This window comes from Zootoca vivipara, chromosome 5 (genome assembly GCF_965207765.1).
Source record: "Zootoca vivipara chromosome 5, rZooViv2.hap1.1, whole genome shotgun sequence".
Classification (NCBI taxonomy): Eukaryota; Metazoa; Chordata; class Lepidosauria; order Squamata; family Lacertidae; genus Zootoca; species Zootoca vivipara.
This window is the reverse complement of record NC_142588.1, coordinates 52068094-52132256: the sequence shown is the minus strand read 5'-3', so window position 1 is coordinate 52132256 and position 64163 is coordinate 52068094. Positions and strand designations below refer to the sequence as shown.

The following is a 64163-nucleotide window of genomic DNA, read 5'->3' as shown; positions in this document are numbered from 1 at the left end:
TGGGAAGAGAGCATTTAAAGCAAACCCTAGAGCAGGCTTCCTCAAACTCGGCCCTACAGATGTTTTTGGCCTACAACTCCCATGATCCCTAGCTAGCAGGACCAGTGGTCAGGGATGTTGGGAATTGTAGTCTGCAAACATTTGGAGGGCCGAGAGGCTAGGTCCCTTCCTGAAGACATGCTCAAACTGCTGGTGACATTTTCGTTGGTGTGCTGATTTAAGTTCAGTTGAAGGGTTGTTATTTTTTATTCCCAGAATCTAATGTTAGGTCACCCTATACCATACTTTTGGGACGTCAAAGTGCAAGTAGATAAATAGGTACCGCTCCGGCGGGAAGGTAAACAGCGTTTCCATGCGCTGCTCTGGTTCGCCAGAAGCGGTTTAGTCATGCTGGCCACATGTCCCGGAAAAACTGTCTGTGGACAAATGCTTGCCTATAGAGCAAGATGAGCGCTGCAACTCCAGAGTCGTCTGCGACTGGACTTAACTGTCAGGGGTCCCTTTACCTTTACCTTTTACCTATACTTTTGGGACCAGCAAGGACAAATAAATCAAGCACCATTGAGACTAAATGCTTTTCAGTTCTACTATTTTAAACCTTCCGAGTTATACACTCTTAATATTGTATTCCTTCCTTGTGAAACTCTAGTACGTAGATACATGGCAGAGCTTTTTGTTCTCTTTCTCTTGTTATCATGGATTGTGCCAGGCACGCTAAGGCATGTGTTGCTGGGAGGAGTTGGAACGCCTTTTGATTATTAGGCAAGTGCAGAGGCCTCTCCAATTACCCTCCTTTTCACTTGCTGCTGTGACCGGCTATAGGATACATTTAAAATACATTTAAAACACATCCCCGTCCCTAAGAATCCTGGGAAAGACAGTTTACACTTTAAAGTGCTCCAGTTTCCATAACCCTTAACAAATGCAATTCATATGAGGTGGAGTTGCTTTAAATGTACTTTAACCATATGGTGTGTATGCAGCCCAACCGAAAGAGCTGTAAGCAGCTCAGATAAGTCACACTGGTAATAATGAGATTTAAAGTACATTTTAAGCACATTCTTTCCTTCAAATAATTCTGGGCACTATAGTTTATAAGGGTTTCTGGAACATGTAACTCTGAGGAGTAAACTACACTACCCAGAATTCTTTGAGGGCAAGAACGTGTTTTGAATGTGTTTTAAAGATATAATTATTACTTTACACTTATTAGGACTGAGCCCTAGGATTTCATTATTAAATCTGCAGTAGTCCTGCAATACCAAGGAAGACTGTTGTTTCTAAATTGTTAGAAACAGACAGGTTAGATTTCCTTTGCAACCTACTTCACAAATTAAAACAATAAAAGCCACAGTTTAAAAACTGCTGAAAATCACATGGAATGCTGGAATATAAGATAGCAAAAAGCAAAACAACAATAATGCACAGCTAGGATGACTGTGCATCAAAATACTGAGTCACCATTGTTGTTGACAATTTGGCCACAGTGTTACAAGACTGTTTCTCAACTCTGGGTTACCAACTTTATAGGCTGATATTACAACAGGTAAAATCCTTTACATCTGTCCTCCCTGGTGGCAATCCTTTGGACTACTTCTGCTCAGGAGGTAATAAAAGAACATGGTGTGCCCGATGTGCATGATTCAGTGTTTGCCTTTGATTTGCATGTATCACATGCATCCTTAGTATGTCAGGGTCCTGTGGGCCCAGGAAGCACTCTGAAAGACTTTGTTTTTGAATTAGTCACTCAATTTTTGTCCTTATTTCAAACTCCTTGCAAGTCCAGCCTGCTCCTGCCATGCTAGTTTTCTTCTTGTAGGGAGTTTAAAAAAAAAAAACAACCAACACAAAAAAAACACATAGAGAGCAGTCTGTGGGAAGACCCATGTGGCAGGAACAGCCCTGATATCCTGAGGTGGAAATTATTACTCCCATTTGGTTGCAGTGTATATGTACTTTCAGGGTAGAGTTACGATTTGCCCCAGTGCCGGGAACTTGAGTTGAGCATGTAAACCAGCCAACTTGTGTAAACAGTGTAAAGTTGGAAATTTGTTCTAATGCTCAAATCATAGCTGCCAAGTTATCCCTTTTTTAAGGGATTTTCCCTTATGCTGAATAGGTTTCCTCGCAAGAAAAGGGAAAACTTGGCAGCTATGGCTCAAATTAGAAAGGCTTCCATGAACTACTATACTGCTTTCTTTGAGAAAATGTGAAGATTCTACAAACAAAAAATATATTTTAAAATGTGGCCTTCCGAACTGTACAATTTGTTCCATCTCCTCAAGACTCTATTAGCAAACTTTTATAGGCTGAGTTTGATGAGACTTACTACCAACAGGGAAATCCTCTGCAGGTTTATTCAGAAGTAAACCCCTCTATAGCCAGGCTTCCTCCTGGTTAAATGTCTGTATAGGCTTGCAGCCTAACAGTGCAAGCTTATACATGCTTACTCAAAAGTAAGCCCCACTGATTTATGTTCCAGAGGAGCATCTGCATGATTTCCATTTCGGCAAAAACTGCAAAGTTTCCTGTGGCTCCTTAGAAGCTTCACAGATCTATTATGGCGTAAGGAAGTTAGTGGGCTCCAGACTGCAAACCTTATTTAAAATCAATGTTGCCTTTGTTATCTTTAAGGCGTCATATGGCTATTGAGCCTGTGTGGGGTAACGGTTACCATGTGTCAGACTAGGATCCCTACTAAGCAATGAAGCTCAGTGGGTGATTTAGGGCCAGTCACCGTCTCTCAGCCTACATCACAGGGTTGTTGTTGTTTTTTTCTTTTAAAAAATGTTTTATTTAAAGATTTTCATGGATAGCAAAGGTACATATATTGTCTCTGTTTTCAGTTCATAGAGTCCTTTCCACAGGTCAGTTACATTTGCTGTGAGACACGGCTTTGGGGTTCAATGAGGAGTGGGGACGACAATCAAGTACTCCACTTTGAGCGCCTTAGAGAAACAGTGGGCTATGAATGCATAAATGAATAAAAAATATTGATTTCAGTGTAAGTGGAGGTAGGACTTTAGCTGAAGTGCCTTTAGACTGGAAACCTAAAGCCCCACTGCTATCCATATTCATTCAGCGTTATGTCCAGGGCCGGATTTAGGTTTTATGAGGGCCTAAGCTACTGAAGGTAATGGGGTCCTTTATATGTCCAGCTGTCCTTTGTCAACAGCAAATTGTCCGTTTTTTTGTGTGTTGAATATATGCCATATGGTAATTTATGGACCTAATAGGTATCTAAAGCCATTTGGCACTGTAGGTTTTATTTTATTTGTTTTTTATCTTATATTTTGGAAATGCACATCCAGTTTTTTTCTCCCTTTACTTTTTTTGGGAGCCCCCAAGAGAGTGGGGCCGTAAGCTATAGCTTGTACGTAAATCCGGCACTGGTATGTCCAGGCGCTTTTAACTGGCCAAGTTCTGAGAAGGCTTCTATAACTGAATCGTCGCATAATAACGAAGCGGGCGGAGTCGATTGATTTTCGGATCAAGGGATGTGGGCGGAGACAGTCGGTAGACTCCGGGGAGGTTCCCTTGCTTCGGTGTCCAACACTTGCCTGCTGACCACACCAGGGAAAATGTCTGGGGAATTCGCTAGGAGCCTAGGAAAAGGTGAGAGGGTTTGCTTCTTTCCCACAGCATTGCATGCTCTCTGCTTGCCTGTGCCTGTCCTTGAGGCCTCTTTTCCTTGTGGCGCCCCCCGACGCCCAGCAAATGCTAAGTTTAGTGATTTTCCTCCATATTACGGCAAGGGAAGAAAGGGGTGAAGTTTCCCCGTTCTCTGAGCCCGCTCGTTACCACCCCACCCGCTGATGTGTTTTAATAATACCGGTAATAATAATAATAATAATAATAATAATAATAATAATAATAATAATAATAATAATGCAAAGCTGCGCTTATTTAACGCCACGTGATTTGCTGCGGCGCATTCGTTCAGAGGTACGTATCCGAAGAGAGGGCGGGGAGGATTTCCTGGGACTATTTTTGAAATAACGTTTCAAAATGGACTCTTTCCTTGAAATTCTGTGTAAAGCAAATCTCCAAAGCAGCTCGCAACGAACTTCACTAAAAGCGACGTGCATTTTAAATAATAAACGCTCCTCAAAACAGTTTGCATGGCGGCGTATCACTCCTCTTCATTTCCTCATTTAATTAAAAAAACACAACGGTCGTGAGCTCTCCTCTGAGCTACGTCTGATGTGATACGCGCGTTGGTGTTTGTGCACAGTACTGCATGTGAAAAATAGGATTGCCGTTGATGACTTCTTTACTTTGCCTCAGGTCACCTCCTCCACCTGCACTCTGGACAATTTGCACTGATAATTGTATTGGTAACATGATTTTAATTTGCACACCTTTTAAAGGTCTGTTCAGATGTTGCTGTAGCTGCCTAAACCTCTTGCCTAGCCGCTGCTGGTAGTGAGCTAATTGAGGGTGCAGTGTAATGTCAGAAGTGGGTTTTGTAGTAAGTAGCTTACTTTCCCAGTTGGCAAATTCTCCAGATGCATATTCTGCTAGACCCAGAAGAGGCTGTTGTGATCTTCCATGCTGTGTCCCTACACCAAACCCCAATTTATTCATGGGACACTTTTCAATTGGCACTGAAGGCAAGATGCTGATTAAATTGGTGAGGGCAGTGTTGTGCCACACACTGTTTCTCTTCACAAACCCATGAATCTTTATGGGTTGGCAGCAGCTTGTTCTTGTAAGAAATACAACTGCAGAACAACTTGCACATTGTAGGAGTCCTGTTGTTCCTATAAAGAAAGAGCACCCTGTTAAAATCGTGAGATGGGGTTGTAAGAGCTCACGAAACTTCAAAAGTTTTATGGAGATCCTCTGCTAATGAATAAATTGCTACAGGCATAACTTTTTTGGCGAGGATGCAATTTACACACAACTCTGTTCTCTAGGCTTGCATACAGTTCCTTGTGTTTGGCTTAACTGCTATGCTGTGAGAGAGAGCATACCCCTAGAAATGTTACAGCCTAAAGGAAAAAAGTCACCCCCTCCCTGAATTTCCTGTGGACCTTCACATCTCTATGATGTCCCTATTGTTCTCCTGCCTTTTCTCAGGGACCCTCCAGGCGGGTTTAAGGTTTCTTTTCTTTTTTGGCAGGTGCATGACATTGATACAATAATACTGCATTAGTGGTGGATTTATGCTGGACTGTCCACACATCATTCTACTTTATTAATTGTGCTCTGGTGCTTCCCCAAAGTGACTGCATTATTATCATCTGGTAGGGTACTCTTGTGCTACGGCGCAACAAAAGCAGCACCCTTGTCTCCTAGAACATGGTAATTTAAAGGAATTCGCTATGGGGCATGCACGGATTGGAAATAAATACCGGTACATGTCCATCTGAAACTTGGGTAGATGCAAAAAGTATTGAAAATGGGATGGCATATAACTGCCCTGATGCCATTGTGGCTACAGATCATCCTGAGTGAGCTATAGTTTCTTTTCTCTAGCCCAAGTCCATGAAGTAAGTCCTTGGTTTGGGGAATAGCATAAACTTAAGTGTCTTTCCCATACAACCTTCTTCCTGGCTTGTGACTTTGTGTCTGCCTACATGCCCAAGTCTAGCAAGGAAGTTATGTGTGTGTTCCTTTGCTGCATACACACAGAGAGATGGATGTGTTGAGACATGTTGGGACATTGATTTTGTCTCTTCCTGGCCCTGCAGACATGCATGGATAGTGGTGAATGGGCCCCATAAGTCTTTACCAGGTGGGGAAATGGGTACTGCAACGCTAAGCTTATGCTGCCAAATCTTTTGGTGTTGTTTTTTACAGCATATTCCTGCACATGTTTATTCAGTGATAAATCCCATTGAGTTCAATGGGGCTTACTCTCAGATAAGTGGATATAGGACTGCAGGCTTGAACGCCAAAAAGTGCAGAACAAATACAATGTACAAGCTGCTTACTTTGCAGCAATTCAGCTGAGTGCTGTGGAATTATTCTCAGATCAGTTGCTTGGCATCCTCACACTCCTGTCGCCATTTACTTTCCTCGGCTAATTCATCTGAATTAAGATGTGAATCACCAGTGTGAAACAAGCCTTTGGAATGACTGCAGGGTTATGAAAATGGAGCATATCAAATACCAGAGGAATTTATTTTTCAGAAGACTCCCCTTTTTTTCTCTCTGCTTCTTTGTTCTCTCTGCCCTAACTCATGGCCTGCTTATGGTTTCTGTTCAGAAAAAGCTATAATTTTGCTAGTTCTAACCAGAATAACCTGTGTAAGTCTCTTTGTATTCCAGGAAGTTCTGCTCCAGGGCCTGTGCCGGAGGGAGTGATCCGTCTCTACAGTATGCGCTACTGCCCTTTTGCACAGAGAACAAGGCTAGTCCTCAAAGCCAAAGGGATCAAGTAAGATCAGTCAATCAGTCATTTTACTTATATGCTGCCTTTCCAAAAACTAAAAACATAACAAAAGTAGTTGTAAACAATCAATGAAACATCAAAAAGTACCCAACCAAATAGAACAATTTCTACATAAATCATAAGATCAAAAATAAAGATACAGAAATTAACAGCAACAGCCACACCCAACAACTCCCCCAAACAATACCCCAGTCCCCAGATCAAATGAACCTTCTCTCTAATTTCACTTAGACCTAATTTTATTGTATTATAATCTGTTTTTAACCACCTTTGGGGTTGAAAACTGGCAGACGTTCACTGCATATCAAGCTTTATGGGAGTTTTCTTCCAATTGACACAGGGTGTGTTTCTACTCAGGCACACACTCCACCCAGAAAGTGTGTGCCACAGCATGAGGCAGTGGAATGTGGGGATTCCCATTTTGACCTGGGATGTTTGTGAGTCCAACAAGAGGAGGAGGTGGAGCTGCCAAAAGTACCCTTTGATGAGTGCTAGAATGGAGTCCATGGTCTGGATCAAGCCTAGAGGCCAGTGGTTCCCCATTTGTCATCTAGACCCCTTGCCTTCTAGTTCCTAATAGTTAGAGGGCTGCATCTGGAATTCTATAACCATGTTGCCTGTATGAAACAGAACCTTAGGTGATTTCATTAACATAGCAGAAGTTGACTCTAACTGTAACAGGCAAGTTGGCAAAATAACCTTGCTGTGTTTTTCCATGCCATACGTTTTAGTCATGAAATTGTCAATATCAACTTGAAAAACAAGCCGGACTGGTTTTTTGAGAAAAGCCCATTCGGATTGGTACCTGTGCTAGAGACCAGCAAGGGCCAGTTTATCTACGAGTCTCCAATCACTTGTGAGTATTTGGATGAAGCGTATCCAGAGAAGAAGCTGTATCCTGCAGATCCTTATGAGAAAGCTTATCAGAAGATGCTCTTGGAACAATTCTCCAAGGTGTGTACAGAGGAGTAACGGGAAACTCATTTCAGTGTGTGGTATGAAAATACCACTGATAAGGCATTGTTATGATTACAGGCAATCTGCTAGGCAACACCGCTGCCCTATTTTAAATGTGCCTGAAAGCCAAAAGTGAGATCTGCAAAGAACACATTTGTGGAAGAAAGACAGTTGTTTGAAAGTTACTGGACAATGTAACCTGATGCTGGGTGTTACTAGGAACTGGTTGCTACAAAGAGTTTTAGTGTGTTGACAAATGCCACTTATGGCATCCTGCACAGATCCTGGTACAAGATGACAGGGTCAGGCTGGTATAACTGAGAAAGTGGGATTTTGTAGACTAGGGACAACATGAGGAAACTGTGGTGAATGTGGAACATAGAGACGGGGTAAGGTGGTTGCTATATGTTGTCCCAACATAGGACTAAAATATAGAAGCAAAGTGGGACTGCTAATGTTCTGTGTGGCTTCGCTTTTCCTTTGAGCTTACTTGGAATTCTATATTAAACCAGGGTTAGTCTGGATGCTGAGTGGAAGGGGTGTGGTCTGATACGATCTTTTTGGTTGTTCCACATTCTACTGCATTGAGAGATGCTTTCTGTGGGTTTATCTCCCTTGGTTTCTGTTTCCTCCTCTCCATCTTAAACCCATTCTATGACAACAAAATTCATTTAAAAAAATTTTAATAAGGTGTTTGAGGAACACATCTAAGCTCCTGTAGCATAACACCCATCACACTGGCTGGAGCTGATGGGAATTGGAATCCAGTGACACCCGGAGGCCCACAGGTTCCTCATTCCTGCTTCATACTAATGGAAAGATGGTATGGATAGATGTTCTATCAAGGTGAAAGGACTCTGCCACAGTTCAGAACCGTTGGCCAGCGGAAGCCATGCTGGGCTGCAACTTACACCCTCTTACTGACAGGGCTTTATGAGGACGAGCTGTCTACCACTGTAAATTTAGTCATGGTACAATTACCTCTCGTTCTTAGCATGCATTTATGTTCCTTGAATTAAAATGCTAAGCACCTTTCTGCACCTTGGTAACATGGCAATCTCTGCTTTTGGTTAGCTAACTCCTCTGTGTCACAAGTATCTTCTGGCCGTCAGGAGTGGAGACAATGCGTCGGCGGTGAAGAATGAGCTCCAAGAAAGGCTTCTCAAACTTGAAGAGGTGAGAGTTGGGGGTGGGGGGTGGGCATCTAAGGAAAGCTATACATTAACTTGATTGTGAGGGAGAGAAGTTCCCCATTTCCGTTCCACACAAAAGGTCCATTCAGTTTTCCAACTAAATTCAAGCATATGTCCTTGGGCAACTGTTCTACTCTGTTACTAGGCTGAAGGGATATGTTGAATCTGTGTTAGGGAACATATTGCTCTGTTCTCTGTATCTTATTTACATAGCTGTACTTCATGCAATGGAAGTCTAATATTTTGATCCTCCGCATCCTACACAAGGGCTCATTCAAACCTGTGACTCTTCCACATAATTTAGTTTTGGGATTACTCTGAGCAGACTCTAGTGCTGCCCACTAGAGGGAGCCATGTTCATATCTTTATTGATGGAATTGTTTCTATCTGAGGAGGGATTTTCAAACAAAAAACCAAGAGTGTTTCCAGACAGAGAGCTTCTAGTGCTTTCCAGTGGTTGCAGTTTTGCTTTCTGCTGAATCTGGAATTGCAGCCAAGGAGTTCTTAAAATCCAGCTGCACAACCCACTTTGGTCTGTGATCTGTTGTGCGGTCCACTCAGGACCAGTACAGGTTAAAATCACCACACAGGTCTGTAACATAGGGCTCAAAGTTCTGAAACTACTGAGCTTTGTGTAACAAGGTCCTATCTGCTATATATGCAGCCACTTTCCCCTTCCTCACTCTGGATTTCAGTTTCTGCAAGTTCTCTTGGTATATTGTGCTTTTTCTGTAGGAATCTCATGATTCTCTTTCCCTTTTAGATTCTAGTAAACCGCAAGACTAAATATTTCGGTGGGAACACTGTTTCCATGATCGACTATCTGATCTGGCCTTGGTTTGAGCGTATGGAGCCCTACCAGTTATATGAGTAAGCCTTTTGAATCTTTTGTACCTCTCACATTTGAGTACCATTCTCCAGCTACCTTCCTTCTCTTGTCCCTTCGCCAATGGGCTAGGGGAGAGCTACTGCCATTTGTCCTGCTTCATCTGTAATCTGCAAGGCAATGGGGTGTCTGGAGGAAGTGAAGGGGGTGCAGAAAAGGAGGAGAATCATTCTTCTCACTTGAAAATGCACATTTGACTCACTTGAATGTGTATGTTTCTGGAGTGATCCCTTCTAATCTATACTAGTATTTACTGGCAGATTCGGTTCTATTCATTTTTAATTCGATCAAGACAATGGGCTTCTTTTCTCAGTACAGATAATGGTCACACTTGGATGATCATTCCTCTGATTAATAAGTCTAAGGTATGAACAGCCCTTTTGGCTGTATGCACAGCCCCCTTGTTCTTCCCCATGCAAGCATAGTCTTCTGTTAACCACAGCTTTCCAGTTCAGGGAGGGGAAAAAAACTAGTTAAGAGCTTCAGAACAAGTTTGGATACTAAATGTACTTCAAACCGTGGTTTAGAAACTTACCTTGTTCAAATGCTGTTAACTCTGGTTTCTCATTTTGTCCAAACTGAGAAACTGTAGTTAACGGAAAATTACCTGGTTGTGTTTCCTGCTGCTGCAAAGGGAAGAGTGAAGAAGCTAAGCGCTTGGCCAAAAGGCTTGCTCATCTCTTGCCTTGTTAAGCTGAGATGTGATATATTTGGATCCCATGAGCAATAATACCTGCATGTTTCACGAGGCTGATGAAGCTTCTACCACAATCTGTCAGGCTCTAGTAGTGGCACCTTAAAGGAGTTTTTGTTGTTGCTTTAACTGATGCAGCCGCTCCTGCACACATTTTTTTAAAAAACATTTTTAATGTAACGTAACAGTTTAGGTAGTGCACAAAGAACTTGTGATTACTGTGGGAGGATTAAAATTCTCATTAGAAACATTGCCAAGGATAAATGTTATCAAACTATGCCGTAAGGTGTCTAGAGGGTAGTTAGAGGAGCTTGGTGCTCTGGGATGTCTGAGAAATTCCCATTGTATTATACTTGTACAGTAAATCAGATTAAAAAAATTCCTTCAGTAGCACCTTAAAGACCAACTAAGTTTTTATTTTGGTATGAGCTTTCGTGTGCATGCACACTTCGTCAGATAGCATGCACACGAAAGCTCAAACCAAAATAAAAACTTAGTTGGTCTTTAAGGTGCTACTGAAGGAATTTTTTTTATTTTGCTTCGACTCAGACCAACACGGCTACCTACCTATAAGTAAATCAGATAGTAGGAGTTCAGGTTTTAGTTTCTTTTCTTTGGCATTATGTCAGGTTTAGATTTGACTTCAAAGCCATCTCAGGTGCAGGCAGTGTATAGGATTATCATCCTATTTGTGTACTTTTCCTTTTGAAAAATGGAATGATGAGTTGACGAGAGGCAGGATAGGAACATAGGAAGCTGACTTACACTGAGCCAGGCAATTGGTCCATGTTAGTATTTCCTACACTTACTGGCAGTGGCTCTCAACTGATTTCAGACAGGGGTCTGTCCCAGCCCTACCTGGAGGTGCCAGGAGTTGAATATTGGACCATTTGCATGCAGAGCATCAAGCACTACCGCAGAGCTATAGACCTTCTACAGTTAAGCTTGTGGAGCCACCTTCAGGTAGCGAGCTTTCTCCATTTCTAGGTTGTGGGCAGCTGCACTATACATCCCATACCAGTTTGGCTCTGTAGCATACAATAGGAAGGAGATGTGGGTGTTTTTTTTTCCTCTGAGCCACTCCAGAGAAGAAGACTATGAATAGCTTCTAGCTGTGCTGGCCAAATGGAACTTCCAGATGCTGGGAGTGAACAGGGGACCACTCCTTCATACCCTGCTTGTGAGTATCCAGAATCCTCTGGCTGGCAAATGGAAGTAGAAACTTAATGTAGCATGGCTCTTGGTCTAGCAATATAGTTCTTGCCATGGAAAGTGTGTTATTTCAGACTGCATTGCCTGTGGGCTGATCTCACGGCCAAATAGCCTGGAAAAACCCCTCTAATTCAAACTGTTGGAAGTGCTGAAACGACACACCTGATCTCCGAAACTAGAGCAGTGTAGCAGTGCCCCCTATCTATTTTGAAGCACCTCGTCATCTCGAAGGAAGCCAAGCATAATGGATGTCAAAAACCTCTCTTCTTCCAACAGAGCTAAATGCAGACAGATTAGTAGTTTGGAAGCTTCCTTATACGGAAGTAGACCAATGATGCATTGTATTCTACACTGTCTGGCAGCAGCTCGCTGGAGTTTCAGAAGTATGCCAGGGGTTGAATTTGGGACCTTCTGCATTCAAAACATGTGCTCTACCGGAGACCTTTTGCAGACAAACCACCAGAGATGTAGGCTTCACAGTGACTTTTTTCATTTTCTCTGCAGCTGTTTGGATCACACACCAGAGCTAAAACACTGGGTTGAAGCCATAAGGCTGGATCCGGCTGTCAAGGCTACAATCACCGACACTCAGATGTACAAAGGCTTCCTGGAGCTGTATCTGAAGAACAGTCACGAGGCCTGCGACTACGGGCTCTGAAAGTTAGTAGAGGGAAGCCTTTTCAATAGTTGGAAAAGGAAGATGGAGCTACTGCCATCACATGCAGAGCTGGTACCTGCGCTGGCCACTATTGGTTTGGTTTCTGTGTTTGATGTACAGTAGGGATATGGATGTGCTGAAGTGACAGGCCACCTGCAAAAAATAAGGCTTTCTTTTCCAAAAGGAATGATATTCAGAATTTGCCTAACTTTGTTTGCCCACCAAAGTTGTAACGTCTTTTCCCTCAGGTAGGCATCCATATTGGCTCTGCCACTGTTCTGAAATAAACACAGTTTTTTTTAAAATATAGGTGTTTCCTGTTAATTTTCCTTGCTGCTCCACAGGAGAGGTTACATCACTGGAGATGTTAGTGTGCAAGTAAAATATAACGCTGTGTATGCTAGGCTAAACTTTGCTGTGCCTTTGAAAAGTTCAGGATGCACCCTAGGAAGCAAGCTATGTTGCTGTTGTTTTTAATTGTGGAAACAAACAAAAAAAGATCATATAAAAAAATCCATACATTTCCCCCATACATAGGAAGCTGCTTTTACAGCTTATATACTGGTCCGAAGTCTCAGAAGTCTACACAGATTGGCAATGACTTTCTAGATGGGTCTTTCCCAGCCCTACCTGGAGATGTCAGGGATTGAACCTGGGTCTTGGCATGCAAGGGATGTGCTCTGCCACTGAGCTACAGCCCATCCTCTTTACTATTCAAATAACTTGGCATAAGTACAGAATTTGGGCAAGCTGGCAACCTTATGCAAAGCAGCACTTGTACTTGCTAACTTAAATAGAGGAGGGGTCTTGTATGAACAGCTTTATATCATGTAGGGATATTATTCAACCATAGTTACTTATTACTGCCTTTCCATCTGGCAGAGGTATAGTTACTTATTACTGCCTTTCCATCTGGCAGAGGTACAGCTCTTGGCTATTTTTCAGCTGTTCTACATCTGACAATTTTATGTCCACACTCTGCCCCAGTTACTTGCAATTTTCCATTTGGTGTAGAACCAGCCCACTTGTGCTTGAATCCCATTACTGGTTGAACAGAACAACTGCCAGTCATGTTAACAGAGCTTACCCTCTCTCTCCTCTTCCGTGACCCAATCTGCTCTGGGGATTCTCCTGGTCCTCTAGAAAAGATTTAGGGGCAGTGCAGTAGTTGTTCCACAAACACAATGACTTAGATTCATCCTCGAGCTGTACATTGAAGTTTGGTTCCATTGGCTGGTTCTAGCTGCAAGTAGCCAACCAAAAAAGTGTAACAATGCACATTTCTCAAGGCTGTTAGGGCAACAGCAGTGGGTGCTGCATCAGAAAAGGATATTATCCCAGAAGTCATGTCTTCATGGACAAATACAACATGTGGGCAGCTGCTGTTGTCTTCTTAGAAGTTTTTGGCAGTTACACAGTAAATAATAAATAATCGGAACAAGCGGTATCTACTACTTTGTCATTTACCAATTAGTGTCAGCCATTATCCTAGGTCCTTTACAAGAGGACCTGAAGAACAAGAGGACTCTGCTTAAATTGGAATCTGCATGAAACATGCCAATTGCAGATTTACTTACTGAACAACGCACATTCTCTTATTCTTGGGAAGATAGCGAGCTATAGCTGAAAGGATGCAAAGCAAGAAAATGAGTAATTCCCTCTTTTTCTTTTCTTTTTGGTTACACAACGCTTTTGCCACTGGTGGATTTCCATTCATAATACATAAAGCATAAATCTTATTCAGGTCACCTTGAGGATGAATACATACAATACAGGCATACAATGGAGGCTGCTTGCTTTTTCTTTTTCTTTTTTAATGATGGAATGGAAATATCACTTAACTGTTCCTGAAGCACCCCCAAGCACCCTTCTGTCAGGTTGACATCTGCCAGTTGAAATGACTTTAAACTAGTCTTTGCAGGTGGCAGCTGTCCTGTGTATTCAGCCTCAAAATCCAGTGCAGGCCATACTGGATTCCTGCAAAGAGCGTCTCCCATTTCTGCCGTGAGTTCCTCCTTCAGCGGCAACCTAGGCATGTTCCAGAACATTCACAAGACTGGACACCCAGAAAGAAGCACAGCCTATTAACTGGTCTGAGTAGCATACTGCTACGTACTGTTTTGTCAGAAAAGTCTGGCTGCTTTCCATGAGGCTTACCAAGCAAGTGTGCACTCAGTCAAAATCTTACCCTTTCCCAAAATGTTTTTCTGCTCATGCAGAAGGTTTAGGAAGGTAAGTATAGTACATACTTAAAATTGTTCTAACCAGTCTGGTTTGCATGCTGAGTAAGACATTTTTCGTATCTTGCATTTTGCAAACTAAATGTAAATGTTGAGGGTGTTTTTAAAGTCTTACTAAAGCATCAGATTAATTAAACCTCTCATGAGTGCCTGATTACGACCTAGATAAGGATAGCAACTCTTGTGGAAGTACCCCTTGAAAACACACAACTCCAAAAAGTGTCATATTGTAAACATTCAGATTTTGTGTCTCCTCGGAGAGCTTTGTTTCAAGACCAGCAAAACTGGAAATATTGCTGACTGAGAAAGAAGAGAGAGATTTTTCCATTTCAACCATGTAATTACTTAAAATAAAATAACTGAAGTTGCAATGGGTTGTTTAATAGGCCTATTAACTGGAGCCACTATTTTACAAGGAGTCAATTATATAGCACGTTGACGAATGGAAGAAACATTAAAAATTTAAAAGTGCAGAAGCTGCCTAGAAAAAGAACACTACAAGGAAGAAGGTATTGCAGCGAGGTATCTGACACCTTTTTATAGCTTCCCTGGACTTCTTGTCATTTTTCAAAACCCATTTTCCAGACCTTTACTCTTTTTTTTTTAAAAAAAAGGTAGATAGGTTTAACTGTTTCTTCCATCTTCCCCTTAAGGTTTTTACATTATATAAATTGTTTTCTTCAGTCATGGATTTATGTCCTTATAGTGTGGGCCAAAAGGAGCACATTACACTTGGTTTGATATTTCAGCACTTCTTTCTACTGGAGACTGGACTTGCTCAGCTTTCACTGTCCCTAAAGTCGGTCAGATAACAAATAAGCATTTGCACAGAGTCAGTGAAATAACCAGTGGGCCGATTTAAAAAGAAGTGTGTGGGCAGGGCTTTTTTTTTCTCCAGCCAGAACTTGCCAGAACTCATTTCTGGCACCTCTCAGGTGGGCGCATTTGCCATTCTAAGAGAATGAGGAAGGTGCTCATGTTGAGTTCTGTCACCTCTTTTTCTAGAAAAATAGCACTCTGTGAGCAAGCTCTTTCCGGTAGGATGTGTAACTAGCCTACCTGCTGAACAGGTTTGGAATGCTGAAATGCCCTTTTTTGGCCCATCACCACCACCATCACCATCATATTGTCCCTCATCTGCACTACACATTTAAAACAGTGCCATACCAAAGAATCATGGGAATTGTAGTTTGTCAAGGTAGTTGAGAGTTGCTAGGAGGCTCCTGTTCCCCTCATAGAGCTACCATTTCCAGAGTGGTTTAATGATCTTCCCAGGATACTCTTGGGAATTGTAGCTCCACGAGAGGAACTGGCAGAAGACAGAGTTTAATGAAAATGTAGATGTCAGAAAGCTCTCTTTCAAGCTAGAATCATAAATGTGCATAAGACCTACATGCACATACTGGGGCTGTATGCATCTATGGTTCCTTCCACCCAGAGACCCGGTTGCAAAGGCGCATTGCTGATCCATTAACAAAGCACAAATGGCATGTTTTCTGGGAGTGGGGCAGGGGCACAATTTGGTCCCTATATTCTCCCTCCTAATGACTGATTAAATAGAGATTTGTGGTGGCAGGAACCATGTTCTCTGTGTGTCTTTTGAGTGGACCTACACTGCTACATGGGCATGCAGGTAATGTACAGGAGAGCAGTGCTTTATTATGTAAGATGAAAATTCTGCCTATAATCACGTTTGGCTCCTTTATGAACCTATGTGGTGTTCATACTTCTGTTTATCCAGCAATCAAGTTCTCAGTTCAGGAGACCATTCCTAAAACAAAAACAACCCCTCCCCTCCCCACTGCAATACAAACTTTCCCCATTGGCATTTAACTATTGCTATTAGAACACAGTGTGTTCCATCTAAGCAGCAGCGTAGCAATGCAGTCTGGGCACTAGACTCTAGAGAATAGCAGCAGCAGCAGTAGTAAAGTCTTACTTCCTAAGTGATAACTGCCATTTCCAAAGCCCTTTTCCAGAAAAGAACAAAACCTGGCACATGTTCAGAATCACAGCAGATACAAATGCAAGCTGGAAAGCAGTAAAGGAAGAGCCAATGGCTCATCTAATCTAGCACCCTGTTCTCCGTGTGGCCTGTGGAAAACCCACAAGCAAGGCCCAAGGCCAAGAGCCCTCTCCCCTCCTGTGGATCCCTGGTATTCGGAAGCATTGCTGTTTCCAAAGGTGGAGCCAGAGCCCAGCCACTACAGCTAGTAGCACCTTTACCTTCCGAAAGGATCCTTTAAAAAACAAACAAACCACACCTCAAATTTTGTCCTTCCTTTCCCTCACATTACACCAAATATATGGGCACCAATCCAGGATGTCATATTTGTAGAACAACCTGAATGTCAGGAAATCTTAAAACATATGGTCATTCTTTCGTTTTGTTGAGAACAGCAGTTTATTGCTGTGGTCTGCCTGTGACACTTAACATGTAAAAATAAACCAGTGTGTGTGTGCAATGCATCATAAACTCAGATCCCTGGCATCTGTTTACGCTAGTGGTTAATCTAACAGTTCTGGACACTATTCTTGCCAGTTCGGTCTGGTGCTATCGGAGAGAAATACGAAAAAGGTATTTTACTGGCGTGTCAAGTCTTAAAAGCAATAGTAGCTGGAAATGTAGAAAAGGCATGCTCAAATACCCTGCATGATGCTTGCATCACTGGATGGCTTTTTGTAAGTATTCCCATTGGTTCACAGATATGAATATATTACACTAGAGGTGGACAGAAATTCTAGATCCTCTCCAGGGGCTCAGGGTGTGAAAGTATGTAGAGGCTATCTAGATAGTTGCAGGAAGCTCTACTGAACTGGTATTTCTGCAACCTACTTTTGCATTTGCTTAATAGCTTAGGACAAAGTAAAATAATTCCCTTCACAGTGGATGTTTGATCATTTGTGAGGTACAGGGCTGAACCTCTACCACCAATTTTCAAACTATGTTTTCTCTCCTACAAGGACTCCTTTTGCAGAGCTGTCACCATCTCCATCTTCACATAAACAAACCACAGAGACTCTACCAAATCCCAAGGTCTGTAATGTCGATATAGGAATAAATTAGATACCTCTTTTGCTTAAACTATTTACAACAAACTTGACACACAACAGTTTAAATGTTAAAAGCTGCATAAATATCAGCCAACAACATTGGGAAGAAAATGAGACAAGTATCTCCATTCTACCAATCTTTGGAGTTATGTGAGTATATAAAGCAGTTTGCTCCCAATCGGGGAGATCTGTTCATATTGTAATTCTCAGAGATTTGGCTACAGGGGTTCTTTATGTAGTGAGGTCACTCGTCCATTGGGAACATGCATGGCATATTCATTTATTAAAGCTGCTGTGTTCTTTAGCATCTCGTGAAACGTGTCCATAGTCTTTCTGTAAGCGCCTCGTTGCAATACAAAGAGGCGGAAAAGGTTTAGAGGTTCTGCCTTTTGGAACTCTATGGGGATACCCAGTTCCTCTGGCAGGTTCCTGTTCCCAACGAAAAAGTGGTAAAGCCTCTTTTCCTGCAAGCTTTTCTCTAAAAATTTGAGCATGTCTTGCAGCCTGGCTTGCAGCTGTGTAGAGGCCCAGTCTGCACAAGGAAGCGTCTGTAGTAAATGTAGCATCACTGTTTTGAAGTGGTAGTTTGTAAGGCTGCTTGCCCCCATTAGACTGCACTGCTTTCCATGAAGGAAGGACAGAATCTGGAGGCAGCTGAGGTGGCAGGAGTTGGCAGGCAGAGTTTTGGAAATAAACTGGATGTATCTCTTCTCATATACTGCAAACGTGAGAAGCCAGTGAATGCTGGAAGAGGGGCCCTCTGCCAGGCTACTGCATGGGAAATGGGAGATGAAATATACATCAGAATCAGCATATTGTACCACTGGGGTGAGGTTGAAAGTAATGGTCTTTCCAGATCGAAACTTGATTTTTAGAGCCCCAGGCGCATCCAGGAGATTGAAAGTGAGGTTGAACTCGTACTTGTGTGAAATTTTGTTCCATGCCTTAGTAAGCGCAAGCTGGAACCACGTCATAACCTGGTCAGAATCAAGGTATCGAGTGTCCTTATAACAAAGGAGGTCCTCCATATGTTGGTTCTGCCTAGCTTGGTTCATTTTGCTGTGAAGAAGACACAGCAGGTCTTCCCCGAGCTTAGTCTTGTCGCAGATACATCCTGTTGAGTTCTCATCTGCCCGCGAGATCTTTATCATCCCATAACCCTGTTTGTCTGGGGAGACAGTTTCTTCCGAACACCAGCTTTCTAACTGGAAACAATATGGCTCCGGAGGAGTAAAAGGGACAATGAAGTCACAAGCTAAGGGCTTGTGAGCTCTCCAGTTCTCATACATGCTCCCGACTCCTATGGATTCTTCCACTTCCATGTCTGCATCTCGGTTACACACACTTCTCAGGGCTTCCAGCAAGTCATCTGCAAAGCCTTCTACAAGCTCTCGGTTTCTGGCGATATCACCAGTCACAATCTGGAGGCATTTTTCATAGAAGTTGGCCAGTGTGGCATTGTCTGGCAGGACGACTCCCTTGAGCGCTTTCCCAAGGACACTAATTTCATCCTCCTCATTGGCATAATTCTGCCAAGTCCCTTCCTTGTAGTCCTGCCGCCAAAACTCAATCAGAAGGAAAACCACCATGGACAAAGCAGTCCAGAAATTCCAAGAGAGGGGATTGTGATTGTATTGCTCCTCTGTCTCTGCAGCCTTCACTGAAGGCTTTGTTAAGGTCTCCTGCATGGCAATCTCCTGTTCCAGTTTAAGCTGCTCCAGCCTCAGGTTCTCCTCCCGCTCTTTCATCTTCTGGATGACTTCCTGTGTGTTTTCAAGAACAGTGACATTTTCCTTTGGGAAGAGGAGCGGATGGTTGACGATAGCCGTGATAACCACCAGGCACACCCGGAAGATTCCTGCTGGCATGGCAAAAACTTTCCTGTGAGGAAGAGGGAGAGAAACAGTCAGTTGTGTTTAGATCTCACATGCACACAAAGGAAATCAGATGAATTCTTGGCTTAGTGGATAAAAACCAAACAGGAACACAAGAAATATCTGCGAACTTTCAGATACAGGGTTGTTATTCAATGTGGTGATAGCGCTAAGATTCTGTCTGTGCAAAGATTTCTTCCTTGCCCACTCCCTAACTCTGTGCTGGGGTTTCCTCCAACCCTCTGGAGCAGATTTGGGGATGGTGGGGGAAAATCTCAACTGATGTACGGTAGCACTAATCCTTATTTATGTCACAATATTTATTTACTGCTTGATTGTAAGAAAATCTCAAAGCACAAAACATTACTTGAATACTTCCCATAGAAAGCAGTTATATTATGAACAATTGTTTTGCCTGAATAATCTGTGTTCCCTTATGCACATGGCCTGTGGATCATGCTTCTAGAGCAGGCACCCCCAAACTTGGCCCTCCAGATGTTTTGGGACTACAATTCCCATCATCCCTGACCACTGGCCCAAAACATCTGGAGGGCCCAGTTCGGGGATGCCTGCTCTAGAGTGCTGTGGTCCATAGGATGCTCTGTTCTTTGAAGTCAGACACTATCAGAAGCTTCCCTGCAGCCAACATCATGGTGCCATAGTGATTTCTGGGATCTCAGAAAAGCCCTAGCTACTGCTGTTGCAGGATTTTATTTGAGGATGAGTTCTGCTCATGGTGTAGCACATACCATATGTGACAAATTGAAGCACTTTTAAAATGTTTATTCCTGCCCGGCTGGCAAAGAGTTAACCCACCTCCAGCCTGACTGGCATAGAACTCTGATGGGGGCGGGACTGTGCCCGGTTTGAAAGGGGGGAGTGTCGGTTTGGTCAGTTAGGAGGAGGGAGAGGGAGGAAGGTGTGGTGTGGTGTTATGTGGTGGCTTGTATGAAGACAGTTAAGAGGCTAGGACAACTTAAAGTTAAATGTTTGACTGAGTTTATTTTGTACAACTGGAACAAAGCTAATTAATAAATGACACGTTAAAGAATCACTTATGTTTTAACACAATAAAACTTCATCTCTGTTTTTGCCAACAAGAGGTCCGTTTGTATTTTTCCAGCGAGGTACCAGGACTCACAGCCGTGGTGACTCAAGAGAGGGCCAAACTCACCTCAGGCAGGGAGGAGGTGGTTTGTGTCCTGAAGTTACACGGAGGAGGCTTAGAAGGGTAACCTGAGGTGCCAAGAAGTTGCCAGAGTGCCTAGGGCAAACTTCTACAGTGGGGGAATCCAACTGAGGGAGACCCTTTACAGGAGGCAAGAGGTTATTCCTGGGGGACAGCCTAGAGTTTCTTAAGGTACCAGGCCACGTAGGCTGGAAGGCTCTCCTTACTTAGAAACCCATTAGGAAAAGGGGTTGATTTTTGAGGCGGCAGGAGCAGAGGGTGGGTGTTTTCCCCTCTGGATTCCTGTGTCGCAGTGATAGTAGGAGAGAGTGGGACACGGGTCGTCACATTTTTGGTGGCAGCGTCGGGATCGAAATTCAAAGCTCACGCGCCTAGTTTGGTTTGAGTCTGTCAGGATTTTCCTGTGAGGAAAATGACTCACGTAAGAAAACCCAGAGAGGCAAAAGGAGATGAAAGAACGGAAGGGGCTGAGGGAAGCCCAGGTTCTGAGGTAGAACTGATGAAACTACGAATTGAGATGGCCCGGATTGAAGCTGAAAGTGAGAGGGAAAAAGCTAGAATTGAAAGTGAGAGAGAAAAAGCTAGGATTGAAGCTGAAAGTGAGAGAGAAAAAGCTAGAATTGAAGCTGAGAATGAGAGGGAAAAAGCTAGAATTGAAGCTGAGAGGGAAAAGATGGCATCTGAGGAGAGAATGCAGTCCGAGAGGTTAAGGGTACAATTAGAACAGGACAGAATGAAGCTTGAAGAGATACGTTTGCGATCAGAATTAACTAGTGGCCCAGTTAATAATGATAGTATCGCAATTAATTTAAAAAGGTTCCCCAAATTTGGAAAGGACGATAATGTCGAATCGTTTCTATTTACCTTCGAACGCGTTTGTGTGGAATTTCAAATACCTGAGGAGAACTGGATGCTTTATTTAAGACCTCAAATTTGTGGGATACTAAGTGAAATTTACGCTGACCTGAGGGAAGAAGAGCTGTCAAGTTACCAAGTATTTAAGCAAAGGGTCAGGGTTCGATGTGGACTCACGGCTGAACAAAGCAGAAAGGCTTTTCGTGAGGCAAAAAAGGAACATAAAGAGACTTATGCCCAACTAGCTAGCCGCTTAGATAAATTACTTGACAGATGGATTCAAGGGAGTGGAGTGAAGGACTTTGATGGGTTAAAACAATTAATTTGTTTAGAACAATTTTTTAAGCAAATCCCTAGCAATTTACGTTGGTTCTTGAGGGATAAAAAACTGAAAACTGTGGCACAGGTTGCCGAGGTCTTAGACGAACTACAAGGTGATTTCAATGAAATAGCATTCCCAAAACACTCACAGAAGGGTAATCCATGGAGAAACAGAGAAATTAAAGACAGGCAAGAAAATTTTCCTGTCAGGGAATCAGTTTCTGACAAGACAGGGTCTAAGAAAATCACTTGTTTTTTCTGTAATCGTGAGGGCCATGTACGTGCCAGGTGCCCCCTGCTGGTTAAGTCGCAAACTACACCTACTGCAGCTAAACAAGTAAAACTGGTAATGCAGTCACAGGAAAATAGCTCGCCTCAGACAGAAGGCTCAGAGAAAACAGACAGTCCAGCTGAGACTACTTCTAAAGTCTTGCAGGTCTGGAGGGCTGAGCAGGAGTGCAACCAAGATTACATGGAGCCAATTGAATTAAATGGTCAGTTTTTTTTAGGTTTGAGGGACACAGGAGCAGAAGTCTCACTTGTCAAATCACAATTTGTTCCAAAGGAGCAGTACCTCAAGGGTCAGTCCTATAGTTTAAAAGGCATATGGGGCCCACATTTTGAAGTACCATTAGCTGAAGTTGATATTACCTACAAAGGATTTTGTGGCAAATGGAGAGTAGGAATCCTAAATGAATTGGAGGTACCCTTTTTAATAGGGAATGACCTAGCTAGTCAGAAGCATCGTATTCAAGTGATAACTAGGTCTCAGTCTCAAGTCACTGAGAGTAATCCTCCTGCAGTTATAGAGTCACCCATAGATCCTAGTGAGGATGAAGGGCTGATTAGCGTGCCAGTGGTCCAGGAGCACGGTGCCCAATTCTTGAGTGATCAAAAAGAGGATGAAACTATAAAAGAGCTGTGGGGTAAAGCACAAAGTCCTACTGCAGAAGTAACTGTGGAGAACCCCTGCTTATTTACCACCATTGAGGGAAGACTGTATAGAATTTCTAGGAGGAGGAAAACTGCTGCGGTTTGGGAAAGGAAGAAACAGTTAGTGTTGCCAAGAGCTTACCGGTTGCAAGTGCTACAAATGGCACACGACGCACCCTCAGCAGCGCATCTAGGCATTAGAAAGACTAGTGATAGAATCCAAGCAAGATTTTACTGGCCTGGGATGGGCAAAGACATCAAAGAGTATTGCAAGTCCTGTGTGATCTGCCAAAAAGCAGGCAAAAGAGCGGACAAAACGCGAGGCTTGTTACAGTCTATTCCCGTAATTACTGAGCCCTTTTCCAGAGTAGGAGTGGACATCCTCGGGCCTATCTCCAGAGTTACAAAAAGGGGGAATAAGTTTATTTTATGCCTAGTGGATTATGCTACGCGCTATCCAGAAGCAATACCTCTGAAGGACATTGACTCAAAGACTGTAGCAAAAGCCCTCATGTCGGTATTCTTAAGGCTGGGATTCCCCAAAGAAATTATAACAGATTTAGGGACATCCTTCACGTCCAAGACCATGGAAGAGCTTTTAACTCTTTGTGGGATTAAGCATGTTAAAACTACGGCTTATCATCCACAGTCGAATGGCTTGACGGAGAAATTTAATTCGACCCTGAGCCGGATGCTAAAAACCTATTCCATCAATCATCCTAACGACTGGGATGAGAGGCTGCAACACTTCCTATTTGGTTATCGCGAAGTGCCGCAGGAGAGCACAGGGTTCAGTCCTTTTGAACTCCTATTTGGACAACAGCCACGAGGACCCCTAGACTTGATGAAAGCAGCGTGGTCAGGGGAGGAGCAGATCGACAGCCCTGATGTTGTGACGTATCTACAGGAGCTGCAGAGCGACCTTCAAGAGCTACGGGAGCAAGCTGCTCACAACTTGCAGCAGGCACAGCGTCGACAGAAGCAGTGGTATGATGCACACGCAAGAGACAGATCTTTCCAGCCCGGTGACAGTGTGCTCGTGTTAAGAACAAGACGTCGAAAGAAGTTGGAGATGTCGTGGGACGGTCCCTTCGAAGTGGTCAAGAGGATATCAGCGGTGAACTATTTGGTAGAGTTAGATGGGGAAGGGAACCGATGTAAAAACTTTCATGTAAATTTACTTAAGCCTTATTTTGACAGAAATAAGTTGGTGTTGCAAGTAAAGGGGAAGGTGACACAAGGAATTCATTTAACTGGATGGGGAGTGCTGAGTAAGGGCACAACTCTAGCAGAGGTGTCATTCGATGAAAGTCTGACCCCAGAGCAAAAGGAGCAGTTAAAATTAGTCCTTGCCCAGTTTGCTCAGATCTTCTCAAACATCCCAGGGAGGACCAGCCTAGCAACTCATGTAATAGACACAGGGTAAGCACATAAGTGGGAAGGAAAACATCATAGCGGACGCCTTATCCAGGTATTTTTTGAGAGGTATAGGATGGTGCAAATTATTATATGAAACGGTGATAACCCTAGCAGAACATTTGTGCTTAGGCGTTATAATCTGACACATGCCAAACATGGTTTATCTGTGTACAAGTTTATGAGATGTTGATTTAGTTGACTTTGTAATATGAATGTTATAGAATGCATTGAAGTATTTTGGACCCCAAGCCCATTGCTTTGGCATTGCTCTAGTTAATTAAGAGCAAGCCGACGCAATGTCTTTGTGGTGGGGGAGATATGTGACAAATTGAAGCACTTTTAAAATGTTTATTCCTGCCCGGCTGGCAAAGAGTTAACCCACCTCCAGCCTGACTGGCATAGAACTCTGATGGGGGCGGGACTGTGCCCGGTTTGAAAGGGGGGAGTGTCGGTTTGGTCAGTTAGGAGGAGGGAGAGGGAGGAAGGTGTGGTGTGGTGTTATGTGGTGGCTTGTATGAAGACAGTTAAGAGGCTAGGACAACTTAAAGTTAAATGTTTGACTGAGTTTATTTTGTACAACTGGAACAAAGCTAATTAATAAATGACACGTTAAAGAATCACTTATGTTTTAACACAATAAAACTTCATCTCTGTTTTTGCCAACAAGAGGTCCGTTTGTATTTTTCCAGCGAGGTACCAGGACTCACAGCCGTGGTGACTCAAGAGAGGGCCAAACTCACCTCAGGCAGGGAGGAGGTGGTTTGTGTCCTGAAGTTACACGGAGGAGGCTTAGAAGGGTAACCTGAGGTGCCAAGAAGTTGCCAGAGTGCCTAGGGCAAACTTCTACAGTGGGGGAATCCAACTGAGGGAGACCCTTTACAGGAGGCAAGAGGTTATTCCTGGGGGACAGCCTAGAGTTTCTTAAGGTACCAGGCCACGTAGGCTGGAAGGCTCTCCTTACTTAGAAACCCATTAGGAAAAGGGGTTGATTTTTGAGGCGGCAGGAGCAGAGGGTGGGTGTTTTCCCCTCTGGATTCCTGTGTCGCAGTGATAGTAGGAGAGAGTGGGACACGGGTCGTCACACCATGTCATCACTGTATGGCAATAGCATGGAGCCCAAAGTGTGTGGGGAGAGGGGATCTAAAGACCCAGCTCCATGGCAGGTATAGAAATTAGTCATGTGATGGAAGGAGTCACAGGTAAGGGGGGGCTGCCACATGCGGCCCATCCCGAATATACATCCTGCATAATGTGAACAGTGAGAGGAAGCAGATGGTAATTCTGACTCCAAAAGGGCTCCATTTAATATTTCCACAGTGCTGATGTGCACCCATCCTGTTCCCACAGCTGCCAGGAGCCTACAATTATTCCCTTCTAGCCTGTAAACGAATATGATTCAAAGATTCGCCCCTCTGCAGTATCATAGCACACCAGCTTAACGAATAAGAACAATCCATGCCATGTCTACTCAGTACCGGTAAGTCCTACTGAATTCAATGTGGCCTAGGATTGCAGCCTTTATCTTTTGCTAGATGAAGTCTCTTTTGTTTTGCAAATCGATTTCCCATCCAGGTGTCCGTTATATGTTTAGCAGCCTGTGCACATCCCAAAACGAGAGTGAGACAAGGGCTTTGCACTTAAGGGAGACAGATGCAAAAAGTAATGAAGAATGTAGATGTGGATACACAGATAAAAACTTTAGGAAAAATGTAATGAGAAAGGAGAGAGGATCAGGAAAGATTGCCGTTGCACGGTAGCATCTATGACACCAAATATATAGCCTGTCTGTTGACATCACTGCAGGAACCCTTCTTCACATATCCCTCTAAAGCCTAAACCAATCTTCCCCAACCTGGTGCCTGTCCTACCCTATAAATCAGGCATGTCAAACCTGCGGCCCTCCAGATGTTTTGGCCTACAACTCCCATGATCCCTAGCTAGCAGGACCAGTTGGGGAAGATGGGAATTGTAAAACATCTGGAGGGCCGCAGGTTTGACATGCCTGCTATAAATCAATCAATATACAAGGAATTTTTTGCTACTTTAGCAAAAAAGATCAGTATTTTAAGTATCGCCACAACAGAGCACATTACTGTTGCTCCACCACAATCATGAGAAAAGAGAACACGGATGCTGTCCAGAGATTTTTTAAGAGGATAGGGGTGAGAAGCCAGGTAAGGGGCCCCTCTGTCCAGAGACAAATTTTCATCACTAGGTAGCATCAACTGGCTTGGTTTCAGGGGGGTGACGGGGTGGGGGCTACGGCATAGCCATCCCTTTGTAATTCTAAGACTGGATCTTTCACTACCTTACCAGCTGCCACCTTGCCCTCAATCCTGGCAGTTAGCTACCATAGCAACCAGATTGGGTATGGCCGCAAAGCAAGGCCTTTATTTACAAGTGAACCGCATACATATGACAGAGGAATGAAAACCTTCCCAACTACAGTGGTACCTCAGGTTACAGACACTTCAGGTTACAGACGCCTCAGGTTACAGACTCCAGTAATCCATAAATAGTACCTCGGGTTAAGAACTTTGCTTCAGGATGAGAACAGAAATCGCGCAACAGTGGCACAGCGGCAGCGGGAGCCCCCATTAGCTAAAGTGGTACTTCAGATTAAGAACAGTTTCAGGTTAAGATCGGACCTCCAGAACAAATTAATTTCTTAACCCGAGGTACCACTGTATAGGCAACTGCTGAAGCACCACATTCAATTCTGTCAGTTAGAAACGTATCAATCTCATTGGCAACATCATTAATTTTACAAAATTAAACTGTTTGTCCATCTATCTAACATGGGAGTTGACCCTACTGCAGTTGAGTATGCATTTGATTGGTGGTAGTGGGGTGGTTAAAAACTATTACTGGAAGATGGATCAATAGTTTATTGCTGTTTCTCCCCGAGATGCTAGAGTCTGTATAGGTGATGCAGTGTAATGGTATATGCACTCCAGATTAAAAATAGGGTAGAGTGACCTTTTCAAAAGCAGAACCATCCCTCCACTCTTACATGGCACAAGAGAATACATGAGATCAATGCTGCCCTTCCTATCTGTCTTGTCTACAGGCTGAGAAGAACAGTACTAGCTCAATCCCCACTGTAGTGACAATACGAGTGCTATCAGACAGACGGAAGGACAATAGATTACAGCCATTTGAACACATAGGCTCTTGACTTCTTTGTCAAAACTTACGATTAGCCAAACTGGATGTGCAAAGTAAGGGCAGGCATACGAGTCCCTTGGCTCAACCTCATTTTAGCAAACATTTTAGAGTTGCTCCCGTCTTGCTGTGTAGATAAGGACAGTGAACCATCTATCTTGTTGTTTCTCTGCTTTCAATGATAGCATTAAAAAGAACACCCCTAGATCCATCACCAGAGCACACAGATATCAGCACAAATCCTGCAACTGATTTGAGAAGAGCAAAGTGAAATGGTATTATTTCTTCCTGCCTCACTCTTTCCTAGGTGACATCTTCACATCCTTATTACAAGTGCAGCACAATTATTTCATTTTTATCAGGTTGGATCTACAGCAGATGTTCACATGGCCGTCATTTGCACATTATTAGAAAATTGTCATTTTCTCCAGCACACCACTCTCCAAAGGGAAAGCTAAAGCTCATCAAACACAGATGCTCTAAAAGCAAGAACACAACCACAAAACCACACAAAAATCTGCCATATTTTTTTTATTAAGTGCTGCTGGTGGACAACACCCTGCACAGTGTGGAATTCAACCCACCACCCATGACTGGTGATAGCCCTGGAGGGGGTAGATAAACCTGTTTCTGCAGTCCCTGATAGAGAAAAACCAGATTTACTAGCTACAAGACTGAATTCTGTTTGGTGAATCAGAAACTGCAAAGATCTAGTCACTAGCGTATAACATGATGCCTATTTAAAAAGAAGTGATCAGACCTCTGCCTCGAGGATCTTGCAGCTTTTGATAATAATGGGGAAGAGTGATGGGAGTGCAGGAAGGGTAAAGAGAAATTGATCCAATGCAATTGCAGGTGTTTCAGACTTCATTGTGGTAGAAGTGGGAATGAATTAAGGGGCCATGCTAAACGTTTCAGGGAAGAGGTGGGCTTCATAGCTGCCAAGTTTTTCATTTTCTCGCGAGGAAGCCTATTCAGCATAATGGAATTTCCCTTTAAAAAAGGGAGAACTTGGCAGCTATGGTGGGCTGTGAGGAGAGATCTGAAGGAAAGGCACCGTGCAGATGTTCTGGGAGGGAGGTTGCCAAAAAGATGGCTTGAAAATCAGGCAACCTTTGAGTGGCTCAAAGTTGGGTAGTGCCCCAGGGTTATATATGCCCCAAAGCCAAGCATTTAGGAAGACTAGAAACACAAGGCACTTCCTTCAGTTTCAAGAGAATGGTGCGCAAGTTCTATTACGTATAATGGAACTTCATGAAAGTACAGCTTAAAGTCACTCCAAAAGAAGATACTGGGAGCACACTGGATCATCTGCCCAAGTACATGCACAGTACAGCTATCTGAAAGGAAACGTATGGAGATCTGCACAGGTCCTCCTAATGCAGTGTTTCTCAACCTTGGGTCTTCAGCTGTTGTTGGACTACAACTCTAATCATCCCTGACCACTGGTCCTGCTAGCTAGGGATGATGGGAGTTGTAGTCCAACACCAGCTGGGGAGACCCAAGGTTGAGAAACACTGTCCTAATGCATGCCTAATGATTATTACAGTATAATTACAAGATTATTGTATAATCTCAGGAGGAGCATGGCTGTGACTGTCATGAAAGGACCCTGAACTTCTGGATTTGCCACCACACTGCGGGTAGAAGAGTTGGAAGGAGTGACAATCAATGCGAAATGGATTATTGAGAGACAAGGGCAGATGGAGGAAGCTGGCAGAGGATCATGAGAATGAGGACAAATAGTTTGTGCGAATTCCAAAAGGGGCTTAGAAGCCAGCATGGGTTTTTTTGCAAGGAGTATATGGTGAGAGAAGCAAAGGGTTATTGAGCACATAGAACTAGGTATGCCGCAATATATTTTGTTGCCTGAAGACAGAAAAAAATCCCCCTCTGGTAAGACAAACACTTTAGAATGAGGGTAGCCAACCTGGTGCCCTCCATTTGTTTTGGGCTTTAACTAATCAGCCTCTAGTCAGCATAGCTAATGTCCAGGGATGATGGGTGTTGTAGTCCAAAACATCTGGAGGACATCAAGTTAGCTACCTTCGCTTTCAAAAGTCTTGATGCACCATTCAAACACCAAATACAGTGGTGCCTCGCTAGACGAATTTAATTCGTTCCACGGGTCTTTTCTTATAACGAAAAATTCGTCTAGTGAATCCCATAGGAATGCATTGAATTTTTTTTTGCCCATAGAAACGCATTAATTGAATTTCAATGCATTCCTATGGGAAACCGCGATTCGCTAGAAGAATTTTTCGTAAAACGAATTCGTCTAGCGAGGCAACCTCCGCTAGAAAGAACCTTTCGTTAAGCAGAAATTTCATTAAGCAGGGCATTCGTTAAGCGAGGCACCACTGTACCTGCCTTCATATATTTCCTCGCTATACCCTGCTGCATAGCAGAAGCAGCCCTGCCAAGAACATATTCCCTGCAAGGAACAGCCAAGAGTATTAGGGCTCCTTTGTTTAGAAGAGTCAATGGGGGAGGACCATGAATAGTCTTAAAAAAATAAAGTGTTTATTATCTTAAACTCTTAGGTAATACTTCAATTAGAAGGCATCCATATAAAATTAAATATATCCTATTTAACTAAAAAAAGAGAGGAGGAAATAGTTATATTCCAAACCCAAATCCCACCGAGGTTGTTTAAAAATAAGCCACAAGGTGCCTTCATCCGTTTGCAAGAGATCTTCAGGAAGTGCCACAGAGTTCCTTTTTTGGCTCTGTATTTTTAGAGAACAGCTTGTATGTTTTGAGATTCAAATATAGCATGGCGGGTTGCCAGCGACTGGGCTTTGGTCTTGAAACACTAACTACAGGCGCCTCTGACATGGAAGTGAGCAGGGAAGACGCTTGACAGCAACAAGATAACAGGCGGCGCTCATTAGGGGCATGTCCCAGTCCCTTACCTGATCAAATGGGCATGGCTTCTTCCACAGTCAACTGGCGGCCACAGTTCATAAACAAAAGGGTGATTTAAAATTGGTTCAGCAGGGCACAATACAGAGACGGGGGGGGGGCAACAAGCAGATTTTATACGAAGTATGTGTGCATGACATCTATTTCTATGTATAAAAGCTACATGCAAAACAAGCAACACCGCCAACATGCTCCTTTCAAAGTTTAAGGGTGGGCAATCTAGCAAGCTTTCCGGGAACCGGTGGGAAGAGATGCCACAAGCCGAGATCATAGCAAGACCCACATGGCTGAAGGTTTTTCCTTAAGAGACTTGCCGTTTTGGTGAAAAGCAAGCTATGCTGGTTGATCTTAGTGCTCCAGCAGCATTCAGCTCGGGGCCGAAAGGTGTGGCTGAGCTTCTTGCGTATGTGAGATTAGATGCATAACAACCGTAATCCCAGCCCTGACAAACACACAAAGCTTTTATTAACATTTATGCATGCTTTCCCACCCTACCTGTGCACACCAGCTGGTTAGCAACATCAGATGGAACAAGGGTGTCACCAACACCACTTTGCATGTCTACTTCAATGGGTAGTATAGAGGGAAGAAAGAAAAAAGAGCAGAGCAGCTCTGACACAACCCCTTCAGGGGGTGTTTACCTGGCTTCTGTTATCGAGTGATTAAACTGCTTCGCTTTGATTGTGTTGCCAATTATGAAAGAGGAAAATGCCTTCTGGACTTGTTTGGGCCCGTAGATAGAAGCGAGGCCCCCCAACTTCCCTTCTCCCAGATTTTCGTTACCCCCACAAAGTTAGTAAAAAAAATAAAAATGTATTTTTATTAAAAATTTCTTGGTTTACAAAAGTATGTGCAATGTCTCTTTTTTCAAATTACATTGTCTACAGTTACAGGTAGGTAGCCCTGTTGGTCTGCCGAAGTCGAAATAAGTCGAAATAAAGTCGAAATAAGTTGAAATAAAGTAAAAAAAAAAAAATTCCTTCCAGTAGCACCTTAGAGACCAACTAAGATTGTCATTGGTATGAGCTTTTGTGTGCATGCACACTTCTTCAGACACTCTTCTGTTTAACACCAAAAATGATATACCCTTCTGTGACATTTCAGTGCAGCAGATTCTTGTAGGAATGTGGCTCTGGTTGGAATGGTAAACAGGGTGAACGTTTATTTAATTTTTATTTAATTTACGAGAAACTGCAAACACTTCTGATCGGTGGACACTTTGGAGGTGAGGAGAAGGAGAAGGCTCGTGCATGAAGCGTTAGATTATGGTTTAGTGTTCCAATTGAATCAGGCCAATCTGTCTTGACAAACTGTAGCTCACACATTTTAAAACCTTGTTAAAGGAATGGCTATACAAGGAGAGTAAAATATATATAGGCAGTTGTTTCAATTACACCTGCTGTCTCTTCAAAGCTCTTGCTATAATAATGGATCATCTATGAATTCTTGCAATCCCCGCTATCATTAGACAGCTTATGTGATATGATGAAAGTTTTAAAAGATTAGGACACTCCACCTTAAAAAGATGATCAGCAAGGAAGATTGTTACACATAAGAGAGTAAAGGGTGCAGAGGCTACAGCAAAGGAAAAGCAATTTATATTTTTGTGGTCTTCATTTACACAATCAATTTCTATCCATTTTAATATGGTATTTATCTCTAAGCATCCCTACAACAATCATTCACTCTTGGTGGTGTTGGAATGCTGAGTTTAAAATTATTCAGCTAATACCATATGGTATAATACAAGGTTTTACTTTAAAATCAAAGCAAAATACCTGTGCGTACCGTCAAAGGTTAACTATTTAGCTGATTCTGCCTTGAAGAGGGATTTGTGCTAAGATTTTACCCCTGTATTAACTGATGACAGGGCGGGGGTGAAATGAGGAGGGTGTTTCATCACGCAAGCATAAACACTTGTGCTGAGAGAACAATCACCTTAGAACGATATTGAATTCCACCCACATCTTTTAAAGTAGCAAATATTGCCTCAACATTTCCTTGTACTCTCCTTCGTGTTTCTTACATATTCTGATTCTTAGTTTATCTGGCCATGTTTTCTAGGGACTCGGCTATACAGTGGCAAATAAAATGTTTTAGGTGTGTTGTAAAGTGCAATATACAAATGTGACTCTAGATGGCGATGGTGAGCTATGGCAAATTCAATATATTTTTCAAAACTTTTTTTTAAAAAAAGCATTTTCACAGCGTTTTTGGTGTTCCACCAAGATTATAGGCTATCTAGGATTACCACTGCCACAGCATATATAGTGTTCCTATGTCTTTAACAGCAGGCCACTATGCAGAAATAAAGCAAAGGAAGCTTTCCATATCACATTATCTCTATGGCCAGGAACATCTTTGCCAATTTGATTTCTGATGTCAGCAACAGTGCCAGCGGGATTTTCAGAAATTAACTTCTACGGAGTGTCTGATCTCAGAAGAGCCCACCACAGGAAGGTCCATCCTGGTTGCTTAGGAGAAAGCAAAATCAAAATATGGAGATTCCAAAGAGTAGAAAAGAAGACAGAAGCAGGAAAACTGCACTCAAGAGGAGCGGAAAGCAACACCAGGGGTTCCTATCACCTGCTGTCTAAACAACTAATCAATCACAGTTCTGCCTTTATTTATTGGTTAAAAACACTAAAAGGCAGGAACAGGCTCACCTCACAGAAATTTCTTAGAAGGGTAGATGCACATCTAGCTACAAAAGGAGTCTGGGGATCCTGTCGGCTATGGGTCCAGTGCATCAGTACTTCCTCTACCAGCCTTTTGGGTGTCAGACTAGACCTGGGGATGAAGCAGAAGAAAAATGCAAAATGCCCATTTTTGCCTCCCACTATGAACACTCTTTTTGATGGGTCCTGTGCTACCTATGCCAAAAATGGCAAAAACGAGGTGATTGCCCTTCCCCATCAATGTGGCTTTTAAAGCTACCAGTTAGGAATAGGTACACAGCAGATTGGACATCTCTAGGTAGCTTTGTGAAGATTCAAAAGAAAACTTTAGTTATGCCATGTATCTCAAAATGCTGCCACTGATTACAAATACTAGCAACATTCTGCTTTTGCCAGAGCAGTCAGTCACCTGGCCCGCACTGGCCACTCTTTCCAGCATAACATTTGGAAAGGACCTCCCTTTCAATTATTAAGGTTAAATAATTTTCATGGAAATCCTGACGTTTTTCCTGTGTGATGTTCGAAGTGGCTCCTCCTTTACCAGAGCACAAATGCCTGGCAATCCAAATGGAGACAGGGTCAAGTATTTGTTCTTTCAGAAAACAATAGGAGTGACATATTGTTTAACAGCCTAAGGGCTTTTCCTGTACAAGGCAAACAGAAGCAGTGTAGTATTCCTGAAGGGAAGACGATTCACTTTTTCTCCAGAAAAATAGCTGAACAAAATTGCACAACCAAAGTTATTCTCAACCAGTTTTATCTGAAACCTAGCATCTTGTTCTAAATTGTCTTTAAAAGTATGCTGTACTGAAGAAGATCTTAGCACCCAGCCAAGTCTAATTCAGCACTTCTCGGTCATGTGGTTTTATAGGCACAACTACATGCATTAAAAATAACATTCTGCTTTTTTAATTTGTTGCTTGAGGACTGTGCTACAATATTATGAAAGTTGCTCTGGTTTCAACGAGAAGCTTAAAAGCAGCATCAGCAGCAGTTCATTTGATCACATTGTCTCATGACAATTGCTTTTGGGGACTCCCTAAAATAACAATGCCTATGAAAAGGAGCCATACACAATAACAATCCTAGTCAATACAAGCACTATACATAGCATAGTTTTTGACATTTCTTCCTTCCACTGGCCAGATGTGTTGCTATCAGCATGTAAGACCCAGGACCAGCAGATCCCACAAGATTTTCATAGAGCAATTTTTCTGTAGTATTTCAATAGGACTTAAAATCCCTATACAGTCATACCCATTCGTTCTATGGACTGAAACAAAGGTAGGGCTGAATGGGTACCCCTGTATGACTGGATGTCCTGTTCCCAGCAGTAACTATGGTTTCCTTTACACAACCACTTGCCATTCTCCTTTCTCCTCCCAGGATTTATATCTATCATCTATCTATCTATCATCTATCTATCTCTCACCTTTCTTTCATCATGTAACTCAAGGCTGGACAGGTGGGTTTCCAGGGCAGTCTACTATTCTAGGCATTGACCAGCCAGATCCAGACCTGATTTGCTTCAGCAAAGTAGCTGCATCATGTGCCCTTGGAACAGGAAGTTGTCAAAACAAAAGGAGGAAGTGGAGAAAACTTGGCAGAAAGCGGTGAGAATGCATGGTGACAAAATGCACTCCTGGACCAAAAGCTTCCCCACTTGGACACTCACCAATTTACTAAGAAAGGGACAAGAATTAGATCTAGTTATAAAAGTAAACAAGAACTCAAATGTTTCCTCATCCTTCAGACAACTTAAGAGAAGTATTGTTTGGACCACTAGGGATATGCAGTCATTTACAGGCTGTGTGGTCAGAACAAGGGCATTCACAGCAGCTTACAACATCTATCTCAAATCACAGATAAAAGGGTTGAAAACTCAGGCATCTCTGTTCAATAGCAGCTCCAGAGCAAACAACATACCACAACTGCTACAGATACAGGGTTGCCATATATCCGGACATACCCGGAATACTGTGGTTGAAGGCAGTGGCCACACCTCAAAAAACATATATGTCTGGATTTTCACTTTTTGAAATATGGCAACCCAAAAATGAGCCCTTTCAAGTTCTCAGACGATGAAAAGGATTTACACCGGGAATTCCATGGTTGATTAGGAATGTTAAGGAAAATCCCGAGGTGCAAGGATACTCAATAGCCCAGCTCACCCCAGAATTTTCCTTAACAGGAATAAACAGTGCACATAAGGAACTCTAAAGCTATAAAGTGTAATATCATTTAAAGTGTGAAAAGACTAGCAGGCTGCATGGCCATACCTTAATAACCTCATGTTTTCAACCATTTACAGCTGATTTGCTCAATTGTATTGCTTCTAGTTTTATTTTACTTGGTTGCTGGACTGTGTCAGAAGACACTGCTTTAAGCCTTTTAAAAGGTACTCCTTTCTCTAGTCCGTTTGATTTATATCCAGGTGGAAGAATAAATTATAGCTCTTGCTATAGATTTTGAAGATGAGAAAAGTCACACCAGTAATGAGACAGAATTTTTAGAAATGCCTCAGAATGTCACCAGATTTCCCTTTTTATGTCAAAACCCTTGAAGGGACCAAAAGCATATGCCAGAAACTGACCTCTACAATTTAAATTGTCAAGGGTCTTGCCATAAATGAAAGACAGACTCCCACAAGTGACTGCAATGATGGGGAAGAGTTTGGAAAAAAGTTCACGTGAAATCAATAGTTCACATCTGACGGACATTTGCTTTTCCTTTCCTGTTTGTAAGAGATGAAGAAAGTGAAAGCCCCTTATGAACAATGAATTTGCCAGTAGTAAAGATGCTAAAATAAAACATGTACTGTTAGCACCACATGCAGTTTCCAGAAGGAGAGCTGAGTTTCTGCATCACGTACATTTAAACAGAGGCAGAGAATAAAGAGTACAAGAATAGACAGGTGTGGTGACTCACCAAAGCATTTCACCCACATTCATCACAAAGTGAAGAATGCCAATATAACTTTCTTGCTTGCTTTCTATAAAGATTTATATACCGCTGCATCATGAAAATATAACACAGCAGTCCACAACAATATAAAAACATAAAACCAAACAATTCCCTAATAAAAAGTTTAAAAGAGTTAAAAGCAAAAAGAAATTATGGGAGTTACCAGAAACTTTAGATCTGTCTATAATTTAAAAAGGTAAAGGGACCCCTGACCATTAGGTCCAGTCGTGACCGACTCTGGGGTTGCGCGCTCATCTCGCATTATTGGCCGAGGGAGCCAGCGTACAGCTTCCAGGTCATGTGGCCAGCATGGCAAAGCTGCTTCTGGCAAACGCCGTTTACCTTCCCGCCAGAGCGGTACCTATTTATCTACTTGCATTTTGACATGCTTTCGAACTGCTAGGTTGGCAGGAGCTGGGACCAAGCAACGGGAGCTCACCCCGTCACAGGGATTCGAACCGCCGACCTTCTGATCAGCAAGCCCTAGGCTCAGTGGTTTAACCACAGCACCACCTGGGTCCCTATAATTTAAATTTAGATAAATATCACTCACCCTCTTCCTTCGAGAAGCAGCAGAAAATATTAGAAGGGCCATGCCATGTGTCTCCATGGCAGATCCACCAAATACAAGGCAATTGGCCAACACATGACTCATCTGAGACATGTCTGTGGTGAGCAAAAATGGTTGCTTGGTTTGTAACCAGGAGGCAACTGGTTGGTAGAATAGCCAAATGGAAATCTTCTCCTCCCATTAGAAGGCAAATTTGCAGCACCATGGAAATGATGCATCATGACTCGTAAGGCCTCACAGTGATGAAATGATAATACTGTTCCAGACGTCAAAAAGCAGAGTTGGGCAGTTTTCCAGTTAAAAGCAGGGTGGATAAAAATCAATGATTAAAAAAAAAATTAATCAGATTTTTAAATTTAAAATGTTTTTTTTATTTAAATCAATTTTTTAAAATTTAAATTGGATTTTTAAAATAAAATGCTTTTGGAGGAAAAATCTTTCTACATATAGTTTTCTATTTAGGTTACATTACAGTCGAAAGGCTATCCCTCAGGAAATAAGGATTTGTTTTAAGTTTTTCATGTGTGCTAAAACTCAGCCTATTTTTTTAAAACAACAACCGTTGTTAACAAACATGGATACATACACTATAATGTTATTGTTTTAGTTAAATAAATTGTGTAAATTGTTATCCTAGGGCAAAGTTTGCAACCTGAGCAACTACTTCCGGGTTAGCGGAGTTTGTAACCCAAAGCGTTTGAAACCCGAGGTACCACTGTATTGCTTTTAATGTATATTCCAGAAGGGGCCTAGATGAGCCATCTCTACATGTATGCAAATGTTTACATAAACTTGCAAAACAGCAGCAATGCATAACTCAAAATATTTTCTCCAAAACTGTCCATAGCGCTGAACAAGTTTGTTCAAACTGCACTAGACTACTGCCAACTGGACTGCAACATGTGCCTCAGAAAGGTGTCACATGGTCAGCAGAAGTAGATACAGTTAACATGCATGTTATTCAAAGTTTACACCAGTTCCAATAAGTTAATGTTGTGCAAGGTTCCAAAAATGTGGTTCTTTTCCACTGTTTTGTTGCTGCACATTGCTCCATTCTTTCCCATGTACTTCACATCCTGCTTCTCTGCTAAAAAAAGTGTGGGCCAGGGCTTTTGCTTATACACTGTACAGCTGAGCTGGCACCTACTGCTTCTGGCAGCACGTGGACCAGGCATCCTCATACACAGCTGCATCCCTGCCCATGCCACACCCTGCCCATGCCACCCTGCCCATGCCACACCCAAACTGTGCCAGCTCCCGACCTAGAACTGGAATGTCTACCTTTCAGGAGCACTCCACTATTAAAAACCTAAATGGAAACTATGCAGCTGGGCAGAAATTTTTTTGACTTTATGGTCACACACACAGTTACAGGCAAGCATTTTGTTGCACGTATATATGGTAATAGACAGAGCTACAGGCACACACCCCATCTTTTCTCAGAGTTGCATCAAGTATATTTTTCAGTTCAGCAGTGAGTGGGTCACGTCAAATATGCAAAATATAGTGTAATGTTTCATTGAGCCCCTTCTTTGGATACCCTAGTGCAGGGGTGGCCAACTCCCAAGAGACTGCGATCTACTCAGAGTTAAAAAGAGGCAGTGATCTATCCCATTTTGGGGGGTTTAGGTTGTTGAGCTTTTTTTAGGGAGGAAAGCCCGTTTTTAGGGGTTCAGGTCAAAGGTGTTGAGCTTTTTTAGGGGAGTCAAAGTTGTTGAGTTTCTTTGAGGGGAGCCAGTGATCTACCACAGACTACCACGATCTCCCTGACCATTAGGTCCAGTCGTGACCGACTCTGGGGTTGCGCGCTCATCTCGCATTATTGGCCGAGGGAGCCGGCGTATAGCTTCCAGGTCATGTGGCCAGCATGACAAAGCCCCTTCTGGCAAACCAGAGCAGCACATGGAAACACCGTTTACCTTCCCGCTGTAGCGGTTCCTATTTATCTACTTGCATTTTGATGTGCTTTCGAACTGCTAGGTTGGCAGGAGCTGGGACCAAGCAACGGGAGCTCACCCCGTCACAGGGATTCGAACCGCCGACCTTCTGATCAGCAAGCCCTAGGCTCAGTGGTTTAACCACTGCGCCACCTGGTAAGTGGCTAGTTTCCTCTAATTTCTGCTTCTAATGTTTCTATCAGTTGCTTCCACCAATAATCACAATGCTTTTGCAAGCACTAGTTGTGTTGCTGGCCAGCAGAAGAACTATGCTGAAAATTATATTTAAACCACCAGCAGCCTTCCCCCCCCCAGTGGCCAAGCAGATAATTTTGAGAAGCCCACAAGAACGGCCTAAGCGCAACAGCACTCTCGCATTGTTGCTCCCTGGCAACTGGCATTGCATGGTATGCTGCCTCTGATGGGCAGCCATGACTAGTAGCCATTGAGACTTAATACTCCAATCCCCTTCTAGTCAGAAGTAGCAATGTATTATCCAAAGCAGTGGAATAAAATGAGTCTGGTAGCCCATCCCTATGCATATTTACTCAGAAACAAGTGCTACTGAGCTCAGTGCTGCTCACTTCCAAATAAGTGTATGCAGGATTGCTGCCAAAGTCTTTCGAGTTTTTAAATGCCCTCCCCAGGGAGGCTTACCTGCTGCTTTTAAAAAATGTTTTCAGCACCAGATGAAAATCATTTAATTCTCATAGGCTCTGTTACCGGTACATCTGCACACTCTTAATCCTCCGAATTGTAGCTCTATTGTGCTCTCTTAGTGACACAGTGCATCTTATTATACTTTTTCCCCCTTGATGCCACTGACATGTTTGTGCTACTTGTTATTGTTTTATTGATTGTAATTACATTGTAATGGTTTATTGTCATAAATCAGCCAGAGGCCAGTTCTATTGGGCAGCATATAAAACTGTAAATAAATTAGTCCCAACCATTATAGTACCTACCTGATGAGAAGCTAGATTGGATATGAACAGTCCCTACAGTAGGTATGATGGATAGAACAAAGTCAGTGTTATTTAACTCACACATCCTTTATTCTTTGTCCCGTGTTATCTGAAGAATGTTATATCATTTACTATGTGATGGCAGCCCCTTACTTTCTGAATTGCAGTGAGTGGGTCATGCCAAATATGCTAAGGATATGCCAAATATCCTAAGCACACCCATGGGTGTAGCTGCCCCCCCTCAATAAAAATACATAGCAACTGGGGGGGGGGCAGAACCTCGAACAAAAATCCTGGCTATGCCCATGAGCACATCTATCTCTTTAATACCGTATTAAGTGAAGCAGAAGTCAGTAGGGCTTACTTTTAAGGAAATGCATTTAGTACAACCCAGGCGTGCCAACGTATGTCTTTGTGTGGGATGCACCAACATACAGCAGCAAGCTACAAAAACGAAGTTATTTTCGTGGGGGAAGTGCAGGGTTTGGGAAAGAGACTGTATCTTTAAATGGTCCTTTTTCTCCCCTGCCATGCTTGATGCGCCTCTTCCGCTCTCATTTCTCAAGTAACTAAGAAAGATGTTGCCCTGCTCACTACAAGCCCAACTTCCTCTTGTTAAGGCCACATCGCGCATACCTCTCGCAGACCCTCGGAGAAGCAGCTCCGCCTTGCTCGCCCTTCCTCACGAGGAGGCGTCCTCGGGGGCTGCGTCCAGCAGAAGGGGAGGGCGGAAGCGGGCAAAGCGAGGGGGCAAGACTCGCATCCCCCGGTCGGCGAAGATGGAGGTGAGGCGCACTCCTCGACAAGCAACACGGGCTCAAACTTGGAACCGCGTTTTCAGACACACAACACACGCGCGCGCACGCACACCAAAGCAATATATTGCATGGCCATCTTTTGGCGGCAGAATGTGCTAAACTTCGTACTCACAGCGTCCTGCAAACTTCTTGTATGACCCTAAACGGTTAACACGGATCTCTTTGCCCGCGTCCTTTCCTACGCCGGACTTTTTCACGCGGCTTTCATGCTGGATAAGTTTAGGCGGACAAAGGGCTCAGTCGGAGCTCCTTCCAGTTTCTCTCAGCATCCTCCACACTCATTCTTCTCTGGCTACGAAGCTGGCGTTACTACGACGATCACTTTCTAGCTTACTCATTTCCTGGCGGTCGCTGTTTTTCGTTCTGACAATCACCGCCCCCGCCCCCCCCCACGCGCTCAACTTTTGGTCGAGTCCCGGGACGCCCTTAAGGTGGAAGGCAAGAGAAAACTTTTTTTTTTTTTAATCAGCGCTCTCAGCCTTTGGCGATTACAGCAGGAACTCGCGGCGGGGTGAAGAAATCGCGGACGCCCTTAATTTCTGCTTGTTGTGCAAGACGCGAGAAAAGGGGAAAAGCAACGACGCAACAAGTTTCCGGAGTTTGCTCCTCGTGACTTGCAATACTGTATATATGAAATACAGAGCGAGAACTGAAGCAATTCCCGCTACCTCTATATAGGCAAAGTTTCCTCCCCCCCATTAAAAAGTCAGGAACCCACTTTCTTTCTTTCTTTCTCTACTTTTTTCTTCCGTAAAATCGGCTTGCCAATCTCTATACTCGATTGATAATAGCCAGTTGCCGGTGCCAAGAATTTGGACGTTATAAATCCAGGTTCAAATACCCGTGGGCCTTGCTTTGGTGGAATTATTACCATGCAGCCTGCTCTACCCTACCCTCCAGGGTTGGTGTGAGCTCCCAGAACAAAAAGCTCCTTGGGAGGAGAGTGAAGAAACAAATGAGAAAAGCATTTAAAACAATTTAAAGTAGAGCGGTACCTATTTATCTACTTGCACTTTGATGTGCTTTTGAACTGCTAGGTGGGCAGGAGCTGGGACCGAACAACGGGAGCTCACCCCGTCACGGGGATTCGAACCGCTGACGTTCCAATTGGCAAGCCCTAGGGCTCTCCGGTTTAGACCACAGCGCCACCCGAGTCCCCGAAAAGAAGACATAATAATGGACAAAAGAGACAAGGACCACACTTTGCATATGAACTATTAGGTACACCCAAGGCCATTGGACTCATATTTTTTCCTTGTGAGTTTGTTATCTCCTACCTCCCATGAAACCGCAGACAACCCTGAAATTGTTATCAACAGCTGTGTGTAGCCTGATCGTTCTGAAGAAGTGTGCATGCACACAAAAGCTCATACCAATGACAAACTTACTTGGTCTCTAAGGTGCTACTGGAATGATTTTTTTTTTTATTTTGTTTCGACTACGGCAGACCAACACAGCTACCTTCATGTAACTAGTAATAGTTAAGATTGTTAAGATTCAGCAGACGACAACACAACATGATCAGATCACAAGGTGAATATAACTGAAATGGAAAAGGAACAGAAAAAGCAATAATCAAGGAGATGGGGAAGAATAATTACATAAAAAAGCTTTGGAATGAGTTTACTCTTTAAAAAAAACCAGAATTTAAGCAAAAGCTAAGCATCTCCACTGTAAGATTATGGTTGTATAGTGCCATCTAGTGCTTTTATTCATTATAACAATGCATAAGCAAATGCTCTTTCCTGGGTAACCTGTCTTCCTAGAGAGTTAATAGGTGAGGAGACAGTAGAGAGGTTTCATTGTAGATGTATTAGAAATGGCCTCTGAAGCCCTTGAACAGTTTTCTACTTCAATGCCAACTGAGGCATTAAACTTTCGCCTTAACACTATGATTACAAAACTGGTAAAACACATACAGTATATCCACCAAGTATCACATAAACTGGTCTGAACTTTGTTGGCCACATCTGTGCACTTACTTTGCATTGTTTATAACACATTGACATTGCATCATCAGCTATTTCTCTCTTTTTAAAAATTGGTTTTCTGTTTAATCATATAATCAATGCATACTGTGTTACAGTCAAGCAGAAGGAAACAAGAAAAAAATAACTTAAATATAACACATACTGTATACATATTGGTAATAATCTTAACATAACTTATTCTTCCACTCTTATATGCTTTGACATCATCAGCTGTTTCTCAGGAAGCCACAGCCTGCATAGATCATTTGCTTTATGCTAGGTCACTTGGGCTATATCTTGGAATACTTCATGCTTGCAGTACTTCATATGCTTACAAACCTTGCTGGCACAAAGCAAAACATTCAGACACATATATGCACGCTGTGGTTGGTTGAGAAAGAGCAGAAGATACAGAGTTGAAAGCCATTGTCGTTTTTTACAACCTTTCTCAGTGACCGTATAATTTCACACAGAGATAATTAATAGCACAGTAACATTATAGGAACAAAAGTAAGTCTTAATAATCTGCCTGCATGCTTGTTGCAGTGCCTTAGTCTGAAGAGGGAATCTTATTCTCTTTGGACTGGTGCAATTTAATTTTAGTGCCATAATAGAAGTGCCTACACTGATTCTCAGATCTTTTCAGTTCAGGCTGAATGCTGGTTGCAATGCAGATAAGCCATGTCACCAATATCAAATCAGCAGAGGCTGTTATGTTTATTTAAGTCAGAAGATGCAGATACATCTATCCAAGAGACAATATTGACAAACATCTGCAAAGAAGGAGAGGACAGAAGAAGAGAGGACAAAGAAAGAAAATGGGAAGAAATGGTTTTGATTAACAGACTAATCTGTTGAGCCATATGGATCTTAATGAAATTCACTTCAGTGGGTTGTTTCACTGTGACTGGAATGGAAGGGAAGCAAACAGTTCAGTGAAAGTGAGAGATTCTGAGATATAAAAAAATAAACATAAATTAATATTCTGGTTATGCAGCTAATGTGTACACAATAATTACTGGGTATGCAGCCATTTAATAAATGTTAATTATAGCTTGATCCACAGTTATCCAGTTATACTTGGCTGCTTGTGTTTAAGCTGAGTTAAACTGAATTGAGCTCTGGCAGAACCAGGTTCTCTGTTTACTCACTCAAATTAAGTCCTACCCCCCACCATTTATTCCAGTAGTTTCCATCACACCTTCACAATCAGCCTTTCCTGCCTGGAATAATCTTCCCTGCACCAGAGGAATCTCTTTCCATGCTCATCCAATCTTTCCCTTGCTCCAATGCTTCATTTGAGCCAGGGTCAGGAAACAATGTCTCTGAGGATATGAAGAGTACATTTTTTCTTGCACATAGAGCCAAGGCCAGCCCAAGACATTTAGCTGCCTGAGGCAGAACAACAAATAGGGCCCTGCAACCAAGGCAGAGTGCATAGTCCTCAATGCTGGTGAAGTTTTTTGGCACCCAAGACAAGAAAATCCCACCAGTGCTTCTCCCTGGCAGAAAATATAGCAATAATATATAACTAAGAATTTGCAACCACTCTTCCTAATGATGGAGCCTGTGGGATAAAAGAGAAGGCCTCTAGAGGACACCATTTTCTGGGTCCTCATTTTTTTAGAATTAAGCACGGAGGACTCCCCCAAAGAATTCATCTGCTAATGTGATGCAATAGCACAGCCACATAACATTACTTTGTCCATGCTCCATTCCTCCATATACTCCATGTTGGAAGTCTGTGTGCAACTCAGCTTGCAGAGGGGTTTTGCATGGATTAAGACAGAAGAGTTAGGGACATCCAGATTCTCATATTATTCATGTAACTTTAACCTCTCGATCCAACCTCTCTAGCTCTTTGTTGTTAGACTGATATTCTCAGGTTGCACCTTGTTTTACAACTTCCTCCTCCTCACACTTCTCTCTTGGACCTTAAGATGTGAAGTCATCTTTAACTATTCTCTGGGAGAACAAAGAAGCAAGCAAGGCTGCCTCAATCTTCTCTAGACCAGTTAGCTTAGAGCTAGACAATGTGCCATCCAAGTTATGCACGTCCTACAATAAATAACTTCATTTTTCTTACCTATAAGCATCTCTGCAACAAATAACCCTCCTCTTTAACCACAATTCACTCGCCAAACACTGCTCACTCAGCAACCAAAAGGGTTTCTGTGGGTGAACTTTACACCTTGTAGCATGTCACATTTCTCACCTTTACAGCCCTCCATGCGTTGAATGATACTCTTTTGAAATGGGGAGGGAGACTTCCATACTTATGGATGCTTTCTACAGAATTTAGAGTTCTAGTTAGGTATGTGTTGTGAATAGGTTTTACGGTAGTGGATGCATCTAATCTCAGTGCACATGCATGTAAATGAACACATAAGGTATTGAGGAGCACACAGCCTGCCATTTCACAGGCTTGGCTAATTTGAAATGTTGACAACATACTGCAAGAGGCTAGCTATCTTATTATAGCATAGTGTAGAAGAACATTCAGCAATGCAAAATTGAGTGTTGGTGTCCCAGCCAGCGATGACTGGAATGAGAAAATGGGTTTTCCAACTATGCCAGAATGTTCCTATTGCTGCCAACTGGAATGTTCCCTTTGCTATCAATCGATATGGACTGATTTGTTTGCACAGAGGTTGGACGATGACAGCTGTTTATTCAGCATTCATTCTGTTTTGCTTGCGGGGAGGTTAGATGGTGAGTCAAGCAAGTGTTATCCTGCACTTTGCATTGCATTTTCCTTTCACTTTCCTTGTCACAAAAAGTTGGATTTTGGGGGAAGCAGGCTAGTTGTGCAAGACCTCCTCATCAATTAATTGCCCAACCTGAATTTACCAATATGTGATAGACTCCCATGAGACAATAGTGACAGTCTGGAGGCGCCTGCTGTATAATAAAGCAGCTTGATATTGTTGTCATCACCCAACAACAGCATATGTGAAACCACTATCCCAGATCAAACAGAGACATTCACATCACTTCAGTCTTCACGAAACAGGATTCGTGGCTTGGAGCTTCCTTCCTCTCTCGGATCCTCTTCTAATTGAGAGGTTGGACTGAATTGATGCTTTACACCCATGCTTTATATATAATCAGTGCTTTTTCTTCTAAAAATGTTTAGGGGTAGGCTACTCTCATTTCCCTACCCATATAGAAATACTGCCCCTCAATGAGGCCAAAGTTTGATTCACAAAATGTTTAGGGGTATGCGTCCCCCCAGAAAAAAGCACTGTACTGTACAGTATATAATGCTTTACATTGCCACTGGTTTTAAAACTGTTTCCATCTTAATTGTTTTAGATTGGATTCACAGGTGTGTGTTGAGATGGGCTGTGTTTCTGTAAAGTAAATTCTAGTTTTATTTGTACTGAGGTGGGCTTAGTCCTGAAAGGCAGCATTGAAATATTTTTTTTTGGGGGGGGGGTAAGAATTGACAGACATGAGGGACTGAGCAGCTTATGGCACGAAAGAGAGAGCCCATAGTAGTCACTTGCTGGGAACTGGAGAACCCTGTTTCCCAGTGAGCTACTCAATGGGGAGCAGCAGCAGCAGCACTGAGCTGGAGAGGGAGGGGAAGCGGTTGCTAGGAGACGAGAGCAGCAGCCCGTGTACACAGCGGCAACGCGGCAGCGAGGAGGAGGACAGGCCCTTTCTCCCGGCCTGTGCGCGGGGTCCTCGCTCCCTTCTCACCTCGGGGCCTCTGCGCTTCTCCACCCGCTGCAAAAATGGCAGAGGTGAGCCCCTTCCTAACGGTGCAGCCTCTTCCGTATCTCTCCCCCCCCCTCCGCCGCTCTAGGGCTCCCTCCTCCCCTTTATTACATTTCCTTAACAATACATTCCCCCCCAATCCATCCATACCTAGGAATCGCCTTCTTCCTCCCCAAAAGGAAACAAGGGTTACTGGGCGCCCTCTCAGGTATATCCACGTACCCCTTCTGCTGCCACCACACCCACCCACACCCCATTACTGTGGAAGAAGTAGAATAATATCTTCTTTCATTTGCCAGTCGCAGTAACATACATGATAGCAAAATAAAAAAAATTCCTTCAGTAGCACCTAAAAGAATTAGCACCTAAAAGAATTTAGGATTTTTTTATTTTGCTTCAGTAGCACCTAAAAGAATTTAGGAATTTTTTTATTTTGCTTCGACTCAGACCAACACGGCTACCTACCTATACATGATAGCGTGAGTTTCGCCAGTTTTAATAGATCTAAACTTTTGCACGCTTGTGCGTACGCTCAGGACAATGTCCTTTCTGACCTTATTTTATAAAGACACGGATGTAAAAAACCCACCTCTCATCCCATCCCCTTGAGTACGTACATATACCACACATTTCCTCACCAAAACTCAAGGGTGTGCGCTCTCTACCTTGCACCATTATTGTATGCAGAAGTAGTATGGTTTAAGAATGGTGAAAAAGTGGGATTATTATCTGAGTTAGTGATGGAGCCAGGTAGAATTTTGTTCTGGATTAATTGACCCAGAATAGTTTACATGTCTGATCATACACCTATTTTAAGTGTTTCACTCTCCAGACTTTCCTATGCCTTACCTCTTGCCCAGTTCTTTCCTGGGAGCGGCCGCTGAAAGATCTACATTGGCTCCCAGTACGTTTCCGAGCACAGTTCAAAGTGTTGGTGCTGACCTTTACAGCCCTAAATGGCCTCGGTCCAGTATACCTGAAGGAGCGTCTCCACCCCCATCATTCTGCCCAGACACTGAGGTCCAGTACCGAGGGCCTTCTGGTGGTTCCTTCATTGCGAGAAGCCAAGTTGCAGGGAACCAGGCAGAGGGCCTTCTCGGTGGTGGCGCCCGCCCTGTGGAACGCCCTCCCAGCAGATGTCAAAGAAAAAAACAGCTACCAGATTTTCAGAAGACATCTGAAGGCAGCCCTGTTTAGGGAGGCTTTTAATGTTTAAGAGATTATTTTATTTCATTTTTCTGTTGTAAGCCGCCCAGAGTAGCTGGGGAAACCCAGCCAGATGGGCGGGGTATAAATAATAAATTATTATTATTATTATTATTATTATTATTATTATTATTATTATTATTATTATATACCCATCATTGTGTCCTAGAATTCCTGTCCATGAATTTGTCTAATTTGTTTTACCCTGTTCCCTTCTTTTCCCAGAATGACTCTCTTAACTTGTTTCTCCCACATCTGTATTCCATCGTGCCCTGTATTCCATTTCTGCCATCATTTTCCATTTCATTCTACATTCCTTTTACTATCCTTTCTTCTAATTATCACTTGCTGACATCTGTCAGTGACTAGAGGAATGTTTTTCTCCCTCCCCTCATAACAGTAAAACTCATGGATGCCCAGTGAAGCTGGATGTTGGGAAATTCAGGACAGGCAAAAAAAGTACTTCTTTATGCAGCACATAGTTAAGCTATGGAGTTCCCTCCCCTAGGAGGCTGTGATGGCCACCGATTTGGATGGCTTTAAAAGAGGATTAGACCACTTCATGGAGGATAATGCTATCAGTGGCACTATTTATGATGGTTATGCCTTGCCTCCATGATCAGAGGAGACACTAATGCTTCTGAATGCCAGTTGCTGGAAACCACAGGAAGAGGGTAGTGGTGCTCTTGCGCTCAGGTCCTTTCTTGCTGATTTCCCACAGATGTATGTTTGCCCACTATGAGAACAGGATTCTGGACTAGATGGGCCATTTTTCTGATCCAGCAGGGTTCTTCTTATGCTCAATTTCCCTTTTTGTTCTCATAATGCCTTCTTTATGTATATTGGTGACCTGTTCTTTAAACCTTGTTCACTGCTTTCCTATCCACCATTTCCCCTGTGGGCTTGAGCAGACAACAGTAACTCCAACAGACGTGCGTAGCACTGAACTTGAAATGGAGAGGGGAAAAAGTCAGGAGCACCAACTCTCTTTTGTACTGGCGGAACATGTGCTGATCCTATGGGTAGTCAGTTTAGTAAGAAATCAACATGTGGACTAATCTTTGTGTATTGTTGATGACCAAAAAACCCACAAAAGAATCCTGGATAGCATTTAACACTACTAACCATCCCAAGGTCCCCGCCCCTATTCCATTTTTGTGGTTTCCCCCCCCCAACACGAGGACTGGATCTCTTTTCTGTCTCTTGTTTGTAGTTCCCTACCTGCTCACTTTCTCTTCCCCTCCTTATATCTGTCATGTGCTCCCACCTGCTTTTACTCCTTCTCTCATCCCACTACCTTCCTTCTCTCTCTGTATCATAACAACTTTGCTAAGACACTTGAGATGGAGTGAGAACTCAATTTGTTGTCTGTTGGTTGATCTCATGTTTTAAAGGATGCTTTATGCTGTTTTAGTCATTATGTATATAAGATTATTTTAATGATTTGTTGATATATTAACTGTCAAAACTTCCTCCCTGGGGACAGTTGGTAAAGGGCGGGATAGAAAAACTCAAAATAAACAAATGACTCTTTTTTTTGTTTCCTGTTTTGTGTGTCTGTTATTATTTTAATCCCCCTTTCTTTCATCTCTCAAGTCTGCAGGGGTTTCTTTAAGAGAGACCATTTTCTGTGTCTTCTAGTACAGTTGTCCTATGCACCTTGTAGCTAACAATCTTTTTGTCGTTTCAGCTACCCGTTGCCTTTTCCCTTAGTTTTGTCCTTTATTAATTGAAATGTTCCCAACCTGTGTTTCTTGATACTCTAGGCAAACGGGGGGCAATAAACCAAGCTTTATGGGCTGAATAACTGAGTTTGGCATGAACTCAGACAGGGAGAATAAAACAGGCAGCCTCACTGCTCTCCTTAGCCCACAAAACATCTTTACTTCCGTTTGATTTCACACATATTTTTCTGTCAGCAAGTAGTTTATCATGAGTAGAGAATACCATTACATTTTAAGCATTGTGAATTGAAATAGTTTTATGGTGAGGTGCAATATTGTGGGCTATAGGCTCAGTGGTGGCATGGTGATACAATAGTGATATATTGGCTTCTATAGCTAGAAGATATTAGTTGAAACAAATGGGATCCTGTTCTCCTCCCTCCACATCTTCCTCACCTCCTCCCAGTTGATCAGCATTCCATGCCCACTGAGCATGCTCAGTTCTCGTTGAACTGTTCCGGGGTGGGGTTTCCCCCTCCATTTTGGATTTTTCTTTGTGAGTTGGGGTGGACACACTTGTGCACAGTTCTGGCTGGATTAAAATCTTGGATTTTTCTATTTCTGTAGGCAGTTCTCACTTCTTAGAAATTCAATTGTTGGGGCTGTTTACAGTATTTTTACCTCTCAAATCAGTCAGTGTTATGTGGTCATAACACAGTCCTCATTGGACTCTTTCAGGCTCCCTTACGGATGGGGTTTCTGGTGTGATACTTGTGTGCACCACAGCTTCCTCAGACACCTCCCCACTAGTTACCTGTCAAGTCCCCCCTGCCTGTCTCTCTCTCTTTTTTTTTAAGAAAGGAGGGTTTGTGGGCTCTTTTGTTTAGGAGGGATTGTCTTTTTAGGGGTGTTTTAAAAAACGTTTTTGAGATGTGTATAGGTGTTTTGCTTTTTGCCCGTTTTCTTTCTTTAAAGAGTCTGAGAATCTTCAGTTTTTCTTCTATGAAATGGGTATTATGTGGTGCCCACGGCAGTTTCTTAAATTTATAAGTATGACCCTGAGCCCCAAAAGTTTGGGGACTCCTTATCTATTTGCTAAAATGTGATGTTTGGTGATCTGTCTGATTTTATGTAAGAACAATTTAGGCTGCAATATTATACTCACCTGGAGGTAAATTGTATTAAACTCAACGGGGCTTACTTACTTTGGAATACAAATAGCACAGATTTTATTTTGAGACCAACTTAGTTATTGAAAATGTAAACAACTCAAAATGACTTAACTCTGAATAAACTTGCATAGGATTATGCTGCAAATCAGTTTCCTTTCATCAGACCTGTGGTTTATCCAACTTAAATTCACTATCTTGTTTCCAATAGTTGTTTCAGAGGAAGTGTACAGAAACATAGGACAAACATAGAGTGCTTCAGAGTTGTCAAACAAATGGCTTCCAGGCTGTGGCATGTAAATCATGCACTGTAACCTGCCAGGCCCTAGATATACTCTCTAACTTCCTGGGACTACAAAGTATTGATAAGCCTAGCATTATTTTAAGGCCAAAATGGTGTTGATTCCCCCAACCCATCCCAAGTAATTGCTTAGTGAAGAATTGAAGAACAGCATACAGTACTTTGAAGTGACATCTTCAAGCAATATACAGTATGATCATAAAAACAAAGACAGCAGTTGTGATATAAACACTGGAATCTTTAAAGGTTGTGTTTTATAATTGGATACTTTGTGTAATGGTATGTCTTTATAGATAGGCTGAAGTCATGTTTAAAAGACTCTGCTTGCCTAAAGGATTGTGCATTTAAAATAGGATGGAATGTAAGCTTCATATGGTATGAGTTGCCATAATCACAGATGTTTTAATCAAAAGGAGGTACCTTGGAGCTATAATTATACCAATATTTTGGAATATGTCATTATCTTTATCAAGATGCCTTTGGTGACTGACTGATAGATTCTCCCTTTCCTTTCATCCAGGAAAAATATGACAAACCTGCAATAGAAGAAAATATCTTTGAAGCGTTGGAAAAAGACTTCCAAGAAGTCATCAATGAGCTTACAGGAGATCAAAGCCTTGAGAAATTTCGCGTGGAATATGAGAAGCTCCACACGGTGCTAAGAAAGTCCTATGAGAATGAAAAGCGTCTCATGGCAAAATGCAGGGAGCTGAATGCAGAGATTGTGGTGAATTCGGCTAAAGTGGCTACTGCCCTGAAACTCTCACAGGATGACCAGACAACAATAGCATCTCTGAAAAGGGTAAGGGAAGCAAAAAATGGCAAATGCATAACTGAGGTCATAGTAATAAATGGAGGTCTTGAACCCATAAGATGTTAGCACTTTCATGATCCTTAGTATGATGACTTGGTGTGAGTTTCAGTTTGTAGTGGAAGTTGATGTCACTTTACTGTTGATCTCAACTCTTCTAATTCTGTTAATCATCTGTGGTGGAGAGGGAAGATCAGATTATGCAGGGAAACATATGCCACCTATACTAAATGTTTAATAATACATATTTAAACCATACATTCACATTCAGTTACATTGACTTTATTCTCACGTCACTTGAAACAATTGTTAAACTAGAGTATAATTTAAATGTATATGTGTAGTGTATGCGTGCTGAAGTTTTTTTTTTTTTTAAAGACCTTTATTTACTTATAAAAATTACAGGAAAAAAAAAATACATAAAAATAATACACACGAACACATATTATTCAATTACAAAAACACAACAATATATATATATAGCAAATAAACAATATTTCCAAATTGTACCATTATAAGATCAGCCTCAAAGTCTCGGTAATTTAAAGTTTGATCTTTACAATTTTTATGATCTTGAACCGAGGAACTCAAAATATAAAAGTCAGATAAAGAGAAAGCCGGAGCGAAAAGAAGAAAAACAGGAGCGGAGAGAGAACAAATAGGAGGAGAGATCCCAGGTAAGTCAGTAAAAAAGAAAAAAGGGGAGAGGGTAAGACAAGGGAGGGGATGGGATAAAATAGGGAGGAAGGGGAAAGAAAGAAAAAAAAAAAAAAAAGGGGGGGGGGAGGAAAGGAAAGGTGAGAAAAGTAAAAGCAAGAAAGTAAAAGTAAGTATGATGTAAAGTAGAATAGCGGTGTGACTTCCAAACACTTATCATCGGTTCCCTCTCATAATAAAGTTCTATTAAGCTTCTCCTTTTCTTTTCATTAAATATCTTTCTCTACTCCCATCACCTTATTTCCTAATCTCTTATGTCTCTTAGTCTAAACATATCACTAATTTTGTGCTTATTTTTTGTTTGCAAAAATACTCATCCACATATTTCCATTCCTCTTTGACTTTTTGTTTAGGTATCCTTCTAATCGTTGCGGTTAACTTTGCTAGTGTCATGTATTCTGTCAATTTTAAGTACCAGTCATGAATTGTTGGGATCTTATCTCCTCTCCAATTTTGGGCAATCAGCATTCTGGCTGCCGCACATGCATAGAGTAGTATATTCTTCCTATCCGTCGGTATATTCTCCGGGATCATGCTTAACAGCAGGATCTCGGGTTTTTTCTCGAATGTAAATCTCAACATTTTTTTCAGTTCTTCATATATATTTGACCAATATGAGCTAATCTTACTACAGCTCCACCAGCAGTGGAAGAAGTCTCCCAACTTCTCCTTACATTTCCAGCATTTATCTTGGTTGTTTCTATAAATTTTAGCTAATTTGGCTGGTGTGAGATGATACCTGTAAACCATCTTCCATATGTTTTCCCTTATTGTCATACATGCTGTAAAATTTATATCCTCGATCCATAATTTCTCCCACTGCTTAATATAAATTACCCTCCCTATATCTTTAGCCCACTTTATCATTACATCTTTTACTATCTCATCTTTCATATCCCATTCTAGTAAGAATTTGTAAATTCTAGCCAATGGTTTTTCCTGGTTTTCCAATAATAATTCTTGCAATTTTGATCTTTTATCCTCAAATCCAATTACTTTATGTCCTTTGAAAATCGATTGTAATTGAAGGTAATGTAACCAGCTTTGACAATATTGCTCGATTTGATTATATGGTTTTAGCTCATATTGGTCATTTACTTTTCTAAGCAGTTCTTTATATGTCGGCCAATTACTCCCTTTGGGTTCCTTACCTGTCGCTGACATTTCTACAGGTGAGGCCCACCATGGAGTTTTGGGCTCTAATAAACATCTAAATTCCTCCCATATATCTAATAGGGGTTTTTTAAATACATGGTTTGTAAATGATGTGTATTCACCTCTTTTTCCTTTTAATAGGTGTGCATGCCAACCTCCGATATTCTTAAAACCCTCCAATTTAAGTAACTCCAAGTCATCCAACATGAACCATTCCCGCATCCAACACAGGCAAGATGCAGCATAATACAATTTGAGATTCGGAACTCCCAAGCCGCCTCTTTCTTTTGCATCCGTTAGTAACCTGTATTGTGTTCTTGCCTTCTTTCCTTGCCAAATAAAGTTATTTAAATCTTTCTTCCAAGTGTCAAATGTTTCTTTTTTTAATTTTATTGGCAGCATTTGAAATAAAAATATCAATTTTGGTAAAACCATCATTTTAATTGCGGCAATCCTGCCTGAAAAAGTTAAATTCAATCCCTTCCAATTATCCATGTCTTCTTTTACTTTCCTCCAAATTTTAACATAATTGTTATCAAATAATTCCATTTTATTGTTAGAAATATTGATTCCCAGATATTTAATTTTCCTCACTATCTCCCACCCACTATTCATTTGTATTTCTTCTCCCTCTGCATTTCTTATATTCTTAAGCATCAATTTAGTTTTTTGATTATTAACTTTTAATCCAGCTACCTTCCCATAATCCAATAACTTTCTTTTCAATTTGGGTAGGGTCTCCATTGGGTCTTCCAGCATTATTATCAGGTCATCGGCGAAGGCTTGTATGCGTGCTGAAGTTGTGGGTCCTTTGCTCCTCCCCCTGCTCTTGTTCCGTAACAATCCTAGAAAAGTTTTACATGAGGTCAGTGTTCACCATCAAACTGGCATTTTCAGAATGTAGGTCAATTGAACCCATGCAATGTTTGGCATGTGGTAAAGCTATTGTGTGATAGTTTCATCACATACATGCCTCCAGCTCTCAACAGAAGCTACATTTACAGCGTAACACCAAAAGTGCTGAAAGTGAGTTTAAAATAATATGCAGGAAATGGACTACTGCATATCTCTGACTGCACAGAGTGACACAACCTACATTTACAATGCACCAATTTCATAGTGTGAATTTGGTAAAAATATAGGCTAATGTATTTATATATCTAATTTTAGGGGCTAGCATAAGATTAAGTCTAGTTAGAAGTATCTAACAGGTTTTTGCATTCTTTTTGTTTTGTATCTTCAATCAGTCATACTTGAATGGCTTATTTTATTGTCATGGACATGGCATGGGAGTTATAGTATAAGCAACTCTGAATCCTTGGTTAAGAGCAATGTATGCTGGGAGAGACAGCAAAGCAGGCTGGGCCTTTAACAATACCTGCCAAGTCTCTCTCTGCTGCCCCAATTAGCTGCCTGTAAAGGAATGTGGTAATTGCCTTTAGCTATTTCCTTGTGGTGCGGATGGGAGGGGGTCCAATTAGACTATCCTGTCCACCTGAGGTCGGCTTGCCATTGATGAGATGGAAAGGGATGAGAGAACTGGAGGTCGGCTTGCCCTTGATGAGTTGGGAAGGGATAAGAGAACTGTCTTACTATCTGCCAGTATTCAATCAGGGTATGAAGTAAGACAGGTGAAGATAAATGGGTTACACCTGAAGTCATTGGTAGTTGCTAATTGGAGCTCTATTTCCATTGGTGGGAAAACGGAACCCCACCTGACCCTTTCCCCCATAACTTGGGAGTTCTAGCGTTAGAACTTCGCATTTTGCCACTTGCAATTTCATCAGAGCTTCTGCCAGTATGAAGCTGTGAGAGGGGAAGGGGGGCCTGCGGGCTTCGCCTTCTGAAAGCTTTGCAACGAGATATATCATCTGCCGTATCCGTATGTATCCTTAGTTAGAGCAACTAGTATGCTTATGTTTATTATTTGCTATCTCTGTAACCTCACAAGAAATGTGCACTGCTATTTTTAAGTTGTATGTTTTACACTTTTTAATAAAGCCTTGAAAAGGTATATTTTGGTTTGGACCTTGAGTGCTGTTCACGGTGGGGCAACTAGTCCAGTCCCTTAACCATTTGGTCGCATACTGAGTGTTGGGCTGCACAAGTGAATGGGCCTGGGTTTGAGTAAAGAAGCCAAACCAGTTGAATTTCTGTCTGCTTTAAGGGTAGTCAGAGGCTTGCAACCTTGTAACAAGGCGGAGAGCTATCCCTTTTAGACTCTCTGGCCAGGTGCAAGTAAGAAAGGGTGGTGGTAGCGAACTATTGGGGAATTGTTTTGACTACGGTTCACAAGAGACGTGCCGAGTTGTGTGTTTCCCACCAGCTGCCCAAGTCAGGGGATTGGCTGGGAGGGGCAAGGGAGAGCCACCGACCATTACAATTGTTGTTGTTGTTGTTGTTTAGTCGTTTAGTCGTGTCCGACTCTTCGTGACCCCATGGACCATAGCACGCCAGGCACTCCTGTCTTGCACTGCCTCCCGCAGTTTGGTCAAACTCATGTTCGTAGCTTCGAGAACACTGTCCAACCATCTTGTCCTCTGTCGTCCCCTTCTCCTAGTGCCCTCAATCTTTCCCAATATCAGGGTCTTTTCCAAGGATTCTTCTCTTCTCATGAGGTGGCCAAAGTATTGGAGCCTCAGCTTCATTACAATTATCTTACCATATTAATACTTCTTTGTCCTTTTACCCTGCTACAAAAAGGAACAACCTTGTGTTCCTCCATCTGAAATAAGACAAACAAACAAGAGGACACTTTCATAATGCTGTGTATAGTCATGCTCTAGCCAAAGTAAATGACAAAAACAAAAGCCCATTTGGGTATTAAGATGTCCTTCATCTGAGTGTACAGATTCCTTTGACTATGTCAATGAGAGCAGGAACAGTATGGAGATGAGATGAGGAATTATATTATGCACCAAATTATCCAGTTATGCCACTGCAGTCCTTTGGGAACGCACAGTAAAGTTGCAGCTTAAGGCTAATTGATTGGACCATTTTTCACCTAGGCAGGTGAAATATGACACCTTTTACTTAGGCAGGTGACACTGATTTTAATGAAACTATTATGAAAAAAAATAAATAAAAAATAACTGATATCACGGAACTGTGGAATCTATTTGATGGCTTGCTTTGGGGCTGCAATGTTAAGAAAAAACAGACCAATGAATTTTTGTGGGGTTTTAATGGGATAAGGAATATTCCTTATAAAATATTATTTTCCCCTTCATCTGCTTTGTTGAACAAATTTGTTCCTTAAAAAAATGTAAATGTTACATGGACATTAAATACTATTTTAAAACATGGAATTGTACCAGGATTAATTTTATGGCACCAACAAGTGGTTTTCCTTCAATATAAACCAGGCATCCCCAAACTGCGGCCCTCCAGATGTTTTGGCCTACAATTCCCATGAACCCTAGCTAACAGGACCAGTGGTCAGGGATGATGGGAATTGTAGTCCAAAACATCTGGAGGGCCGAAGTTTGGGGATGCCTGATATAAACAGTAGCTTTAGATGGGTGATTTCAGGACTGAAGCAGAGGAAAATCATACTGCCTGCTGTGAGCATGACAATTATCACCCCACTGCAGGGGCTGTTATTTGCATTTTAAAGAAATGAATACTAAATATAAAGATGCATTTAAAACCAGATCTAGATTGGCCCTTAGATTCTGAACACAAAAATAGTTTGGCTGAGGCTAATTCTTCTGTTCTTAAACATACAGTATTGTTAGTTATGTATATAATGCTTTATTGAACTGGACAGTAAGCTTAATATTATTCAAAATCAAACAATATTTACATAATAATGAGATGTGGTATGAGAGCATAGAACATAGAAGAAATATGGTAGATGTAATAGGTGAAAACACATTTCAAAAGCTTTATAAGAATCCTTTAGGGAGCTTACCTTTTTGAAAAAAATCTTACTCAAATTATCCTTCTGAGCTGTCCCAAAAAAGAAGAGAAGAAGCTAAGATGTGGTAGCAAACAGCTTTCCTGACCCAAGAGCCACAGATATTAAGGGGATGACCTTCTTGCTACCTGAACTCTCTCCATATTTTTATGATTTGATGGACTAGTATGTGATGGTTAACAAAGAAAGGGGGGGGGGAATCCCTGGCTATGAGCTGGAAATAATATCCCAAACAGTAGATTTTAAGTTCTATGACAAAACATGTGGCTTCAGGTCATAGTTGAGTACCCTTCCTTTGACCCCCATTGTTTATGGACTAGCTTAACCATAAACTGCTTTGTAATCTACTCAGTCTCCCAACTATTCATATCATGTTTACTCGTTTATGAGGTAAGCAGAAAATATTAAAAATACTAGCTTGCTTTCCCCTGAATTTCTTTTTTGAATCTTGTTTGAAGAGTTGGAAGCAACCCCGAGGGTCATCTAGTCCAACTCCCTGCAATGCAGGAATCTCAGCTAAAGCATCCATGACAGATGGCCATCCAGGCTCTGCTTAAAAACCTCCAAGGAAGGAGAGTCTACCACCTCTAGTGGGAGTCTGTTCCACTGCTGAACAGCTATTAACTGTCAGAAAGTTTTTTCGAATGTTTAGTTGTCATCTCCTTCTGGACATTTTAAGAGAAAAGCTGGATTTTAAAATTATGATTATAGAAACGTTGGGCAAAATATGGATAAACTTGGGCATGGAATCCAGTGGACTTTAAGCAAGATTCATGCTGATGAAAATAAACAACTTTGAAAATACAATATAATTAGGTAGAATGTTCCATATTAGTAGGTATGGATTGCTTAATTGAAAGTACTAATATTTACTGGCCAGACAGAATTGGCTAATAGAACAGAACACAGATGAAGATCAAAGGTTGAAAGAAGGCTGAAAACTTTTATTCATTAACCTGGAGGAAAATTAATTAGCTGATTGTTCATTTTTAATTTATGAAACTGTTTTCTTCATCCACAGGAGATCGAAAAGGCCTGGAAAATGGTGGATGCAGCTTATGAGAAGGAGCAGAAAGCAAAGGAAACCATCCTGTCTCTTAAAGAAGAAATCGTGAACTTATCTAAATTAGTGGAGCAAGGATCTGGATTGTCATTGGGTCAGGAGCATAAGTGAGTTGCATCTGGAGAGGACTGGGAGAAATTGCCATTCATTGAGACTACATTTGATAAAGATAATGCAAATAATGTTGCAAAAACCTGCACATATTATATTTTAGGTGGTAAAATACATTTCATGTGTGAAAAGCTGTGTGTTTGCACCCTCAGAATAGCTTGATAAATTTTATTCAAAAGCCACAGCAGTCTATCCCCTATGTGCCCCCCTCCCCCCCAGCAAGTTTTTCTGCCACTGATTTTAGTGGAAAAAATAATAGAAGCATGGCACTGGGGCTGGCAGAAAGGTTTAAACTCCTTGGCCAAGTCCAGTTCCCTGATGAGGATGCAAATTTCCCCTTCCTGGTCTTCAGATCAACCATATCATGAGTGGGGAGAGGGCAGTAATGGGGGGGGGGCTGTGTGGCCACACACATTTTTTCCAACCCCTACCACTGGGATGTGGCCCCCAAAGTGTTGGCCAAAGGTGAATGTGGCCCTCAAGTCCAGAAACGGTTGCCACCTCTGATCTATAATTTATGTTCTTGGGAATGTTAGGCCATGGGGACATCTTCAATCTCTGCATTGATTAGTGGTTTTTATCAGTGAAAAATGTTAAGAAATTGACAGTGTGATTGGTAGATGGGAAAGCAGTTGCCACAACCATTTGGTGTTGCTATATATTCGCTTTAATTTGTACTGTTAATATTGTGATTTTAGGTTTGCTGCTGGGAGCACCTGTGTAACAGTAGCGTAGCAGTTGCCAGCATACTTGGAGCATAAGTTCAAGCTGCCTTCCACATGGGTTTTCAGTTGGAACCCAGTGTCTTTCATTGTTACTCAGTGTGTCTAACTTTTGCTGTTGATAATAACGATAATAAACAATCATTGTACTTGGCACCTTCCCTGTGGGTCCTTGCTTTGAGGAGCTTACAATCTAAATTTTAGCACTGCAGTATGTGGTTGTTTCATTTACAGGTACAGCTAATAGTTAATGCAGGGCACAGGAATTGGAGAGCTTTGCCAAACGCTTCATGGAAAAGGTGGGAAAGTATACCGGTCAGGAGGGGAGAAAGGGAAGTCTTTTTTGTTGGTCAGAAGGTCTTTGGAGGGCCGAGGGTGCTAAAGATGGATGAGCAGATATCCTGGGCAGATTATCTTCTTGTCTCTTGGATCCTGGACATTTATGTGTCATGTAATATCTCAGATTAGCTGAGACAACCTATTCAAATCCAAAGGGAGACACCCAAAGAAACGGCAAGACAGGAGTAGAGGAGTGGGCATACAGTGAACATGCTGCAGAGCAGGACAGTTTAGAGTTCTGTCATTATGTTGGAAGGAACTAAGTTTGAATCATGAATTCAGCTGAAGAATAAAAACTACTGGGTTATGATTTATGCTACCAAGTAGTAATAGGGTGTTTTTAACAACTGTTCACAGACATGCAATTTAGTTGACAGGTTTTGTGAGCTAGTAGAAGGGGAGTTTCATGTAATGCAGTTATATCTTTACACTGTCATTTCCCACAAAGCACCTTTTGCCGAGAACACAGAGAAGTTGACTTGGATCTTTTTTTTCCCCACAGCCTGCGGGAATTGCTAAAATTCAAGGAAGACGTAACAAAGGAGCGAGACCAGCTTTTGGCAGAGGTTGTAAAGTTACGTGAAAATGTAACAAATATGTCAGATCAACAGCATGAAGCAGAAATGACAAAAACTGTGGCGGAACAAACCATTGCTGAGGTCTGTGTAAACCCTATTTGCTGTCACTTTTGTCTTTGTCTAGAAGGCTTTTCAAGCTTGCCAATTTGTCTCTATTAACTACCACCTGCTATTTTACTTCCTAAACCTTTTCTAGGCAGGTTGGTGAGAAGTCATCAGTGACAGAGCATTTAATCTCTTTCATTGATCTCTGACATACCTTTTTCAGAACAGTTTTCCTTCTGTAGGCAGGGGACTTAAATATTTGCCAAATATGCACCAACCAGAGCTGCTGCTTTATAAATACTGAGAAGACATGTTGCTACCCTGCTGAGTTCATAATCTAGATTGAGGGGAGACATCAGGGGAGAGGGCAGAATGGAGGCAGGAATAGGTTTTTTAGCTTAGGTAGAGGCGGAGGGGAACAGCCTGAGAACCAGGGTTCCTTCTGCTGGTTCCATCCCTTTTGCTTGCATCCCATCTGGCATCCCATCTGAGTTTTGTGATCATTTCTTGTACTTGTAAAACCCATATGGGTTTGTGGGGTAGATAGTGGGGTGTTCAGCGATCTCTATACTTTCTTGCCCCTTACTCCTGAAACATTCCTTTCACTGTTCATCCGATCACTTCTTTGTATTCCCTGAAGTCTCCCTAAAACATATTTTGTTTCACAAAACCATTCCTTCACAAAACCATTCCTTTGCTTCACCCTCCTCACCTCCATTCTTCATGTGAAGCATCGACTTTATCTCATTAACCCTACTTTGCCCAATACTGATTGTAAGTTCTCTGGCTGGGGTTCTGATCAATTTTACTGTGTAGGGACATAGTTAGCACTGTGGTCTAAACCATTGAGCCTCTTGGACTTATCTATCATAAGGTCAGCAGTTTGAATCTGTGCGATAGGGTGAGCTCCCATTGCTCTATCCCAGCTCCTGCCAATCTAGCAGTTCAAAAGCATACCAGAGCATACCAGAGCTTGAGGGCATCCTGAGCAAGTTTGCAGATGCCACCAAATTGGGAGGGGTGGCTAATACCCCAGAGGACAGGATCACACTTCAAAATGACCTTAACAGATTAGACAACTGGGCCAAAGCAAACAAGATGAATTTTAAGAGGGAGAAATGTAAAGTACTACACTTGGGCAAAAAGAAAAAAAGAAAGGCACAAATAAAGGATGGGTGGCACCAGGCTTGAGAGCAGTACATGTGAAAAGGATCTAGGAGTCTTGGTAGACCACAAACTTGACATGAGTCAACAGTGTGATGCAGCAGCTAAAAAACCCCAATGCAATTCTGGGCTGCATCAATAGGAGTATAGTATCTAGATCAAGGTAAATGTTTCTGACTATCGGTCGAATAAAGTATATTGATTGATTGTTCAAGGTAAGTAATAGTACCACTGTATTCTGCTCTGGTCAGACCTCACCTGGAATACTGTGTCCAGTTCTGGGCACCACAGTTCAAGAAGGATACTGACGAGCTGGAACGTGTCCAGAGGAGGGCAACCAAAATGGTCAAAGGCCTGGAAACAATGCCTTATGAGGAATGGCTTAGGGAGCTGGGTATGTTTAGCCTGGAGAAGAGAAGGTTAAGGGGTGATATGATAGCCATGTTCAAATATATAAAAGGATGTCATATAGAAGAGGGTGAAAGGTTGTTTTCTGCTGCTCCAGAGAAGCGGACACGGAGCAATGGATTCAAACTACAAGAAAGAAGATTTCACCTACACATTAGGAAGAACTTCCTGACAGTAAGAGCTGTTCAACAGTGGAATTTGCTGCCAAGGAGTGTGGTGGAGTTTCCTTCTTTGGAGGTCTTTAAGCTGAGGCTTGACAGCCATCTGTCAGGAATGCTTTGATGGTGTTTCCTGCTTGGCAGGGGGTTGGACTGGATGGCCCTTGTGGTCTCCTCCAACTCTATGATTCTGTGATGCTAAGTAGATAAATAGGGACTGCCGCAGCAGGAAGGTAAACGGCGTTTCCGTGCGCTCTGGCTTCCGTCACGGTGAAGCAGTTTAGTCTTGCTGGCCACATAACCCAAAAAAAGCTGTCTGCAGACAAATGCCCGCTCCCTCGGCCTGAAAGCGGAGATGAGCACCACACTCCATAGTCACATTAAACTAGACTTAACTGGCCAGTGTTTTTTTTTACCTTTACCTTACTGTACTTTACAATGCTGTGTAAATTGTTTAAATAGCAGAAAGTAGAATGTTGAACTTATATGTGGGTAAAATATACACTTATTGATTCCCCTGTTTAAAAGAAAAATATTTTTTTTGCCATTTCCTCCTCTATTGCTGTTGCAGCTTAATCAGGAAATCCAGTTGCGTCAGAATGAGGCTTCACGGGAGGCCCGAAGGAAAGAAAAAATGGAGAGGGAACTAAAACAGCAGCAGTTGGAATTAGACAGTAAATTGGCTGAAATGAAGGCAATGCAGCAGAGTATGAATAAAAACAAGGAGGAACTCCTGAGAATTGAACAGCAGCTCAAGGAGCAAAAGGTAATGTAGGGTCTGACATTGAACTTCCTTAAAAATAAACACACATAGACTCTTCAGATCAAGGTCAGATTTTGAGGACAGAATGAAAACACTTGGGGAAACTAAACTCTCTCTTTTTCTTGGTCATATATGGCTAATATAGATTTTGATGAAAATCCCACCTGCTCCCTCACTCACACTGAAGTAATTTGAGAATGCCTTCTAAAGATTTGTGGCAAAAAAGGACAATAAAGCCACATGCACAAAATTACATCCTGGTCCCTTGGGTTTGTTAAAAGTATCTCTGAGTGGAGCCTTTAGTTACATGACATGAGATAAATGAATGCATAATTGTGGGATCCAGGAACATGGGAAGGAAACATGGTTCCTTACTGTTGGACTCCATCTCCCAATCCAACAGCATCTGGACTGTACCCCCCCCCCCCCGGTAAGATGACAGGGTATTTCCTGTTTCCTCTGAGGTCTGCCAAGGAACAAATACAAGAGCAGGGATCAGGAAGGATTCTAAAGATGGGACTCATGTCTGGTTTGTAGAATTATCCAGCAGCACATAACATAGTTTTACATATGTGAGTCTAGCAATACCCATTTATGAGCCCATTGATAGTTCTTGAAATTATGGTCTTTCTTTTGTTGCTTTTTAATTTTTTTTTTAAAAGTTGCATTGAAAATGTGGCAGCTCCGGAAAGTGACTAGTAGTTGCATTTATGACTTATTAAATGGGCTACTGGCTTTCTACTGAATATTTCTATGAACTTGATTCAGATGCATCTGAACCTTTTTAGTGGATACATTAAAATGAATATGCCATATTTTCTTGTATATAAATGAATTATATCAGAAAACTCACCAGAATGTATTTAGTTTCTGTAGGTCTTCAAGAACTCACTTTGGAAATTTCAGTGTCTCAGGGTATATTCACACACAGTTAGTTTAAGCAGCATGGCATCTGTGGGGAAAAATCAGCTTATGCTGACTTATTATTGTGTGAATGCTGCTTTTTGTGCAAAGGAATAAAACTGCCACATTTTTGGTGTTGGGCCAGAAGCTGATTTTGACTGAGAAGAGCATGTGTATGACTGTCTCGGTGTGGACTGATGCAGCTTGAGTAGCAGAAGCCGATTTTTTTCTGCAGTTGCCTCAAACTAATAAAACATAAGAATGGACTTTCACTTCTGCCTAAAACAGTGTCCATGCTATGATGCCATGGCTCACCAGACTGTCATTTCATACTATATTTCTTAACATAGAATTGTTGCTCGTTTCCCTCTGAAATATTGAAGCCTGCAGATAAACAGGGAAGCATGACAATAATATTTTCCTATCTGTCACTTGAGTTGTAAGGTTAGCTGTCAGAATGTTGGTAAAGATCTTTAGACAGAAGTTGCTGTCAGAGTGCAAAGTATTCATTTTTTAAAACCAAAATATCATTTCTTAGCATTTTTCTGGTCAGGCCTTAAAATGGTCTAGAATCTAGATTATTTTTTCAGTCCATTTCCCTTGATGCTGCAAAGCCCTATGAGAAGCAATTTTAGTAAACAGCAAAAGAGGTTTGGTAATTGTAAAGCAGTTTCTTCCTGGAACAAAAGTCTTCCAGGAGTTGCTTGTGTCATGCAAATGTATAGTCCTTCCTTCCATTCCCTGAGTGTATTCGGGTAGACGTCTGTGACAGTTGTTCATTTACTGTAGATAAAGTTTTTAATAAAACCAAACACAGATTCAGTGTATATGCAGAACTAAAAGGAAAATTTTATTGTCTCTGTCAAATGCATTGGTCCTTTTTTTAATTTTTAAAATAGTTTTATTTGGAAATGCATTGGTCCTGAGGTAGCCTTTTAAAATAGTGTGAGGATCCATTTACACATAATGAATAGTAATTGTGGGCCAGTCCTGGCATAGCTATTAGCAGCCGTAGAATGGCACCAAGTTTGCTTTACTAACATGCTTCTCTGCTCCCAGAATGTCTTGTGTGTATTGATTTTAATCAGTCTGTCAGATAGCGATGTCCTGCTACCCTTTTCTGTCCTTCCTATTGAGGTAACTGAATTTCACTGGAATATGCACTTCTATGGACTCAAGTAATTATGAGCATGTTGAACAACATGAAGTTGCTTTAGATAGACTTTGGGGTCTATCTAAACTAGTATTGTGACAGGCACCCCTGAAGGTGCACTCTTCCATTGTCTCCCAAGACAGATGGATGCCAACCCATCTAGACCAATATTATGACAGGCAATGGTGTTTCATGGTCTTAGGGGCAGTCTTT

General features: G+C 42.1%; 3 protein-coding genes across 4 annotated transcripts in view; 2 read left to right on the top strand and 1 right to left on the bottom strand.

The window, feature by feature from the left end:
- The first annotated feature begins 3544 nt into the window (after window positions 1–3544).
- GSTO1 (glutathione S-transferase omega 1) lies at window positions 3545–12307 on the top strand. Its single transcript, XM_035133092.3, has 6 exons — window positions 3545–3615; window positions 6277–6385; window positions 7132–7354; window positions 8432–8533; window positions 9314–9420; window positions 11847–12307. The coding sequence occupies exons 1-6, from the start codon at window positions 3582–3584 to the stop codon at window positions 11998–12000; spliced, it is 729 nt and encodes a 242-aa protein (XP_034988983.2). The 5' UTR covers window positions 3545–3581; the 3' UTR covers window positions 12001–12307.
- Window positions 12308–14600: 2293 nt separating this feature from the next.
- On the bottom strand, window positions 14601–40458 carry ITPRIP (inositol 1,4,5-trisphosphate receptor interacting protein). Of its 2 annotated transcripts, XM_088670639.1 has the most exons (3): window positions 40021–40288; window positions 32642–32765; window positions 17259–19175 (listed from the first exon to the last, which is right to left on the bottom strand). In XM_088670639.1, the coding sequence occupies exon 3, from the start codon at window positions 19160–19162 to the stop codon at window positions 17513–17515; it is 1650 nt and encodes a 549-aa protein (XP_088526765.1). In that variant the 5' UTR covers window positions 19163–19175; window positions 32642–32765; window positions 40021–40288; the 3' UTR covers window positions 17259–17512. The 2 variants fall into 2 exon arrangements, with proteins under 2 accessions (XP_034988982.1, XP_088526765.1); XM_035133091.3 differs by lacking the exon at window positions 32642–32765 and having other exon boundaries at window positions 14601–19175; window positions 40021–40458.
- Window positions 40459–45501: 5043 nt separating this feature from the next.
- CFAP58 (cilia and flagella associated protein 58) overlaps window positions 45502–64163 on the top strand; it is an 88156-nt gene continuing 69494 nt past the window's right edge. Inside the window, exons 1-5 of the mRNA XM_035133533.3 lie at window positions 45502–45627; window positions 50462–50743; window positions 57565–57713; window positions 59281–59437; window positions 61703–61897. Coding sequence (XP_034989424.2) covers window positions 45619–45627; window positions 50462–50743; window positions 57565–57713; window positions 59281–59437; window positions 61703–61897 — 792 coding nt within the window. The 5' untranslated portion in view covers window positions 45502–45618. The remainder of the gene's footprint in view (window positions 45628–50461; window positions 50744–57564; window positions 57714–59280; window positions 59438–61702; window positions 61898–64163) is intronic.

What these genes read in the sequence shown, in the direction of transcription:
- GSTO1 (XM_035133092.3), top strand. Translation starts at nt 3,582, where the DNA reads ATGTCTGGGGAATTCGCTAGGAGCCTAGGAAAAG. An exon ending in CTCAAAGCCAAAGGGATCAA is followed by an intron (nt 6,386 to 7,131) that starts GTAAGATCAGTC and finishes CATACGTTTTAG; the next exon opens with TCATGAAATTGTCAATATCA. An exon ending in GGCTTCTCAAACTTGAAGAG is followed by an intron (nt 8,534 to 9,313) that starts GTGAGAGTTGGG and finishes TTTCCCTTTTAG; the next exon opens with ATTCTAGTAAACCGCAAGAC.
- ITPRIP (XM_035133091.3), bottom strand. Translation starts at nt 19,162, where the DNA reads ATGCCAGCAGGAATCTTCCGGGTGTGCCTGGTGGTTATCACGGCTATC.